The sequence below is a fragment of the Podarcis vaucheri genome (genome assembly GCF_965113315.1).
Source record: "Podarcis vaucheri genome assembly, chromosome: 3".
In the NCBI taxonomy this organism is placed as follows: domain Eukaryota; kingdom Metazoa; phylum Chordata; class Lepidosauria; order Squamata; family Lacertidae; genus Podarcis; species Podarcis vaucheri.
Window position 1 is genome coordinate 38,426,448 of NC_138761.1, and position 72,089 is coordinate 38,498,536.

The 72,089-nt window shown below is 42.9% G+C and overlaps 1 protein-coding gene across 2 annotated transcripts; it reads left to right on the plus strand.

The window, feature by feature from the left end:
- Positions 1–12,780: 12,780 nt before the first annotated feature.
- KCNK5 (potassium two pore domain channel subfamily K member 5) lies at positions 12,781–56,453 on the plus strand. 2 transcript variants are annotated; one of them, XM_082216737.1, is made up of 6 exons: positions 12,781–13,100; positions 13,411–13,658; positions 45,629–45,740; positions 47,682–47,848; positions 49,278–49,446; positions 50,987–56,453. In XM_082216737.1, exons 2-6 carry the CDS (start codon positions 13,473–13,475, stop codon positions 51,802–51,804), a joined length of 1,452 nt encoding a protein of 483 aa, XP_082072863.1. In that variant the 5' UTR covers positions 12,781–13,100; positions 13,411–13,472; the 3' UTR covers positions 51,805–56,453. The 2 variants fall into 2 exon arrangements, with proteins under 2 accessions (XP_082072863.1, XP_082072862.1); XM_082216736.1 differs by lacking the exon at positions 12,781–13,100 and having other exon boundaries at positions 13,304–13,658.
- Positions 56,454–72,089: the final 15,636 nt, after the last annotated feature.

A 72,089-nucleotide genomic window follows, 5' to 3' on the forward strand; every position in this document is an offset into this window, starting at 1 on the left:
GGAGGACTGGAAAAAATTTAAGGATTATTTACAAAAACATTATAAGCTATATGAATGTTAAGAATTTGCATGATTTGGAAAATCTAGCTCCAGCAATAAGATTTGAGATATTGGAAACTAAGATATATCTATGAGAGGACTAAAGTTTAAAATAACATTGTATTTATTCCAGGGCAAAAGCAAATTGTTAATAAGTATTTTGAACTTAAAAGATAACCATTTGAAAATACCAATAACACATGAAACAAGGAATTAATTTGCTGATATTTTTATTGTAAAGAAAGCAGGGTGAGGGAGACGTGGGGAAGTCCGGTTGGTTATAAAAAAGTGTATTGGAAAGATGGATTTCTTTATTCTTTTTTTCTTCTTTTCTCTTTTTCTGTTATTCTGTTATTTCGTTCTATATCTGACTTTATATCTGTATCTGGAAAAAAAGTAATAAAAATATTTATTAAAAAAAAACAAAGCCAAAGGAAAGTCTGCCTAAACACCATTTCATTGAGCAACACACTCCCCTTTACACAAGTGATTTATGACAGTAGCTAGATAAAACACAGCTAGATGTGTGCTCACAAGCCAAAGATGAATAAGCAACAGAGCACATAGCTTCTAAATAATCATTACTGGAAATGGTGGTGAGTTTATTCCTGAAGGACTAGCTCCTTCAATACAAACTATCCTTGTTCATTTTTTTCATTTGGACCATTTTTCCCTTTTGAACTTCAATTTTTTTTAAAAAATGGTACTGCTGGCATGATCCTTCTTAAATTTGGCTGCAACCAAGTTGTTGACAGCCCTGAGGCACCACTAGTTGAAGTGAAATAAAATACAGGCGGGCCATTCACCCAAAGAACTTGATTTAAATTTGTCTTCTGCCATGAACACTTACTGGAAATCCTGGGCCAATTTTCTTGCCATCAGCATCAGTGGCCTTTGTCAGACTGAATGGGCTCCAAAGTATTTCAAACTCCAAAACACCCATTTAAATTTACACCATGATTAGTCAAGTCTCAAGCCATTGCTTCTGCTGCACACAATCCTATGCTTGATCTAGAACCATTTTTTCTGACATCTATTTGTTAATTGTGCTTGATCTAGGAAACATCTGTACAGCAAATATGTCTTAGACACACACCTCAGCTGAAAGTCATTTCCTTTCTGGACTTGAAAGCCTGAAACTGATGACCTATGCAAATAGTAAGAATGATTGATAATTGTGGAATTGCTCACAACCATATTATCTGTTTCTACCTCATTGTATTTTTAAAAAATTAGGTTTACTTTTAACTATGATTTAAGTGAACCCGACTTTTTCATTAACTCAACTAACAGGAAAAACTGTGGGGCCCATGTGACAGGTGTTGGGAGTGAACAATAAAGGCACTGTTTAAACAGAGCGGGTGAGAAAAAGTCAGGGAGTGGAAAAGGAGGATTAAAAAAAGAGAGAGAAAAGAAGGAAACATTTATGAGGTAAAGCGAGGCATTTTAAAATCAGAAGACAGAAACAGAGGTGCCATTTATGGAAAAGCGCTTAAAGAAAAGCACAGCTCTAAGAGCACCCATGGCTAAGACAAATTCTTCCTTATAGCATAAACTGTAGCAGCTAGGGGAAATATGCCTTGTAATTCACTCTGCCTAAGACGAGATGAGTGAAGTGAAATTTCCAAACTAAAAGGGTTTGTTGACAAGAGCTAGAGTAATTTCATGATTATGTCAACAATCACATTTTCTTTGGAAATTTCACGTCAGGAACCAGAGTCAGGAGTAGGTCAGCAATAAAAACATGCCATTAGTGAAGTTAACTCTTTATTCAAAGAAACCAAAACAGTGCAGGCCTAGTGATCACAGCTACTCTTCCCAGTAGGTTTTGCCCCATGAGGCAGTTGCAAGGACTGAAGGCAGTTGCCACTCTATAAGGCTCCTCCCCCAGTTCCTTCCCCAGTAGTCCAAGGCTCTGTCACCTTGTATCTCATTGCTCTACCCTCTTCATATCTCTGTGTGTTCTGGGAGACCAGCATGGAGGGGAGCTGGTAACAGCAGGAGGGGGAGACTCCCTAGATTCTTCAGCAGCCTGCCTCATCTCTGCCTCTTGGGCCCTCTCTTGGGCTCTTCCTGCTCACTAAACCCTGTTGCCTCTTCAGCTGCCAACACTTCCTCCTCCCAGTCTGCTTCCTCTTCTTCCTCTGACTACGCATCATTGTCCTGCCACCAATCCCCTGGCTCTGACCCTTCTTCCCCGGGGGGTTCCCTTGGGGGTTCCCCAGCTGGTGCTTCCTACCCATCCAGCCACTTCATTCCGTCTTGTCTTCTGTAAAACCAATTACAAGGCATATTTTTAAAAACTAACAATATTTTTTTGCCCACTAAAATTATAGTTGTTGTTTTTCAAGAGCTGCTGCTATCCTGGGTTATAAGCTTAATAAAAACCCCTAAAATTCAAAGGTTGTGCTATGGCGAGTAATGTTTTAGCACAGAAAAAAGGGTCTTCATGTTTTGTAGCGCAGATTTTGTTCAAATGCCAACAGTCTCGGTTAATGCCCATCTTCAGGAAGAGCACACCTATAACAGTTTATTTCTTCCATCCTCGAAACTTCCGGATGGAACAACCAACTCTAATTGGGGCTGAGTCATAAAGGTCATGGGAAAGCCAATGTCAAGTGTTAAGGATATGGACGTTTTATGCAATCCACAACCCAGCTATTTCAGAATACTCACAACGAAGTAAGTGGGCGCACCCTAATACCTTTTCCTCAGTGCGTAATGAAAGTTTTATATCTTGTGATGAAATGCGTTAATAATTGTGAAATACTGGAAGTTCAAATACGCTAGGATAATCTACACAAAATTAAGCTCCAAGCTCCACAAAAATACAAGAAACGTTGTGGTATCTCTGTTCAATATTCTGTCAGTTTAGTTGGGCTCACATCAACATTTACAATCACACGGGTGGACATATTTAGACAATGTAGCCATTAAGGCAAAGTCACAAGTCTTTGAAACCCATTCTCTAAGTTGGTGGGTTTTAATCATACTATTTAGGAGCTATTAAGATTTTAACTGCAGTTAAAAATTCTACCACAAATCATAATGCTCCTGACACAAAAAGTTTTTCCAATACCCTAGCAATTGATTAAATGAAAAGTATATAGCCAATCACTGCACTAATCACAAAACAGCTTCCTTCCAATATATCTTACCTTATCATAATTCCACCAAGGATAAATAAAATTAACTGTAGTTTTGGATCATATCCACCACTTATTATTATTTTTTATTTATAGAATTTTTTCTGTGCCACTATATCATAAAATATCAGGGTAGTGTACACTGCTAAAACATCATTTTTAAAAATTAATTTAAAAAATAAATATAATTTCAAAATATTGATTTTTAATTGATTTTTAATCTCAATTAACAAAACATACCGACAAAGGGAAAACAGAGGTTAACAGTTGTTCAAGAAGGAAAGAAATATATCAGCTGGTGGTTTTGGTCCAATAAAGGCATTCCAATAAAGGCAATCAAAAATATTTGCTTTGTTAGGACAACATTCTTACTGACATTCTTTTCTTTCTTTTTTTTTACTAGGCAATTGTCCACTACATTGGTTGCTGCATGCAAGTGAAGAGGAATTCTGATCATCAAAATGTACATCACATGTTTTATTTTGCTACATCTTGGTGGCAGGAGGAGATATAGGATAGTTGTCTATGGCAGAATGTGTTTGTTTCCAGGAATGTCTCCAGCTCCACCCCTCCACCAATTCAAGTTCTTCTTTTCACTTGACTCAAGTCTTTCTTCTTCCCCTTCCCTGCTTATGCCTGGAACACTTTCCTAACACCCCTATGTGAAGCTGCTTCTCGCTTACCTTAGGTGCATACCCTGGGAGTCATTTTAGACTCGCAGCTGTCCATGGAGGCGCAGGTCAATTCTGTTTACCAGCTCCATCTGGTACTCAGGCTGAGAACCTATCTGCCTGCGGACTGCCTCGCCAGAGTGGTGCATGCTCTGGTTATCTCCCGCTTGGACTACTGCAATGCTCTCTTTGTGGGGCTACCTTTGAAGGTGTCCCAGAAACTACAACTAATCCAGAATGTGGCAGCTAGACTGGTGACTGGGGGCAGCTGCCGAGACCACATAACACCGGTCTTGAAAGACCTACATTGGCTCCCAGTACATTTCTGAGCACAATTCAAAGTGTTGGTGCTGACCTTTAAAGCCCTAAACAGCTTCGGTCCAGTATACCCAAAGGAGCATCTCTACCCCCATCGTTCTACCCAGACACTGAGGTCCAGCTCCAAGGGCCTTCTGGTGGTTCCCTCACTGCAAGAAGCCAAGTTACAGGGAACCAGGCAGAGGGCCTTCCTGGTAGTGACTCCTGCCCTGTGGAACACCCTCCCAGCAGATGTCAAAGAGAACAACAACTACTGGACTTTTAGAAGACATCTGAAGGCAGCCCTGTTTAGAGAAGCTTTTAAAGTTTGATGCAGTACTGTATTTTAATATTTTGTTGGAAGCCCAGCCAGATGGGCGGGGTATAAATAAATTATTATTATTATTATTATTATTATTATTATTATTATTATTAATATTATTATATTTTAAATCCTTCTGCAGAGCATTTTCCAAGTCTTCAGCACAATTTTCATTGTGATGCCCTACTGAATCTAAGCTTAAGTGTGAATAAGTGATCTGAATACATGTTGTTTTCCTGTTTACCTTTGCCACCTTCTTGCTCACCTGTGTACCAGAAACTCCTTGGGGAAAGGACCTGCCTTTTTGTCTGTTACTCCATAAACTGGCACATTGGTTGCACTAAAATAAACAAGCAAACTTCTCATCCAGATAAGGATCTGTGCAGGAAAGCATATTCCAGGCATGTTAGGTCCCTCTTGCTGCTATAGTGAGTGAACAATCTCACTTACATCCACTTCATTCCTGACTGGCTAACCGCTAATGTAAGCCTAACACTCTAGCTAGAATTGTTTTTCAGTAGTTGTTGAATTACTTTACGGTTATCTGTACTGATTTCATCAGTCAATTTATTTCCTGGTGATATCATTTTGCAAGATCCTTCTGCGCTGTCTGCTTTGTACTTTAGTTCTTATGTAAACTGTGGATAAAGGCTGGTTTCTAAATGTGTCACAGAAAACCACCGACAAGAGTTTCTCACTTGCACACTATTAAGTACGCACAATGTTCTACATGCAATGCCAGTATTTATGCAGCAGTCCCTTACAATGAATGCAGACAAACATACAGACAAAAGAATAGTTCAAAGAAAATGAAAACATTTTCCCATGCTACTTGTCAGTTTCTGACTGAGGCTTCTATCCCATGCACATGGGAGTAAGTCCCATTAGAAAAAGAAGAAGAAAACTGTTTTATACCAAGTCAGATCATTAGTCCATCCAGATCAGTATTTTCTACAGCAGTAGTCCCAGTTCCATTGGGTCCATGCAGCCATGAAACTCTTCACTGTTGCCCACAAGCAGGGGAAAGAAAGTTATGAATCAAAATGTGCAGATACCCTTCTAAGCAATGCCTATGAAATGAGTCATTCTGGATGGTCATGCCTGTCAGTGCTTTTCCAGTTAGTGAAGCTGGGGTCCTAAAGAGTTTTTCCCCTCCTCTTTAGTGCACTTGCCCTGCTTCTGTCTTATATTCTAGTAGTCCATGGAATCTTTGTAATTCCATCTTCCCCCCTAGCAACCAGAATGCATCCTTCCTGTGGTGATTTTGTCTGGGATCAGGTACTGTGCTCCAAAGAAGTTGTTTTCAGCAAATACTACATCACAATAAAGTGTGGTGGGTGTTAAACTATCACCTCCTCAAATGACAAATGCAAAAAGTAAAAACTTTGCAACACAGCTTAGCCACATGCTATAAATGTGTATTTCAGAAGTAATTATGTGTTTAATGGGGCATACTCCCAGGTAAATTGGTATAGGATGGGAGCCTAGGTCTTGCTTTAGGGATGGCAATGGGGAAGTATTGTTCTTGTAACTTTAACTGCTGTATCTCCACAATGAGGACCAGCAGGACATAGCTGACTTCCAAAGGCAAACATGAAGCTGTCTGTATCCTTAAATGTGTGAGACCTCACATATTGGGATGAGAATGCTAATCTTTTACTTTCCACCCAGGGTGTACCTAGTAAAACATTTACAAAGTAAGTGTGGGGAAATCATTGACAGGACTGAGCCCATGCCTGGGGGGGGGGACTACCCACCAAACCTCAACTGTAGTCATTGAGGTTAAAGAGATGCATTTCATAATACATCGGATGAAGTGGTCTCTAGTCCATGGAAGCTTTTGGCATAATAAAACTGGTTAGCCGTTAAAAGTGCCACAAGACTCAGTTAGTTTTGCTGCTGCAAACTAATATGATCACCCTCTGAAAAACGGAGGTAGAAAAAGCAAGCATGTTTTGTTCTTTGAGAAAATATGCTTACCTCCAAATGTTAAGTGAGAAAATATTACTCTAGATATGCTTGTTATTTTTATTATGACCTGTGGGAGGGGGACAAAAATAATTAGTGTGAGAGATTTTAAACCAAGAAACAAAACTGTGTTGGTCTATAGATACTGTGATTTGAAGGCTCATTTTCTACTCATTATCTCTTAACACATTCAGGTTACCATCCAGACATGCTAAATATATACTTACATGCTGTTCTAATTTGTGTTTATGCAGAAGTGCTGAATTTGGAACAAGACCATCTGGGTTCAAATCTGTGCCATCTATGAAGCTCACTGGGTAGCCTTGGAAAATATGCCATCACAGAGTCCTGAGGCTAAAACGAGCCAACCTCAAAGCTACCCCAAAGGGTACAAATAACTAAATTTATGGGACTTGCTAACAGGTTAAGTGTGAATAGGATTGTAGCCTTCTGTTGCTACAGCACTGACTCAACTGCCAAAGCACACTTGGGCTGCCAATCTTTCTAGGGACACTTGGGAAGTGTTGTAAATAAAAATATGCCCTTTTCCCTTATGGGGTATCCAAGAGCCCATATAGAGCCCATATAGAGTCTCCCTCCCTATTGGTAGGAGAAAATAACAGATGCCAACCAGAGAATATTGAGAAGCAAAGCAGATAGTAAGCTTGATCTTTATTGATCTGTTGCAACAGGGTACCCCCTCACACGCAGGAGAGGAGGAGCACCCCCCAAAATGTTGTGCAAGGGCTTATAAAGACTTTTGAAATTCCCATTCTCTAGATCAAGACCACCCCCAGAAACATTATGCATACATCACAGAAATTTAAATGTTGTTTTTCTCTTGTCCTTGTTTATCTCCTGTCTGGCAAGTTACTTGATTGGATTGCCTGGGGAGCCCGGCCATTCTTTTGTAGTGGTAAAATATTTATTTCCTGGGCCAGGTCACAGGCTCACACCTTATTCAAACAGACATATCCTTGAGACAGGATTTGTGAGGAAAGAGACAATGGGGAGGCTTTTCCAGTTTAACCTTGCAGAGAAAGGATTTGGTCAGTTTAGGAATCAAAATGGTTCCAGGGTCTTCCTGTGTTGATCTATGTATGTGCAGTTATGAACATTACCATATATCTAAGACCATAAAATTCCTATCACAGAAGCTGTGTATGGACACGAGAGTTTTCTGCCACAACTGTACTGACACCCAGTCTAGGGGGGTGGCACTGACTGACAGCTTCCCCCTCCTTCATCCCAGTGTTGAAATTTTAGAAGTCACCAAGAAGGAGGTTGGGGACAAAACTGGGGACCAATTGTTTCTGCCTGTCATTGGCTCTAGCTCAACCTCCTGCTGGCACCCCTGCCTTCTATTGTGGTGTAGTGGTTAAGAGCAGTAGACTCGTAATCTGGGGGACCGGGTTTGCATCTCCGCTCCTCCACATGCAGCTGCTGGGTGACCTTGGGCCAGTCACACTTCTCTGAAGTCTCTCAGCCCCACTCACCTCACAGAGTGCTTGTTGTGGGGGAGGAAGGGAAAAGGAGAATGTTAACCGCTTTGAGACTCCTTCGGGTAGTGATAAAGCGAGAGCTTGCAGGGCAGCAGCTGAAGAAGGAGCAGAAAGGGTTTTCTTGTGTGTGTGTTTCTTTGTGGCTGATTAGCTGCTCTCCCTGTGCAAAGGTCAGAGGGGGCAGGGTTTCTGTTGAGGCAGGTGATTAGCTGTGGGAGGAGCTTATCAGAGCTTTCAGGGCAGCGGCGCGCGCAGTTTGATCCATCTTTAAGATTTAGGGGAGCTAGTCTCAAACGTTTGTTGGGGGAGACCTAGGTTTTTTTGGGGGGGTATTTGTTCTGTCTTCACGCTTTTTATGATGGAGGACCGCTGTGGCCACCCCCAACGACACATTCTCAAGATGGAGGGTGAGGGAACAGCTGCAGTCGCCTGCGGTTCCTGCGCAATGTTTGCCATCTTGCCAAAGGTTGCAGGCAGCTTTACCTGCAGCAATTGCATGTTGATTGCCCTCTTAGAAGACAAAGTCCAGCAACTGGAAGAACGTGCAGCTATGCTCCAAAGAATTAGAGAGCTGGTAGTGGTTAAGAGCGGTAGTCACGTAATCTGGGAAACCGGGTTCGTGTCTCCGCTCCTCCACATGCAGCTGCTGGGTGACCTTGGGCCAGTCACACTTCTGTGAAGTCTCTCAGCCCCACTCACCTCACAGAGTGTTTGTTGTGGGGGAGGAAGGGAAAGGAGAATGTTAGCCGCTTTGAGACTCCTGAAGGGGAGTGAAAGGCGAGATATCAAATCCAAACTCTTCTTCTTCTTCTTCTTCTTCTTGGAAGCAACAGAGCACACCGTCTCTACCAAGGAGGAGACAGGGGACTCCCCCGAGAAGGAGGCTAGTTCACCAACACAGGAGCCAGATATATGGAGAAACGTGACTCAAAGAAGTAGGAGGCCCAGGGTTCACTCTGATTGTTTAGAAATACACAATCGCTTTGAAGTCCTCTCCCCTAGCATGGAAGAAGAACAGACTCCATTTGAGGATCTCTCCCTCATTACAGTCGATCAGGTATATGAAGACGAGCAGCAAAGTCAGTCCTCAGAGAATGTGCAGGCGACCTTGGAACAGACAGCTCACGGAAGAACCCCGACCAAACCTAAGAGGAGGCGGGTAGTCGTGATAGGGGATTCCCTACTGAGGGGAACAGAAGCAGTGATCTGTGGGCCTGACAAGATGTCTCGGGAGGTGTGCTGTCTCCCCGGGGCTAAGATCCAAGATGTAACTGAACAACTGCAAGGAATTATAAAACCCACTGACAAATACCCCTTCCTCTTGGTTCATGTGGGTACCAATGACACTGCAAGCAATAGCCTCCAGAAGATCAAAAGGGACTACGAGGCTCTGGGCAGGAGATTGAAGCAATTAAATGCACAAATTGTCATCTCATCTGTCCTCCCAGTTGAACGACGTGGCCCAGGGAGAGAGGGAAAAATAGTGGAAGTGAACAGCTGGCTTCGCAAATGGTGTAAACAGGAACGGTTTGGATTCTTAGATCACGGACTGCAGTTTCTTGAAGATGGACTTCTGGCAAGCGATGGGCTGCACCTCACAACAGTTGGGAGGAATGTTTTTGCCAAAAATCTCAGAAACCTTATCAGGAGGGGTTAAACTGACTAATATGGGGGAGGAAAACAGTGCTCCTGAAGGTAGGAGTCTATCAATTGTTGAAGATGATCATCCAAATGTCATAGACCAAATGGAGCAAACAGCACGCAGACCTAGTGTGGGAGGAAAAAATCCTTAAATAAGAGACACGGGGGAATGATTAATGGACTTCAATGTCTGTACACTAATGCGCAAAGCATGGGAAATAAACAAGATGAGCTTGAGCTCTTGGTACAGCAAACTAAATATGACATAATAGGCATCACTGAAACCTGGTGGGATAAGTCCCACAATTGGAATGTAATAATGGAGGGATACAATCTATTTCAGAGAAACAGACCAGACAAGAAAGGAGGAAGAGTGGTGTTATATGTCAGGGATGTGTATACCTGTGAAGAGATCCAAGATTTAGAACCTCAAAGCCAAAGTGAGAGCATTTGGGTCAAAATTAAGGGAGAGAAGAATAACAATGAACTCATTGTGGGAGTTTACTATAGCTCCCCAAGCCAAACAGAGGATATAGATGATGCCTTCCTGGAACAGATGGCCAAGCATGCAAAAGGAAGGGAGATAGTAGTAATGGGGGACTTCAGTTACCCGGATATTTGTTGGATGTCAAACTCAGCCAAGAGCATAAGGTCAAACAGATTCCTCACTGGCTTTGCAGACAACTTCATTGTCCAGAAAGTGGGAGAAGCAACAAGAGGAACAGCCATTTTAGATCTGGTCCTAACCAATGTTGATGACCTGGTTAGTGGGGTAGAAGTGGAAGGATCATTAGACGCAAGTGGTCATGCTCTTCTGAAGTTTACTATACAGCGGAAAGGAGCAGCCAAGCATACTAGGACTCAATTTCTTGGCTTTAAGAAAGCCGACTTCATAAAACTTAGGGAAGTGCTGGGTGAGATCCCATGGACAGTAATACTAAAAGGAAAGGGAGTTCATGATGCCTGGGAGTTTGTTAAGAGGGAGATACTAAAAGCACAACTTCAGGCAATACCAATGAGACAGAAACATGGAAGGTGCCTAAAGAAGCCAGGGTGGCTATCTAAAGAACTTTTAACTGAGTTAAGATTAAAAAAGGATGTGTACAAAAAATGGAAAAGGGGGAAAACCACCAAAGAGGAATTCAAACATCTTTATCAACATTTTTATCAACGACTTGGATGATGGACTCAAGGGCATCCTGATCAAATTTGCAGATGACACCAAACTGGGAGGGGTGGCTAACACCCCAGAGGACAGGATCACACTTCAAAACGACCTTGACAGATTAGAGAACTGGGCCAAAACAAACAAGATGAATTTTAACAGGGAGAAATGTAAAGTATTGCACTTGGGCAAAAAAAATGAGAGGCACAAATACAAGATGGGTGACACCTGGCTTGAGAGCAGTACATGTGAAAAGGATCTAGGAGTCTTGGTTGACCACAAACTTGACATGAGCCAACAGTGTGACGCGGCAGCCAAAAAAGCCAATGCAATTCTGGGCTGCATCAATAGGAGTATAGCATCTAGATCAAGGGAAGTAATAGTGCCACTGTATTCTGCTCTGGTCAGACCACACCTGGAGTACTGTGTCCAGTTCTGGGCACCACAATTCAAGAAGGACACTGACAAACTGGAACGTGTCCAGAGGAGGGCAACCAAAATGGTCAAAGGCCTGGGATCGATGCCTTATGAGGAACGGCTAAGGGAGCTGGGCATGTTTAGCCTGGAGAAGAGGAGGTTAAGGGGTGATATGATAGCCATGTTCAAATATATAAAAGGATGTCACATAGAGGAGGGAGAAAGGTTGTTTTCTGCTGCTCCGGAGAAGCGGACACGGAGCAATGGATCCAAACTACAAGAAAGAAGATTCCACCTAAACATTAGGAAGAACTTCCTGACAGTAAGAGCTGTTCAACAGTGGAATTTGCTGCCAAGGAGTGTGGTGGAGTCTCCTACTTTGGAGGTCTTTAAGCAGAGACTTGACAACCATATGTCAGGAGTGCTCTGATGGTGTTTCCTGCTTGGCAGGGGGTTGGACTCGATGGCCCTTGTGGTCTCTTCCAACTCTATGATTCTATGATTCTATGATATCAAATCCCAAACTCTTCTCTTCTCACCAGTCATGAGTGTAGCCAAGGGAGGGGACGGGGGGGCAGCTGCCCCCCTAAAACGGGTAAATCAATAAAAATACTTAACTAACTGAGGTTCTGCTCCCCCCCTAACATGATGCCTTAACATAAATCCTGACTACACCCATGGCACCAGTCTCAATGAGCACCAGCCACCATTGAATTTGTAAGAGATGCTGTGGAAGCAGAATTTTTGGGTATCAGTTGCACTGATGCAACATGCCTGTCACCCACCCCCTAGAGACAAAGGGTGAGCAAGCAGCCATAGGTGATTGAACTCTCTCTTTGGGAAGCTGAACCAGGGCAAAGTCAACCCACTCATCCTTAGAGGAAGGCAGCCGCAACCACCACTATTATTTGGAAGCCACAATGGTGCAGTGGTTAGCAATGGACTCTGATCTGGGCGGCCGGCATTAGCTTACTGGGTGACCTTAACCGGCCATGGCCTCCCAGCCTCACCTACCTCAACAGGGCTGTGGTGAGGATAAAAGTGAGGAGGGGAGAACCATGTACACTGCCCTGCGCTCCTTGAGCGGAAAAGGGTAAAGAAAGGGAGGGAGATAGCCCTCTGTCATTTGGTGGTGGGGCAAGGACTGGGGGTGCCGCATGGAGGCCCCCACCAAAACGCACTGCTGCCAAGGGAACCAGGCCTGCCCACTACCTTTTGTGTTTTGACCTTGTATTTTTATGCCCTGAGATCTGTGGATAAAGGATGTTATACAATTTCATTTCATTTTATTTTATTCATCATCATCATCATTCCTTTTCCAGCACTGCGTAAAGCATACAGATGAGCTTCAGCTCCAGAGTGATCATTTTATCTGAGATAACGAACGTGGCTACTCTTTTGAACTTTTAAATCCCCCCCCCTTTTTTTTTTTACCAGTGCTGAACCTTCCTTCAGCCCTCGGAGGGCGGGAATATGAGAGTGAAAGACAGACAGGCAGACAGGCAGACAGACACACTTGACGTAGGCTCCCACCCAGGTCAACGTAAGAGCAAGCAAGCACCTCGCTTAACTGCCGAGGAGCGCAGCTCACCCCGCCCAGGCGGTGGCAGCAGCTAGCTCTGACCATTCCACGAGCTGGCACCACGCAGGGCGGGCGCTCCGCTCCTAAATAGCTTTTCTCAGGGCGGGCCGGGGCCACTCTGTGCTGAGAGAGCGGGCTGGGAGAAGCTGAGAAAGAGACGGCTGTTGCCGCACGCGGCGTGGCGACCACGGCGCCCTCTCTCCGCTGCTGCCACCGCCACTGCCACGGAACGCGCCGGGACACGGAGTCCGCGCGCCACATGGGACAAAGGCGGGCTGAATGAGGCTTCCCCGCTGCCTCCGTCTCTGAGGCGGGAGAACGGAGCCGCCGCCGCCGCCACCGGCCAACCGGTAACGGCTCCGCATGCGCCGCTGGTTGAGAGGAGTGGGGGAGCAGAAGGGCACCAAATTCAAACAGCGAAAGAGACGCAGGCAGAGAAAGGAGGACCGTCGGAAGAACGGGTGGTTCGGTGGGGGGAAGCGAGGAGGAGGAGGAGACGGTGGGAGGAGAGCAGAATGAAGTGAGAGGCAAATAAAAAGAGGGGCTTCGGGGAGGAGGAAGGGGTGGGGAGCAGAGGCAGGCTAAGGCAAGGCAGCGCGTGAGAGTCCCTCGCATTCTCTCCAGAGGGAGCTCAGGTCTGCTCTCCGCTTCCCTCGCCAGGCACATCCCCGCGGCCGCCTCTCCTTTTCGCTGTCGCTGAGCGTCCCCCACTGGGCGCCGCCATGGTCGACAGGGGTCCCCTGCTCACGTCGGCGATCATCTTCTACCTGTCCATCGGAGCCGCGATTTTCGAAGTCTTGGAGCAGCCTTACTGGAAGCAAGCGACGCAGAGCTACAAGGACAAGAAAACCCAACTCCTCAAGGATTTCCCGTGCCTGGGCCAGGAAGGGCTGGACAAGATCCTGCAGGTGAGTTTGGGAGCGGGGGAAAAAGCTGCTCTTCCGAAAGAAATCCGATGGAGAAGTCGCTGGGCTGGGCTGGAGTGTGGCGGCTTGTCCACCTTCTGTGAACCGACGGTCACGTTGGAGGCTTCCAAAGCGGAGGACTTCAAAGAGTACTGTATTATAAGCCTAAGCAAATGGCACCTGAGGACATGAGCGCACACCTCCCGCACACGAAATAAAAAGGGGAAATACCACCCATCCCTACAGAGTTCCCCCCCCCACTTACACGGGGGACATCATTATGTTCCTCCTGGGGGAAGGAGCCAACTCTTTGAATGAAAGCATGGGTTATTGTTTAGCTCTGTCGGTGCGTTTCAAACCCTGCACCTCCTCCCTCCCTAAATTGCACAAACCTAACAATGCATGAACCAAATTCAAAGTACAGTAGATGAACACCAGGAGCGATCCGAGGTTGGGAGTATGTGTTTGCAGAACAAATCGTTCTTTGAAGGGGGGGGACACACACACATTAAATGTGGCATTCAACGCGAAGCTCACTTGTAACAGCAGTCTTTATTTCATTCTCCCCACCCTTTCGGAGCCCTCTCACTGTACCCTCTCGACATACAAAGGCGTTTATCTGTTAAGCAGCGTTTAAGAGCTGGACTTTCCCCAGAGTGCTCAGACTCAATTGGTTTGTCACACTCTTTCCCCTCTGTAAACTCCTCCTCAGTCATACGTTGCCGGTGCCTGTTATTGTGACTTTTCTAAGGGGCAGGCCCAGCACAGTTTTGTACTGTTTTATGTCAGCAGCAGGTGCTTAGTTTCTGGTTTCCTCTTTTTCAAATGTTGTGCAGATGTTATCAGTACAACTTTTAAGCCTGTGAGCAGGTGAAAAGCGTGGAAGTGATTATAAAAAGAAAGCGAGTGCAAACAGGGAGAGGGGAAAAAACTTTGTGATGTGTCCTTGAAACAATGTGCAGTTTTAAGATTTCTTTCAATATTTGAATGGCAAGGCTTGTATAGTAATAAGCAAAACACCTGTTTCATGCTTTGCATCTGGATAACTGAGCTGTGTGCGGGTGCATGGATGTTTTCCTCTTGAAAGTTCAAAGGTGAACGTCTGTTTAAATTAATTCACTGGGAAATATTCCTTCCTGCAACTTCTAGCTTCTCTAGAATGTTTTCTCATTATCAGCTCAGTATGGATACTCTGGTAGATCTGAATGTGAATAGAAAGATTCCAGTCCTCAAAGAGCTCAACTTGCAGGAGCCCCATTGATTGAGCCACATGAGATCCGGAAACAAAGGATGATGCTGAATAGTTCCTGCCCTTGATCCTTTTCTTTGTTTGCCTGTCTCTTCTTATATGCTTCATAAGCTCCATTATGTGGAAAGTTTGCCTGGCACTTTTGTTAAGCTCTGGCTTGCACAGAGTGCGAGGCCAGACAGTAAAATAAAGAACTGCAGAATGCTTGTTGCAGCTGCATAAAATATCATTTAGGTTGAATCCTCACTGAACTTCTAGTAGTATATAGCAGTGGACATGTTACTGATTCTGGAACAGAGTCTTGCAGCACCTTTGAAGCCTAGTCTTTATTGCAGCATAAGCTTTTGTAGACCAGCTTTTGTCTGTCCTATGCATGAAACATTGTCAGTTTTGCAAGCTCCTGTAACTGTAAACTCCTCAGGGCAGGGGCCTGACCCCTTTTGTACCCTGTAAAGTACCGTGTGCATTGATGATGTTATAATAACTAGCATGTATGTATGTTTTACATATACAGATATAGCTGGAAAATTATAAAAGAGGGAGGCCAAAATGTCATGAAATACAGGAAGGTACAGGCATTCTGTAGTGTGTGTGTGTTTTTAGAAAAGCTTGTTCTTCTGGAGTATTCATAGCACTTTCATCTGCTGCTGAAGTTGAAAAGGGCAACGGAAATGCTCAAGGGCCTGGAAACATTCGTCCTATGTAGAAAGGTTGCAACATCTGATGAAATGGTACAGAAGGGGGCACATGATAGAGGTATATAATGGTGTGAAGACAGAGAAGTATTTCTACCCTCTCTCCTAATACGAGAACCCAGGCTTATCTGATGATGCTGATTGATAGCAAATTCACCAGGGCTCTTCTTTATGTTCTTAGTGTTTGTGGGTGGAATTAAACGTGCACTATTACAAACGTTCCATCTGCACAAGCAGAAGGTTTGCCAGATGGAATGATTCCACCCCCCTGCACTGTTCTGGAGGTTCTTCTGACACAGACACCCCCAAGCCAATTGTGGGGAGGTGAAAAGCCTGTGTGCAGGGCTTCCACTGAAAGGGTCATTGGTATATATCTTATTCTTCCTGTGCTTCATCACTTCGAAGTTAATATAACTGTAGAGGGTTATGCAATAAGGGTCAATCAATTTATACAGCCCAGGCTGCATGGCTGGAGTATTCCATGGTCTGTCTATCTGTTTTCACTTGTTTTGGGGGATACATGGAATGGATCCAATTTTCCAATTTGAAAAAAGGAAGGATGGGCTTACAATTAATTTACTCATTGTTATCATATAGCATTGCTTTTATTGAAGTCAAAATGAAAATATTCTGACCACTGGATGCACTGGGATAACATTCCGTAATGTGAACTGGGGTAGTCATGGCTGATGGTTATCGCAGAAAACCCCTCTTTTAGTGTGAGGGTGAGCTAAGTAACCTTTTGGTTTAAATTCTTTTGTGCTGTCACTACTGATTTACAGGTTTCTGTAACTTTATATCTCTGTTAGTCCCTTGGTGACTGATGTGACTGTCATCTAAGGCAGTGGATCATAAACTTGGTGTTTGCTTGTTCTTTGTGGACTTGTATTTTTTTGCCCCACACCCACTACATGGGGGGATGATTGACAGACTTCACATTATAAAAACTCAACTACTGTGCAGCTCAGTGGAAGTTATTTGTGTGAACATGGAAGAATGATGCATGAAGCTGGTGGTTTCTTCAAAGTTTTCAGAGGAACTAGTTGCTTGGCTTTAGAGGAAAATCAATCAAATTTATTAAAACAAAAACCTGAAAGGTACCTCTTCAGCATGGGATGGAAATTCAAGAAAACCTGTTGGCATTTACCTCCCTTTTCATTGTTTCAGATTTCAGGTTTGGTTACACTGCTAGTCGTGTGCATTGCACAACATTACAAATGGGTTTTGTGTAGTTGCTAAATAATCTCTCAGTATTTTGCCTGAGGGGTCATTGTCACCAAATTTTATAACACTGTAAAGCTATGATCATTCGCCTTCCATGTATAAGATGTTGCACACAGAATATGCTTCTTGATCTTGCACAATCATTGCTACATGTGCCTATAAGCGAAAGTTTCGGAGGCTTCCTGTTCAAGGGGCTAGAACTTCCTCTTTCTTTTTCAAAGTTCTTCTTCAGCATAATTCAGAAATGCTGCTGGTACATCCATCTCCTTCCCCTTTTGCTCATGTTGTGCCCATGCTTGAATCCCTTCATTAATTTCCACTTGCCTTTGGTTTTCCCCAACTGTATTCTGTCCTGTATGTACTGCTATCTGTTTCTCTCCACTCCCTCTATTACAATGAAGTCTCATGTCAGGTTTCTATTTCTTGTATCCTGTTTTTAGTTAGGGCTATTCATGTTTTAATTTGAAATTGCGCAAAGTTACTAAATGTTCATAGGCTGCAATCTTACATGCATTTAGCTGGGAGTAAGCTGACATCTAAGTAAACATGAATAGGGTCTGGCTGTGTATGTGTGCTCTTCATTGCTGAGGATGCAACTCAGATAAAATACCCAGTTTAGGGGGATATTTGTCACTTCTCTTGTGACCTGACTCTGCCTCTTCTGCTGACATTGCAGCATCCATCATGCTGCTAAGTGCTACTCCATGGGCTAGGATGGAAGTAGTGAGAAGTGTGGATTACTGCTGACCCGTGAATGTGCAGCGCTGGCTCTATCATTGAGCACAGTGAAGCAGCCAACGCTGAGACTGGCAGCATGGAGTTGGAGGGCAGAGCCCTGCACACTAAGCTAGTCTGCTGCTCTCAGGTGTAACTCCATCACCAACATTGAAGCAAAATTCAAATGCCAGTCCAGCCAGCTTCTGTACATGGAATAGGGAGTGCCATCTTGTCCTTTGCCTTAGGCAGAAGCTTGAACCAGCTCTGGGATTATGATTTAGAACACACATAGGCCTAATTCAGTCTTAATGGTCTTCACTTATGAATAAACCACAGTGAACATTGCGCTTGCTTCCTCTTTTGCATCCATGAGGAGATCAGTTTTATACTAACCACAGTTCTCTGTTATGTCCTGACTAAAGTTTTACATTTGTTAGAACAAACCAGGATCAGCAATCATGATTTAATTCTGGCTTATTTTCACTAAACAAACAATCCACAGTTCCATGAATTCAGACATAATGAGGAACTCTGGTTTGTTAAAAAACTGCAAGCAAAAGTTTTTCTCCAACTCAGAGGCACACCAAGGAAAGGGAGAGGAGGGAGTAAAGGTGCAAACTGGATACACATTCACATAGTGGGAAACCATAGCTTCTATTACATCTGATATTTACTCCTGTATCAGGGACTGGCTGGATGCAGAGGATTGGTGGGAGGTTGCAAGAATGGGTGAAGCAAATCATGTATACGGTAGCGCACATAAATTCATTGCATTGCACTGAAGTAAGTGAACCTTCTGTTCCCATTGGGTTCACTGAGGGTTACTCTGAAGTAAGTGTGCTGAGAATTTTTTAAAGGTTCATATGTTGTACAGGGAAGGACAAGTCTATATTAACTGGTGATGTGTGAAGTGCTATTTCAAAGCTTAGCTACCCCCTTCCCTTAACTGCTTAGAGGTTTTATTACAATCAAGCAATATATGCTCAACACTAAATACATGCAGCCGAAATTTAACAAAATAATTTGTTACATTTCACATCAGTACTGCAATCACAAAATCTACCCCTTTGTATTTCATGTCCTTTTTCTTGCAACTCCCCTCGTTCCTATACTCTCACATCTTCCAACTGATTATAGTAGTTCATATGCCTGAGGAGGTAGACACAAAAACTTAGGCCATAATGGATCTGTTAATCCTGAAGATTTGAGAGAAGACCTGTGTATTTTGGCAATATACTCTGCAGCATTTGTAGATATTCCCTCTGAAACAGTTGAAAACTCTCAGCCTCTGATTCCTCATGTATTTACATGACTTTGACTTGTGAAACTGAAGTGAGAGGCTGCCATAAAAATTATGATTGTAAAAAATCATTATAAATGCAAAATGGCTTAATTGGGTGTGTTAAATCTTGATGGAGTTCATCAGCTTGGAACTCAGATACGGATCCTGCATTTAATTTTGTTTGCTTGCCATTTTTTTTACTTTGTTGTTCAAAGATGCATTGGAGAGGTCCCTGCTACCCTATTGTCCCTATTGTGTAAAATTGTTTAGCCAAGATTCATAGCATGTGTCCAATAGGAGTTATACTTCCAAACATCAAAAAATAAGTAGCCAGTAACTGTTTACACACTTTGGTGAGTGAACAGCTGAGACACTTGTGAATTTTTATTTCCTGGATAATTATTAAGAACTTGGGAAAGTGGAATTGGCTGAGAGCAGGTTTTCTTCCTTCCTGGCATAACTGCCAAACTAGTATTAATAACTAAATGGGACAAGACCCTATTTTCAAAAAAATGGAAGCAAAGTTCTTTCTTCCCTGGAGTAAAAACAGTTACAGGAAGTTGAGGGTGCCCCCCAATGCCTTCCTGTGTAGACGTTTGACATTGCTGGAAAATTTTGGGTTCCATATTTCCAGACACAGACCCTTGAAGTACAACTAAAGCACATCACCCTACTCATGTTATGAACAACCACTGAGTCACAGAAACATGAGTAGGTTGTTGCATCATTTTCTTGGTTCTGTGTCTTGCGCAAATTAGAAATTGTGCACCTCTTGTCTTCCTCTTTCTCCCCCCTCCCCTCCGCCTCTCTCTCTATAGCGTTTGTCACGTACCAATTTATTTTTCAACAAGAACTTGATTACATGTTATATTGCTATGTCAATTCATAGAATCATAGAAACATAGAGTTGGAAGAGACAACAAGGGCCATCGAGTCCAACCCCCTGCCAAGCAGGAAACACCATCAGAGCACTCCTGACATATGGTTGTCAAGCCTCTGCTTAAAGACCTCCAAAGAAGGAGACTCCACCACACTCCTTGGCAGCAAATTCCACTGTCGAACAGCTCTTACTGTCAGGAATTAAACAGATGTTAACATCTGCATTGTTGCTGATGGAGGAAGAAGAAGAGAGGAGTAGGCACACCACACTCCCAATAACAGTATTTAACCTGTGGCCTTCAAGATATTGTTAGACTACATCTCCTATCAGTCCTAGTTTGCATGGCCAATGGTCAAGAATGATGGAAGTTGTAATCCAACAACATTTGGAGGGCCAAAGTGCCCCAGCTCCTGGCATACTTGCTTTGAGGAAGGAATGTTTCCACCTTCATTTATAGCAAGAAGCTGTAGAATGGCTTTCTTTTCTCCACATCTCAATAAGCATTTACTGTATATTGTTGTTGAGCAAATGAGATTTTTTTCCTCAGCAAGTGAGCCATTGCAATTTGGAGTGCTGTCAAAATTATTATAATTATTAAAATGCATATACTGCCATTCATCCAAGGATCACAGGGCAGTTTGCAGTATTCTATGTAGCTCAGCAAATGCCATGAGCATCTTATTTCCTAAATGCATATGCCATTTAGGACCGGAACATCCAAGATCCTGCCTACAAGGAGGGGTGTAAGGGCTGAAGTAAATTAAGATGAATACAGAATTTGCTGTGAAACTAATTTGCTATTCCTTGGAGTGCGACTGCTTCCCCTATCATACATGGGAGCACAAGTCATCCAGCTTTTTTAAAAAAGAGTGGTGGTCAGCAAGATGACTCCTGGCATCTTTTGTGTTTATTGATTATATAATGAAAACTTGTCTTTGAATTAAGGGTTGCAGGACTATCTCCAAAAGGATGAAGTAGCAGCATGACTTCATTGTCTGGATAAGCTCTTATCTCAACCCCATGACTAGTATAAGGCCCCTTTCATGCATGATGTGTAGATATATTCAGTGGAAAGCCTACATATGTAGAGGTCTGTAGGACTAGCCATATTACATTTTACATTCCTACTATTTCGATACCCTCACTCCAACTTCTGTCTGACATACACTAAAGCAGATTGGCCAAGAGCTGAGCCAGTTATATTTCAGACAGTGAATTAAGGACAATGGCTATCATGACCTTTCAAGATACATACCATTGATTGTCCCAGTTGGATAAGGGGTGGGGGTGGGAAGAAGCAGCTGCAGGAAGCCTAGATAAACCTAAATGTGAACAACAAGTTTGTGGCTTCTTACAAAGAACAGGATGCTATCTTTGCCAGAGCGGTCTCTTACCCCACCCTTGATTTGCTTCTGGGTACTTTAAAAAAGACATAAGAAAGAAGAAGAAGAAGAAGAAGAAGATCTATATCCAAGTAAATGTGTAAGTATCTTGCACACTCTTGATGGAATTGAAGCAACATTAACTCCTCCTGAAACTTGGAAATAACTACTGAGATATCTTCAGCTCTACGACAATGCCCGAGAGAACCACTATTTCTGCCATTTGCACTATGCAATCCATTATTTACTTAATTCATTTACCTGAAATCTGCTTTAATCTGGTCCCAAGTTGTTCAGTAATAATGCCTTGGTATTAGTTAGGTATTAGTAACAACACACTGAAGATAGTCCAGCCAGAGCAGTTTCCTCAATGCAGATGTAATTATGTGCATATCCAAGTACTGCATTTAACAACTTCACTGCAGTATCCTGCAGCAGCAGGAGCTTCCAGACCAGTCTGAAGGGAAGCCCCCCAGAAAGCACATTACAGTTGTGCAGTTGTGAGGATACCAATGCATGGATCATGGTGGCCAAGCTAGCCCTGTTCAGGAAAGGACATACTTGGTGTACCAGCCTAAGTTGGTGGTAGGTGCTCCTTGCCAAAGAGGTTGCTTGGTCCTACAATGACAAAGATGGATTCAAGAGGACCTGAAAGTTATGTAGCCATTCTTTCAGAGGGAATGCAGCCTCATCCAGAACTAGCAAGCTCACAAACTCCTGGACTTAGCTATTTTGTCAAAACTTCCAGAGAGACTTTGACACATAGTTCCAATTTTACTTAATGCCCCCCCCCCCAAATGTATCAGTGGCAGACTTGGACTTGTAAATTTCAGTGGCATCCTGTGCAATGCCAAAATTTGGCGCGCGCACGCGCGCGCACACACACCACCTCTCAATATACGTTCTATAAGTCACTGTTGTGGCACCCTCTCAGCTCTGCCCCTGGTGTGGGCAAACTGGTTGTGCTGCCCTAAATCCACCTCTGAATATATGCAGCAGCGTTACATATTTTCTCCAATAGAGATGTACAGCTAAGGTCAATCATGTAATAGTAGTAGTAACATGAAATGTTTAGGGAGTAGCCAAGCTTCCATTTTACAGACATCTTAAGAATGCATATCCAGACCTCCTCCAGTATGGACAGCTGCTTGCTTGGACAGAAGTCCCAACAGCTGCTCTCCTTTTTCTGGCCCACACATCATTGAGTCGATCCAGTTTCAGGCTTTATGATGCAACAGCGCTTGCAGCTGCACTTGTTTCAAAAGAAGGGTGTTACATTTTCAGTGGTTCCTGAAAATACAAAATTGGCTAAAAGAAAGAAGTTTGAGACAGCCGTTTCCTGCACTGTTGAGGGTGGGGAGGGGTAATATTTATTTATTTTTGTACTAAGCAGATGTAAAAGCTACAGAAACTGAGGACAGGGAGAAAAGAGAGCAATTAGTAGAAATTTGTTGCTTCCAGCAAAAGGTGTTCTCCTGGTCATATTGTTCAAGGGCACGTTTGCCTTTCTTAGCTGCCTGCATCTAATACGGGTCTTAATAAGAGCAGGTCGTGTTAGTTCTTTGAATGGCTTATCAGCACGTGCAGCTAGGCCTGTCATATGAAGCCCAACCACAAAGCAGCAACAATTTGTGTGAAGTTCTGAGTGCAGAAGTACATCCTGCAGGCACAACCCGGTGCTAAAAGCAAGACTGTTCAATACTGCACTCCACCATGGGGTTAGTGGTATGCTACTAACTAGAGGATGCGATTGCATTAAGGTACAGTATCACGGTGCCACAGTCCTTGTGCATATGCAGGCTTTGTGTTTATATTAATGTAAAGAAATTGCAAAGCTTACTTGTCACTGTAAGCTTGGTTCTAATAGTACACTGAAACATTTCCTAGGGCTTTCTGTACAGTGGTACCTTGGTTCTCAGGCTTAATCCATTCCAGAAGTCCATTCCAAAACCAAAGCGTTCCAAAACCAATGCGCGCTTTCCCATAGAAAGTAATGTAAAACGGATTAATCTGTTCCAGACTTTTAAAAACAACCCCTAAAACAGCAATTTAACATGAATTTTACTATCCAACGAGACCACTGATCCATAAAATGAAAGCAATAATCAATGTACTGTACTATAAAATAAATAAGACAGTATGCTTTCATGAGCTTTTCGTGTGTATCTGAAGAAGTGTGCATTCACATGAAAGCTCATACGAATAACAAACTTAGTTGGTCTCTAAGGTGCTACTGGAAGGAATTTACATAACATGGCATTTGACTAGCCTGTTTGTGTCTTTGTAAGAACGATAACAGCATTTCAAAAAGTTTCTGTAGCAATCATATTGAGACTTGTAGCTGGTTACATGTTACCTTTTCTGAAGAACCACAGACGGAAACCCCCCTTTCCTTTTTCTTGCCTTCCGTGGGTTTTTTTTGTTACTAGAACCCATGACAGCACAGGAAGTAGGTTTATTTTACACAGAGCCAGACCTTAAATAGCATTCTTTGCAAACCCCTCCCCCCAAATATTGAAATTCAAATAAATTAGGAAAATGGCAGTTAGAACTCAAACTACATCCTTGAAATAGTATATCCTCTTTCCAGACAGAACAGAGTAAAACCTCCTAACTGACAAATAACAGATTTGTATTAGTTAAGTTCTAGCCCCACTTACCTGAGACTAAGGGCTCATCCTCACTTGCCTTTTGCCTCACTCTTTCCAAGCAGAAGTCCATACTTTAACACTCCAAGCATGCATTTATTTCTTTATTTAGCCCTGCACTTCCCTTGGGAAAACCACTCTGTACAGCTAAACCAGAGCAAATGTCAATTCTGGTTTTCTGCAGGTGGAGGTTTATAAGCCCTAAGCCTTATTGAATTCCACACGACTTCTATTTGAGTAGATATCATTAGCTTGCACTGTAAGAGTGACTGTCCTACTAATTATAATGAAACAAACTTGTTCGGTTTTCCCATAAGTTACACCTTGGTATCCAAATGCAGTTTAGACAAACCTTTGCACTTTTAATGCAAGTTATGTGTCAAAGCCTCAACATTAATCTGTATTTAAATTATATTAAATTAACATAATTCAGTTTAGGGCTATTAACCACATTAAACTGAGAGCAGCACTGTTAAATGTCCAAGCAGCTTTTTATTTCTTCTCATTCAGCTTCGTTTTATCTAAACTCCCAGGGGAATGAAGATGAGAACATATCATGCTTTAATTAGCTGAAGTTTCGCTCAATGAGAATACTATGCATTAGGTCTGATTTGGGCTATATGGAGCACACCAAAGCTTTAGGGAGCAATTCAGTGCCCTCCCATGTGCTACCACTAATCCTCTATTGCTGGCAGTCCTCCTGACCACATCAGAGTGGGGCCAGATAAGGCCCTGTCTTTTATGTGGACTCGGATAACCAAAGTTTGATAATAAAGGCTCTCTTTTGTGCCGTAGTTAAGCTTTTGAAAAATGTAAGTTCCTGAATATGGAACTTACATATGGAATATGCTGGCATTTTCAGGGTCTTGTGCCATTAAAGTGAAGGTATGCAAGGAGGCATCTCTCTCTACCTCCTTCAGCAGCCTTAAAACAGAACCTCACTTTTTCTACTTGGGTACACAGATCCACATATGAAATACACACATACGTGATCCAGCAAGTTTGAAGACCAGCTGTGCAGAATTGGGTGTGCTTCTTGCTACCACCCGCAACCGCAAAATCCTCTGGAGCAGTGTTGGGAAAGAACTGGGATGATGCTACTGAGTTTTATTGTTTGTTTATAAAGTTTATTGTTTGTTTATAAAGTTTAAGATCCCACTCTTGAGAACTGAAAAGCCTTGCAGTTAAGGATTAAAAATGAGGAACCAGTGGAAGCAGATAATAGGATGCAACCCAAAAAGAGACACAGACTAAAAATTATGTATAATTTGCATGTACATGTTCACATGTGAACTAAAACTGTATCACCCATGCAACGCAACTGTTACAACTCAAGATTCTTTGCACTGTAAGACAGTGTGCTTGTTGTGCAGAATCAAAAGCAGATTACAGTACATTGGGGTGGGGAAGAGTCCCCCCCCCATTATCCATGCTGTTTCTTAAACCATCTGTGTTGACTGAACATGTCTATTTAACTACAATTATTTAATGACTCCTCTAAAATAGTTACCTAAATTGCTGTTTCATGACACAGTAACCAGTTACTGGTTTGGCAATACTCACCCTTGGATAGTTTGTTTAGCTGCTGCTCCTTTTTTAATTATATGGGATGGATGTTCTCTTGGATTTCGTTTGGTTTACATGTAGGACAACTAGATGGAAACTCACTATGAAATGATGAACTTGCTGTTTCCAGCTGAAAATAAAGGTTTTGTAGATTCAGTGTATTGTACCTACAAGTGGAGTCAACAGCGGAGCATGTGAGTCAGATACCTCCTCTTTGAGTGGGAGTGTGTCTAGTTTCGGTGTGAGGTCTAGTTTAGTGGGTGGGCATCCTATGTTGTTTCATTTCATCTCCCACCAGCCTCAGCCAACATTGCCAATGATCAGGGATGATGGGAGTTGTTATCCAGCAACATCTAGAGGGTCACAGGCTAGCCAGCTTTGCTTTAGATACTTGTAGTCTAAACTGGGAAGTAAATACTGCTGGGGTCAATAAGGCTTGCCCAAGTAAGTGTGCACAGGATGGTAGCTTTAGGTAATTTTTTAGGAGGAACAACGATCGAAATTGCGGTCCATTGTTGTTGTTCTTAAGAATTCAATAAGATTCCAGAGCTTTCAGGAACAGAAACCTCCTGCAGCAGCCTGTGTGTGGGTTTGTTTGGCACATCAGGTTAACTAACTTTGAAATATGTTAGCTTGCATGAGTTTTGACTGTGTGCCTTTTTATTTATATTTACATTTTATAGTAGTATACCTTGCCTTTCAACCAATAGGCCCTTGTTTAGAGTATTTTCTCATTTCTGTTAAATACTTACACCGCTCGAATTTTATTTGTTGATAAAATGCTAAGAGTGTGGCAATTTCAGGCCGGGGGGGGGGGGGCTTAGCTCTATAAAGTGAGCCATCTTGCTAACTGTTTTAAAGCCAAATCATTTTGAATTCTTCAGTTTGAGTCATCACAGTGTTTTGAATTTCGTATAGTAGAAAAGGGCTGACACAAGGGAAAATATTCTTCTTTTAAAATAACACCCCACAAAAGGGAAGGTTGTCTTGTCACAACAGTGGTTCTGATTTACGAGGATATTTTTCCATTTTCTCTAAAATATTGAATCTTTGTTATCCATGCCAAGGGGAACACTGAAGCAATGAAAGTGTGTTCTTGTGTCTTGGGAGGAGTCCTGTCCTCAGGCAGACATGCTGTGTTTGGTCAATTACTCTTCTGTAATTTTCCATGCACCGCCTATAAACATCATAGAATTCTGCAAAACTTCATTTGCCATCTATCTTGAAAAACCAAGCTATCATTTTTCAGAAGAACAAATATCTATCTGCTGGATGATTGAGCTAGTAGATGTTTGCAAAGCTCTGCAGGGAAAACAAGATGCACCATTCTTTTGTATCTCACTTTGATTTAAGATCACACTATTTCGACAGAAGTTATCAATACTGGTGTCCATTTTTTTTTTTGTTATACTTCTATGGTTTTTAAGGCTGTGAATTCTCTTTTAGGCAACTGAATTCCAAGCTTCTTGTCTTGAAGCAGTGTCTATGTTTTTCTTGTGTTTTAGCTTTTTGGGATTAACTATAAATAAAATTTTGTATCTAGGAGCACAGGCATCATTTGTACTTCTCATCCTCACACACAGGCCACATATATCACACTAAGTCAAACTATGGTTTTATTAACTCAGAATTTGTGAAACAAGCCACGCTTAAGCCACAAACCATCCAAACAAACAAACAAACAAACAGTCCTAGGTCTGTTTTGGTTTTGATTGACTTGTTTCCTCCCCCCCACTTTCCTCTCCTTGCTCTCCTGAAAGCCATTGAGGTACCCTGCTCCTGCTCACTGGATCACAGTACCCCTTCCCATTAGCCAGCTGCTAGAGAGGAGGTGTGGAAATTTTCTCTTGAGTGCTTCATTTGCTCTTGTCAACAGCTAATTCCCCACCTTCCCATATCAAGGAAATACCTGGAGTTCTTAGCAGTACAGTTTCTTAACCCTTTTACTTGCTCCACTTTGCTGCTGCGATGTTTATTGGCTTTATTTCCCCAGCTGCACTTTATAGAAAATTTAGGGAGAGTTAAAAACCACAAAGCACATCCTTGCTTAATGCACACACTGGCATCCTAGTTCACCTAGGTCAGTTCAGGGAGTGAAAGTGTGACATGATTATTGTGTCTGCTGCTACCTGTGTGAATTGTTTTGGAAACCTTGAACAGCAGGTATCTGGCACATAAACATGACTTGAAACCCTTCTCTACAGGTTAAAGAGGCATTTAATAAAGCTGCATTTAGTTGCAATCTTTCAACAGTGCAATCTTTCAACAGTGCAAACATGGACTAAGAAAATAATTCAAAAAGGTCCCTTTTAAGTTTTCCTCTGCTATGCATGTTGCAGCTGTGAAACAAAAGCCACATTGGTAGGGAAACTGATATTGTTACCAGACAGAGTTGGCAGTGACAATGGCTTAGCACTGAGAGCAATTTTGCTTTACAGCTGCTCTTGTGTAGTGTCTCTGCTTGGTGAGCAATTTCGATTGTAAAATCACACTTAAAGCATAGCTAAGGAAGTCCCCTTGTTTGCACATAATGTTAAATCATAGTTAAGTTCAGTAAGCCAACAAATATCCATGGCTTATCTCCACTAATGAACCATAGTTAATAAGCTATAGTTAAGGCACTGGGCTTGGTTTGCACATAATTCTAAACCATGGTCCATGCAAATCAGGTCACATGAATTAGGGTTTTAAGTTGTACTCTGACAAATATGACACTGGGATAGCCACATTTTAATGGTAGTTCATTTAAATATTTTCATTTTGTGCAGATTTTATAATATGCTCTAACACTTTAAATAGAATTCTGTACTGAAGAAATCTGCCCACACCAAATTGTTCGGCTTTCTGACAGCAGGCTTTTTCTAAGCTGCTGCTTGTTTGTCTTTTACCACTGTTGACACTGATTTCTGTTTTCTGTTCTGAAGTACTCTCCAGACTTCATGACAGGGAGATAATTCTTGGCTGTTTTAAATGGGGGGAAATCATCCAAATTTGGAAGGCCATTCCCCACCCCCACTCCAGTTGCCTCAGAAGTAAAACATGTCCATTGTGTAGTTATGTTAACTTGCAGAATTAGTATCTGTTAAGAGGACTGGTAATCAGTCATAGCTCTTCTAGTCAAGGATGCCTGTAACTTATTAACTAGAAATGGCTTCTGCAGTTGGGGGAAAAGAAATAGAAAGTAAGTTCAGTGTTAAACCAACATGTAAGGATGGAATAATTGTGCTTTCATCCTAGCTTCTGCTTATTTGCTCTGACATCATGCAAGTAGGTCAAACGTTCAAGGATGACAGTGATTTGCTCTGGGTGTGATCCAGCAGTCTGTGATGCCTGGTAACCTTTTGTTGGCAGTATGGTATTCATTTGCACTGTAAGCTGCAGGACAATGGACAAACAGAGGACCCAATTTATAGTTGCCAATTTACATGCCATGAGTTAAGTTTTCTTTTATCTTTTTTGTTAATGCATGTGAGGACAGCATGTGTAACATTTCCCTATTGCAATGTCTTCATGAACATAGGTTCATATAGTAATGAGTTTGTGGATGCCAGAACCTCCCCTAAATTCCTGGGTCTAGTGGTTCTTGGTGTTTAATCAGTGCTTAGAGTGTTAATATGGGTTGCCAGGTGTTGAATTTAGCAGTGTCAAAATACAGGTCAAACCAGTTCTTCTGTGCTCAGGAAATCACCTGGGAGAAGAGCCATAATGGAGAACAAAAGAAAGGTAATGGGCAACCAAACAAAGCAGATACGCGATGGGTGTGAGCCCCCACTTCCACTGAGAGATAGTTAGCAGGAAAAAAGAGTTGTATTTGGATTGCAGTTGGTTGGGATATGGGCGAGAGAGAGAGAAATGTCAGGCTGTTAAATGCAGCAAGCTGAGCAGAGGGTCAGAGAGACATCATTTCTTTCTGGATTCAAGGCTGCAGCAATGGGAAAAACAGGACCCTCTTGGAGTGTAACGCTTTCAACCCTTCCATCATCATAGGCTCAGGTTGTATATGTGTGTGATTATCATAAAGACACCACGGTCTCTGCTGTGCCTCCGTTCCAAAGGAAACAAGAACCCTGGGTAAGCAACTGGACCCCTGGAATCTCACACCACTCAGAGACTGGAATGGTGTGCAACAACATGTTGTCAGATACTGCTGGCTTGCCACCACAATGCAATCTTTTTATGTTTTCTGGTAGTATTTTATCAGTAACCTATGAAGAAACAGATTAGGGAACTATAATGCCCCAACGAGGAATCAAAAAGAAGTATTTAATATATAGTAAATGTATGTAAAGATATCCTTTGCTTCTAAAGCTGCCTGTAACATTGGCACTGAAGCAACGTGGTTTTAGCTTGTTTTAAACAGCTATTTATGTTGAGTGCCAACATTAATTGCTCTGATTCTGCCCCCAGTGCAAAGTTCAGACTTGTTCAAAGGAAAACCAATTGCTGCAGATCCTTTAAGATCCAGGTATCCTTTAAGCTTAATTGTTACCATCTTCACTTTACATGCATATTCTAAAACCTGGTTTATTTGTTTGTTTATTAGATTTTTTTACCCACTCCTTCACCATGGTATACAATAATAGAAACAATTACAATTCTAAAACACATAAAACCATTCCAAGTGGAACAGAAACATTTGCCTTGTTCATTTTAGTTTAGTTATCTCAGGTCATGCTTTATTCCTTTCCCTGGAGCCTGAGTGATTCCAGCATTCAGTGCAATGGAAACTGCTCTGGTTTTGTGGGCTTCTGGTGAGTCTCACTGAGGTAGTGGTGGGAGATGATACATATGTTTTGGTTTTTACATTTTTTATTTTTATTGCACTGAAGTTGTTGCTCACCCTTTGATGAATAAGTAGTGCTTGTAATAGAGCTGTTGTTAGGACATACAGTGGTACCTCAGGTTAAGAACTTAATTCGTTCCGGAGATCCGTTCTTAACCTGAAACTGTTCTTAACCTGAAGCACCACTTTAGCTAATGGGGCCTCCTGCTGCTGCCACGCTGCCGGAGCACAATTTCTGTTCTCATCCTGAAGCAAAGTTCTTAACCTGAGGTACTATTTCCGGGTTAGAGGAGTCTGTAACCTGAAGTGTATGTAACCTGAAGCATATGTAACCCAAGGTACCACTGTATAGATACAGAGATATAGATAGACAGATATAATCAGAAAGGCTGGTGATGAAGCAGAGTATAGCTACATGACTGCCCTCCCTCTCCCATTTCCTTTTATAAAAATAGAGAATTCCTAAATCTTTGGCAAATCAGCTCGTAGATGATAAAACAACAAAATCTTGGACGACATCTCCTCCCTCCCTCTCCCGCAGCAATCAGAAGTAAAACTATGCCCAGTGTGTGTAGTTCTGTTACATAAGAAATAAACAAGAAACCAGGCAGCATTTACTTGCATGCTTTAGATTTCAGACTTTGCCACAAGCTCTGGGCGCTTTGTTAGGTAAGAAACAGAGGTTTGTTCAGATGCAAGTCTAGGCTGCTGGCACAGTAAATAACAGACGAACAGCAATAAATGAGACATCGTGCCTTGAAGCCCCAAAATATGTGAACACTCAGTAGTACTGTTATATAAATGCTACAAAAATGATCTGAAAGAAGCAAAGCTGTTCTCTCAAAGTATGATTTGGTTTCTTGGTGCTTTTTGCATTCCCAGAAGAACCAGACCGCCCCAAGTTGAATCAAGGATGTTGGACTACATACACTCTGATCTAGCAGGAGTTGTTACATATATTTGTGTTGCTGAGCTGCAGATTTTATTATCCACTTGCTCATTAATTAATCAGTTGATAGGTTTAACAGGTAGCCCAAATCTAGCTATATTTATTCCAATGTAGGCCCTACGGATTCCAACCAAATGTGTTCGCAAATAAGCATCGTTAGGATTGCAACCTTAAATTTTGTGTTGAATGTTTTAACTTCACTTTTCTCTACAGTGATGTTACTCACTTTGGTTCTTAAAAAAAAAACCTGTGCAGCACATAGGCCAGCTGATAAGAGGGGGAGCATAGCCAAAATTTTAATTTGATTATAGCCTGACTCACCAGGTAATCCACTTTATGCGGTGCATAAAGTTCTCCAGCTGCACCTGCACAGCTGAGAAAAGTTCACGTTTCAGTGGAGAAATTGCAACAGCACTTTGAACTTTGATTCCATTCCTTTGAAAGATAACTGCAAGTCAAAACAACTGCTGAAATGATTAAACGGTATCTGCTAGCAACAATCAGTTCTTCACAATAGGCAATAACAGATGAAAACCTGAATAAGGCCTTAGCAAATTTAAACAGCTATCAAAGAGTGCAAATAGTATTCACGTCTGTACTTTGAACACTCCCCACTTTTCTCCCCCCTTGCTTCACTCTTGCTTGGGTGGAGCAGCAAAACTGGCAGCATTTCTTATATATCTCATAGATAGCTTAGTCTTCCAGAAACTGCAATAGTGTATAGGGTGGGAGTCAACATGCACCTCCTAATGCAGGTCCACTTCATGCGATGGACCTGTTTTTTCATGCATTTCAGAAACTAGATGTCAGGTAGTGGTGCCACTTGCAGCAGTAAAATCTGAATCCATTCCTCTGAAGGGAGGTGAACAATTTTCACAGCTATGTTTCAGTGTTTGCAATGAATACCTAGGTGCTAGAGAGGGCCACATACAGTGTAAGGAATACATAGTGTTTTCAGGTGAAATTTGACTGTCCATCAGTGGTTGCTAGCCATGATGACCAAGTCACAGCTGGGGAGGGTCCTGCTTGCATAGGCATCTGGTTGGTCATTGTGAGAACAGAATGGGGGACTAGATGGGCCTTTGACCTGATCCAACAGGGGCCTTCTTACCTTATGTTTGTATCCTCCATTTCTAAGGGTCATGCTGTACGTAACTACTGTTTGGAAGTCAGCATTTTATGACTATAGATATGATCTGCCAGGACAATATGTGAACTTTCCCTAGTTTCCTGCTCTATTTACCTGGCTCCCATTATGCCTTTGGGCTAATTCACAGTAAAGTTTCCCTATAAGAAATAAGCCAAAGCTCTTTTAAATTGTCTTCAGATGGAGTTAGCTAAATTTATGCTCAATTAATTTTATACTGCATCGCTCTGCCAATGAAGCAGAAGAGGGAGTGGGGTTCCAATCTCAAGAGTCTCATGCTCTTCCTATGAATCTTCTGAAAGGAAGTAAGTTATACACTATCTTCCTAATATATCAGCTAGGCTGGGCAAATGATTAAATTAGAAATAACATTTTGCTCCTTACATGTTTCTCATGAGTAAAGAGACCCACGTATTCAGATGTTTATGCCCCTGTCATTTTAGCAACATTACTAGTAAAGTGTATGATAATGCTTTGCGGGGAGATGGGTGATAAGATTGGATGTTGACAGAGTTATAAGTTGGTGATCCAGTTAGATTTCCAAATGAAAGTAACTAGTCTTCATACCATATAAGACTTCCCATTGTTCTCATTTCAAGAGATGATGCCAGACGACTGATTTATAGGGTGTGAGGGGTTCAGTTTAGCTACAGTGGTAAATGTGAAGTAGACTTCCACACCTAACGCATATGTTTCTCTGCCAAGAAGAGGGTAGAAACTTTGCAGGGGACCATGACATGGGCCATGATGAAGAGGTCATCAAGATTTGGGGGAAATTGAGTTTAGCAAACAGCCACTTGTGGCTGAAACAGATAGACAGGAAATGCTTCTCAAAACATTGCATCTTTGCTGCCTGAGGCAAAATGGGAAAGTAGCTGTAGCCTAACTTACCGGGGATCACATGGTGGTGGGTTCCAGCAAGATCTCTTGAGATTTCCTGAAAACCCTCACAAGTTCTCACCAGAAGCCACTTCTCCTCACTTCTCCAGCAGTGACGCCCCTTGGATTCTGCCTCCTAAGCCAGCTGCCTCAGTCCACCTCATGGGTGGGCCAGCCCTGGGATCTGTAGCCCAGCTTCATCTGGGTGGACCACAAGTTCCCCACCCCTACTAATGAGCCTGTTAAAATAATTCCTGCTGATATGGGAATTGGCATGTGCAGCTACTTATCATCTCAGAGTATCCCTGGCTTTTGCATATGTATATATATATGATTAATGACCCACTCTTCCTTCAATGCAAGTGCACATGAATGTTGATGCTGACTCATATCCTGGACTCTTTCACCCCTAAGCCCTTCAAATTTTGCTTTTCTATTAAGGTCAGTTAAATGAAAGTGTAAAATTCCCCACAGGTTGCAAACCTCTAGGGTGTTGCCTGCCAGCTTGAGACAATGCAATTCACCTGTTTGTTTTTCTCTCTCCCCCGAAGGTCACTGAGCATTCCCAGAAAAGTCAAGTATCAAATGGAATCTCAAATTATGTTACTAGGTGGGAAGTAAGAGGGAAGCAGAGAGTGATTTAACAGCCATCCTAAGTCAATTTCCTAGAGTCCCTGAGAGACTGCTGTGTCAAGTGCCTGAGGCTGCTTATAAGAGTTGCTTGTTTGGCTGTTTGCTCCTGACCCTGGTCATGTGCCAGTAGGTTTCAAGCAGCTGGGGAGGCAGAGGCCAAGTGAACATTCATAACATTACCATTTATGTCTGAGATGGGAAATTGGGATGGGCAGTAACCAAAGGCCTGAGTGCTCATGATTTGGATACACTCTGAGGAAGTCCTAATTCCTAGGAATGTATTTGTTACGCACACATTTGCACATACGCATCTGGCCTCCTATTCAATGCTTGGAAAGGAGTGACACCTTAAGTGACGGTTAAGAGAAGTGGTGCAGCTTATCTTCCAAGTTGCATGTGATCTGGACTTTTGCCCCTTTTTTGCAGCCCCTTTTCGCCCCGCACCAAAGTTCTTTACTTCAGTCTCTTTCCACCCTTTATCATCAAAATGCTGTGTTTATAAAATATCTGGTTACAAACTTATCTGGGGAAAACAGAAAGAAGAGGAGAATCCCCTTTCTTGTGTGTGAAGAAGTTTCTGTCTCCAGACTGCTGGTTTGTGTTGCTGTTTTTATGTAGACCCATGTGATTATGTTTTATTCAACCTCTGGGTCTCCTTTCTTGTTTGTTGCCTTGATCTCTCCTCCTTCTCTCCAAAGGGCTAGTGATGAAGTCAAAGGCAGGATTGCAGGGAGAGCAGCTGGGGGGCTTATTGTCTCCTACTATTTTGCTCTGTTGCTGCTGGCTTCTGTTAAAATAAAAAACCGCTGAAAGAGGAACAGTGATATGAAGTTTCATCTGATTATAAATTCAAACCCCATGCTCCTGGGCTGTTTTGTTGTGATTGGCTAAATTGTTGGTATCTTGTGTGTTCCTGTGATTAGATAACAGATCCACAGACATTCCACTATCTTGAAAGAAATTACATAAGGGGCTTAGAAGCAGGCATTAAATGCAGATTCTCGTTTCTAAAATTTGAGTGTTTCATCAAATAAGGAAAATAATAGCACAATTGGGTCACATAGGACAAATACATATAACATAGATAACGACATATAAAAAGATACATATAAAAAAGCAAACATTAAAAACAAGTGACATTTTACTAAAAATTACTGGTGTTATTTTCTTTTTTATTAACAACTATACTTACTGAAATCACATGCAAAAATTGCATTCCTGGGTGGGCTTGCTGAAACATATTTTTTTTTAGCAGATGCCAAAAAATGCAGTAAAAGTTCCTGCCTAATATTAATGGGCAGGGAGTTCCAAGTGTTGGGTGCTTCCATATGAAAAGATAGATTTCTTGCAACTGCAGAACAAACCTTTTGTGGCACTAGAGAGGCAATGTGTTCCTGGTTAGTTAGCATTGACCACAGGACCAGAAATCATTGCCATTTCTCTAACTCAGCTACTTTTGGCATCATCACACTGACTGCCTGGTCCCTAATTGGCTAGGGCCACTGAAGTGGATATCAGAGCAAAGAAATGGTACTGAATTATTTGCAGTCCAGGAGGAAAAATAGCTGTGAACAATGCTAGGGAACCTCCACCCATAAAAATAAGCAGGTTTGGGGTAATATTTTGAACCCCTCAAAGGCTCATTTGCCCTGAAAATATTTCTAGGCTAACATTTCAACACATCCCTATCTGAAAACTGTATAGCCTTTATATTGCAAGGTGTTCAGTCTAGCTCTTTACTAGATCTTAATTTTGTCACTGCCTGTGTTGCTATTCCTGCTTGTGTTGACTTGTAAACAGCCTTGTGCCAAGGTGTATAAGCATCATCTGATGAAACCTATTGCAGCAAAACAAGTTTTATATGGCCATAATCTTCTGCTTTATCTGAACAGATAAGAATTGTGACTGCGCTAGCATACCTTCCGATAATATTGTGCAGTTGTAAAAAAACACCAAGCTGTTTTATAAGGCTTTAGCTGGACTCAGGAGCTGCCATTTTGTCAGGGAATCAGGTGATTCCTTCGCTGTGTCAAAATTTTTCAGGCGTGCTTCTAGCCTTTATGATTGAAGAGAAGCTGAGGAATCTGGAAGCATTTCTTTGAAGCCTCAGGAGCAGCTGAAAAACTGGGCAGTGCTTCTAATATGCATATGTTGGTGCTTCAGCTCTGCCTTTCTCCAACCCCTTTAGGCTCTTTATTCTGAAACTTTTAAAGCAACCTTTCACAGGCAAATTTAAGAAAATCTGAAACACGGCGCTTGCTAGTTAAATTGTTTGAATGACCCAAATATTATTTACTTCAGTGTGTTGTGGAATGTCTTCAGCTCAGAGTTGTTACTTTCTTTTTATACCATGCAACAATATTCACTTCTTTCCGGCCTCGTGATTCTTTTATTTTTAATCTCAGTTGTGTCTGCTTCAAGGTTGTACATGTATCCTAAGGCATTGTAAGCAACAATTAACATAGCTGAGGTGAGATTATAATTTTGGAAGAGATCCCTGTTGTTTCTGTGCTCTTAGAACTATAATTTATTTGTTTAAAACTTAACCCCTGTTTCCTTAAAGGCTTAGGGTGGATAACAGCAATTTTAAAGTTTGAGGAACTCGAATTGCAGGAGCCATGTGACTAAGCTTTGTGGGTAGGTTACCATGTGCCTTTAAACGTGAGTTGTGTGTATGGCTTCTAGCTATATGCTGGCAAGCATAGCAGTTTTGCTTCATGTTCCTCTAGTCTAGTACCTAATTACTTAAAGGCTGGAGCAGATGGGGCTCATCATCTATGAGAAGGAAAACTCTGGTTCCTAAACCTCTGTTGCCTTGAGAGATATTGTCAGGGAACTGACATCAGAGGAAAGGGAGGTGGTAGGGCTCCCAAAGACTGGGAGAGAGTCAGCAGCTAAAGCAGGGACAAGGAGGGGGAGCGAGGGGTCTCTGGAGGAGGATCTCAGTAATGCTGAGAGAGACGCAGCAGCCCAGGCAGGAAACAGCAGGGGAGAGAAAGGGGTGAGAGACACTTCCAGCGAAAATAGCGGGGAGGTGTCAGAAGCAACTGCAGGGAGACCCATGCTTCGCCGGAAGCTGCCACGTCGTGAGTCCAGGAGACGCGTTTCCGTTAAGGAACTTCTTTGCTGGAAGCGCTTCCGCAGGCAGCCACTGTCAGACTCTACTAGTGACTAGAGCAGACATGTCTGAGGAGCTCTGTCACACACAGAGGTTTGTGGGGCCGCACAAACTCTGAAGGGGCACAATTTTAAGCACAAGCAGCTAATCATCCCCTGACAGCAGTCTGACAGTCTCTGTACGCTGCCTGTGCAGGAGAAAGCATCATGAGCAACCCAGCCGGAACCGGAGAGGCAGGGGTTGGAGCTGGTCCAAGCTTGGAAGAAAGGTATCAAGCTCTGGAGGTCCAACTTGCGCTGCAGACGGCGAGGCTCGAGGAGAGAAGGGCTCAGGATGCTGACAAAAAGGGGAGAACCACTCAGTTCCCCAGAAAGGTACCAGGATTGGTGCAGAAGTTTGGGGGGGACCCCAAGGATTACCATGCCTTTAGGACTGAGATGCAATATGCCCTGAATGTGCAGTTTGATGAGTTCCCTGATGAGGAATCGCGAGTTGCTTTCGTAATTGGGCATCTTGAGAAGGGGGCGCGGGACTGGGTTCGACCCCTGATGGCAACGCACAACGATATCCTAAAGGACACTATGAAATTCTTTCGTGCAATGGATATCATGTTTTCCAGCGATATTGAGGAAGGGGTGGTGCGCAGACAGCTAATGGCTTGCAAGCAGGGAAGCAGATCTGTCCGTGAGTACTGGACTGAATTTACCATGCTGATTCACAGATTGGGGTGGGATTTATCGGCAGCACCCATTCAGATGCTATTTGAAGAAGGTCTTTCTTCAGCTGTGAAAGACGAGCTGGCCAGGAGCCCCAGGGCGGTGTCTATGGATCAGCTGACCAAATCTGCGCTGACCATTGGAGCGCGCCAGGAGGCAAGAGCCTTGGAGAGGCGGGAAGGGAGAGGGGAACGTTGGAAGGAGTTACGCATTCCAGACATTCCTGAGCCAGCTTTCCCGCCGGCAGAGCCGATGGAAATCGGAACAGCCCGCGCGCGCGCAGTTTCAAAGCCCAGTGAGGGGGCGAAGAAGGAGGGAAAGGGAGCCCGGAAATGCTATCTCTGCCAACAGCCAGGCCACTTTGCCAGAGTCTGCCCCCAGAGGAAGGAATGGCAAGGGATGGTGGGAGCAGTTGAGGGGGAAGAGCAGGGAGAAACGGAGCAGGTAAAAGCCAACGCCTGGTTGCCAACGTCAGGGCACTGCAGCCAGGCCAAAGAGCAGTGAAAGTGCCCGTGCCAGAAGCTCCTCGACCTGCTCTAATGATTGAAGTGTCGCTAGAGCTGCAAAATGGACACCCCCTAAAAATAAAGGCGCTGTTGGACTCAGGCAGCTCCTGCAATTTTATGAGCAAGGAGTTTGCTGCTGAACATCAGATACAGACTATCCCTTTAAGCAACCCCCTGCAGGTGACCACGATCGATGGCAGGGAACTGTTGGGAGGAGGAGTTAGCTTGCAGACCGTCCCAATGATAATGAGGGTGGCAAGGCACACAGAACTGATAGCGTTTAATGTGGCCACCTTGGGAGGCGCTCCCATTATTTTGGGAATGAGCTGGCTAGCCTTACATGATCCGCTGGTGGGCTGGCATCAAAGAGTGGTTTCCTTCGGTTCAGCACATTGCTTAGAACACTGCAGGGGGGAAAAGGGGTCAGCAGGGGCCCAAGCCACCCTAGCAGGGACTGAAGTAATGGAGAAGGGGAAGGTGCCACCACAGTATGCTGATCTCAGCGACGTGTTCAGCGAGAAGGAAGCTGACCAACTACCCCCGCATAGGCCCTTTGATTGCCAGATCAATTTACTCCCTGGAGCACAGCTTCCTGTAGGCAAGTTGTATGCCATGTCAGACAGGGAAATGCAGGAGTTGCGAGCGTTCATTGACAAGAACCTGAAGAGAGGCTTCATCAGAGAGTCCAAGGCAGCGGGGGGTAGCCCAGTGTTTTTTGTGGATAAAAAAAACACGGACAAGCCGAGGCTGGTATGTGACTTTCGGCGCCTAAATGCAGTGACAGAGCCGGCGGCTTTTCCTATGCCCAGGATTGATGATATTTTGACCAGGGTGCGAAAAGGAAAGATTTTTACAAAGCTGGACCTAAGGGGGGGCGTACAACCTGATACGTATAAGGAAAGGGGATGAATGGAAGACCACCATGTTCACCCCTTTGGGGGCATTTGAATACCTCGTTATGCCTTTTGGATTACAAACAGGCTCCGCGTGTTTTCAAGCCTTCATGAACCACGTACTGGGGCCTTTGCTCTACAAGAATTGCGTGGCCTTCTTAGATGACGTGTTGGTGTATTCGGAGAATGAGGAGCAACATGTGAGAGACGTCAGAGAAGTGTTGAGCAGGCTGCAAGCCAACAGACTGTGGGTGAAACTGGAGAAGTGTCAGTTTCATACCAAGGAGGTGGAATTCCTGGGGTACCGCTTGTCAGACAAGGGGTTGGCCATGGACCCCGGCAAGGTTCAAGCGGTGCTGGAATGGAAAACACCCAAGACCAAGAAGGATGTGCAGAGGTTCCTAGGGTTTGGAAACTTTTATCGTAAGTTCATCCGAAACTTCGCCCACCTGACGGCGCCCATCACGGACTGTCTCAGCAGTAAAAAGAAGTTTGTTTGGACGGGGGAGGCAGAGCGAGCGTTTGAGGAACTGAAAAGGGCCTTCGCCTCTGATGAACAACTTCTACATGTGGATTTACAAAAAAAGCTGAGGGTCGAAACAGACGCTTCTGACAGAGCCATAGGGGCGGTGCTTCTTCTGCAGCCGGGGAAGGAGGGGTCAGAGTGGCGACCGTGTGCCTTCTTTTCGCGAAAGCTGAACAAATCTGAGAGGAACTACACGGTGTACGACCGGGAACTTCTTGCGATTCATGAGGCCTTCCGGAGATGGAGGCACCTGCTAATTGGTGCACAACAGAAGGTGCAAGTGTGCACGGACCATAAGAATCTAGAGTATTGGAGAACTGCGCGAGTGCTCAACCAACGGCAGTTGAGATGGGCCCAGGAGTTCTCCAAATTTAACTTTGAGATTTGTTACGTACCAGGCCCGGAGAACGTTAGGGCGGACGCTCTCTCACGCAAACCTGAATATTTGGAGGGAGAGGGTGCACCCGAAGAGACCCATGTCATTCCCGAGGACCGCTGGGTGTGTGGGGCGGCATTGGTGGGGCAAAGGGAACTGGTAGAGGGAACGGTGCAGGATGAATACGCCCAGGACAAACTCAGGGGTCTCAGGAGGGAGGGAGACAAACCCGGGGGTTTTGAGGAGAGAGATGGGGCGTTGTACTACAAGGGAGCGTTATACATACCTGAAGGGGAATTGAGGGAAAAGGTACTCAAGCAACTGCACGATAGCCCCACAGCAGGGCATTTTGGGCAACACAAAACCATGTGGCTGGTTACCAGGGAATTCTGGTGGCCCAAGGTCAGGGAAGATGTGCGGGAATATGTGAGAGGGTGTGACCGATGCCAACGAGCCAAGGGGGAGAGGCGGGCACCGGCAGGTTTATTAGAACCACTACCCACGCCGGAAAGGCCATGGGAGGCAGTGGCAATAGATTTCATGACTGATCTGCCCAGGTCCAAGGGGAAAACAGCCATCATGGTTGTGGTAGACCTGTTAACCAAGATGGCCCACTTTATAGCCTGCTCACATGCGGTCACAGCGGAAGAAACCGCTAAATTGTTTGTGGAAAATGTGTTTAGGCTGCATGGCGCCCCCTTGAGGGTGGTTTCTGACCGAGGGAAACAATTTACTTCCAGGTTCTGGAGGAAGCTCATGAGCTTATTGCATGTAGAGGTGAATTTCTCTACTGCCCGTCATCCAGAAACCAACGGGCAGGCGGAAAGAGCTAATGGTGTCCTCCAGCAATATTTGAGGTGTTATGTGAATGACAGAGAGAATGATTGGGTGGAGAAGCTGGCGTTGGCAGAATTTGCCTACAACAATGCAGAGAACGTGTCCACGGGGATGAGCCCTTTTTTGGCTAATCACGGGTGTCATCCCCGAGCCTTCCCAGGGGGGGAAGGGGAGAACTGGAGCGTTCCAGCCGCAGAACAGTTCGTTGAAGAAATGGAAGCGATCCATCGCCAGCTCCAACTTAATTTAAACAGGGCGAAGGAGGAATATAAGAGGCAGGCAGACAAAACCAGAAGGGAAGGGGAAAGCATTAGGGTGGGGGACCAGGTGTGGCTGTCCACCCAAGGGTTACCATTTAAAGGAGGTTGTAAGAAGTTAAGACCCAAAAGACTGGGCCCATTTGAAGTCACGCAACAGGTCAACCCAGTGGCTTTCAGACTCCGGTTACCGAACCACATGAAGTTGCACCCAGTGTTCCACAGGTCGTTGCTGTCACCGTATATAGGGGACAGAGAGGGGAGGGTCAATAGGGGACCAGCTATGGAGGAAAAAGAACACAGCTACCATGTAGCGGAGTTTCTCGATTCCAGGTGGAAGGGAGAGCAAGTAGAGTATTTGGTAATGTGGGAAGGGGAGCCGGAGTCGGAAAACACCTGGGTCAGGGCAGAGGATGTAGATGACGAGGTTTTGATTGAAACTTTTCATCAGAGATTCCCTCGTAAACCCCAGCCAGTGGCGAGGTTCCGGAGGGAATACTTCGCCACCACCGACGAAGAAGAAGAGTTGGAGGGGTTCTCTGATTCCGAGGTGGAGGAGGATTCAGCGAGTCGGAACGAAGACCGATGGAGGGAAATGTTCGAGACGTCTGAAGATGAAGAGGATTCTTTTCGGGGTTTCAGCTCCTCACCGCCCAGAGGAGAGAGTAGGGGCGGGGGAGAAGGGGGCCCTGGAGGGGAGGTGGATGTCAGGGAACTGACATCAGAGGAAAGGGAGGTGGTAGGGCTCCCAAAGACTGGGAGAGAGTCAGCAGCTAAAGCAGGGACAAGGAGGGGGAGCGAGGGGTCTCTGGAGGAGGATCTCAGTAATGCTGAGAGAGACGCAGCAGCCCAGGCAGGAAACAGCAGGGGAGAGAAAGGGGTGAGAGACACTTCCAGCGAAAATAGCGGGGAGGTGTCAGAAGCAACTGCAGGGAGACCCATGCTTCGCCGGAAGCTGCCACGTCGTGAGTCCAGGAGACGCGTTTCCGTTAAGGAACTTCTTTGCTGGAAGCGCTTCCGCAGGCAGCCACTGTCAGACTCTACTAGTGACTAGAGCAGACATGTCTGAGGAGCTCTGTCACACACAGAGGTTTGTGGGGCCGCACAAACTCTGAAGGGGCACAATTTTAAGCACAAGCAGCTAATCATCCCCTGACAGATATCTTTGGGAGAAGAAAATGCTAAGGAGCCTACACCAATCCAGAATGGAGTCCCTAAGACAGCTGGATGGCACCTTGTACACCAGCAACTCCTGCAGCCAAGCTGATACCAAACATATTGCTCGCAGGGGGTTCGTGTCAGTGCTGCTAACACAGTGGTTTGTCTTCTTCCCTGGAGGCACACTCTTGAGATCAATGAATGGCAACCACCACTACTACAACAATAGGAGTTGGCACAAAATATGGCCCATGTACTGAATTATGCTGAAGAGAATCGGAAGAAATTATGAAATAAAAGCAGGTTTACAATTATTTAGGAAAAATCCTACACACATGCATGTATGCAATGTATGCAAAAAACCAACCTTAACAGAAACAAGACTTGCAAGTTTCCAATTTAAATAAAAATTGAATGCCTTTAGGATAAAACTCTAGATACCCTGATAATAACTAAGCCCTCTCAAAAAGACAAACAAACAGGACAATGCCTGCTCAGTGTCATGCCACTTCAGTTCCAGAAGTGTCCTGAATTTTTATGGCTCGATTGTGTATTTTGAAATGAACTCCATATTGCTTCAGTTCCATGTTGAGATTTATTATAGCCAAAAGACATGAGGAAAGGAATTAAAGTGGTGTCAAGCAAGGCCATAGCTCATCCTAGGCAAAAGCATGCCAATGGGGACAAGAGGGAGGTGCAGCTTTGGCAGAAGAACAGCTGTGAGCGCGAACTTGTGAAATGTTGACACAGCAATGAGAAGAGTTGGCCCTGTAGCTTCTCAGGATATGAACTGCATTGATATGCTCTTCCTCTCCATCTGCTGATTATGCCTCCCGCCTCTTTACCCTGAAACACAAGCACTTGAAGATTGTGTCTGCTATTTCATATATGAGGAATAGGAGAAAGCCAATTTGGAAGAAGTTGTATTAACCATCACCTGTTAATGCTGTCATAAATCTAATTAATTTTGAGGGGAGGAGGAGGTGCCTCAGTTTAACAGCAACATATCCAAAATTCTGTGAGCCCAGTAGTTTTGGTTGGCCTGTTGTAAGATTGAAACTTCACAGTTTAGTCATCTGTATGTGAGAGGAAGAAGAAACTATTATGCATGTGTTGCTTCACTGACTCTTTGAATTGCAGACAAGGGTATAGATTGAAATGCATAATTGAACAGAGATTGTGGTTAATGAAGTTATCTGCATAAGACTTAGCATATTGGGCTGTTTCAGACATTGCCATAAACCATTGTTTTACATGACAGAATTGAGCCACATTGACCGTTATGCTTGTCCCCTCCCCTCTCTCCCTCTGGCACAGTCATATGAATATTTCACTTCTGTTTTTTATTATGATTATTAAGCACAGCTGCTTGTTTTGACCAGCCCAACAAACCATGCTTAATCTTAACTGGTTTTCTGTGCAACAAGCCAAATTTAAGCCATGGTTAAGAAGCTGCCTTGTATTTTTTTAAACAAACCATAGTTAAGGTTAGCCACAATTTAGGGTTTGGATGTTACATTAAACTGAGGTCAATCAAAAAATGGAAGTGAAAGCTTCCAATCTCCCCTTTGCAACCCTGTCAGAGGAGAGGAGTAGTGGATGAGACCACAGTTTATTATGTAACAATAAATCATGGTTTATCATGACATCCAGGATGGCCCAACCAGCATAAGGTACAGTGGCATTCAGATTCTTTGATTTTACTGTGGGAGTCTGAGGTCATGAAATATCACTTGGCCTTAAGAGAGGAGTGACGGGGAGAGATAATGGAATTGCTACACCTCTTCCTAAAAGGGCTCTGGGCAGTTCAATCAGTCCACTCAGTTGTGTGGAGCCCATGCTGTGCAGCAGTGCTGCATGTTTTTCTGATAACTTAAATCATACCCATGCAAACCAATTTTGTTCTGGCATTTTAGAGACCACATAGTGAAAATTGCCAAAGTCATGCCACAAATGGCTTGCCTCATTAGACCATGCTCCCTGTGGTTGCGTTCCACTAGTTTTCTGAGTGTGGCCTTAACTGATTGTGGAAATAGCCTCTTAGCTGGGTCAGCAGTTTCGTCCTGATCTTAACTTTGTTTATATCTTCTTTTTCTTCGTCTTCTTGTGTTATAAATACAACGTATGTGCTCATTTTGCTATTGGGTCCTTACCTGCTGGGCAAAAGCCTACTTACAGTTGTCAGGTATATGCATGACATGGGGCAGGTTTTGACATAATTTCATGCATGTGAAGTTCAGTATATTCTCCATTTCTGAAGGCTACCATTGTTTCTGAGGTATACACTAAATACATGCACTCAGTTTTGCTCTTTTTATCAGTAGGTTGACAGTGATTTCTCTGGAATTCAGCAAAAGCAAGGGTGTTTCTTCACTAATGGGGAAGTGTGAGAGTCCTAGTGATGTCAGAGACAGTTTGTACTGTGAGACACTAGGTGTTATGTGAATATGCAGATGCTGAGGTTGGCCATACAATCCCCACCTTAATATTACCGTAAATCATCCCATTAAAGCCCCAGGCTCCTGACATCTTTCTCCCTCATCCCTGAAAGGAAAATCTGAAGGGATTGCAAAATTCCTCTTCAATTCCCTTAAGTAGTTTTGGTTTTAAAGTTTTGCTTTAAGAAAAACAAAATTATTGGTTCGTTGGCTCCAATCAATGCATATCTCTTGCTGGGATCAATATATGCAATCTACAATGGACCAATAAAAAAGGTTGGAAGTGCAGTGTGTCCCAAAGTAATGCCTACAGAAAGTCGAGGTCACCCTTGTTAAAAACTGCTGTACTTGGAGAAATGTTTAAAACACTGAAATGCTTAAGTCGCAGGAATGGGCTCGCTTGCCACAAAATGCCCAAAATAAATATTTAGTGTTCAAATTGGGACAGCAAGTCTTAAAGTTTCTTTGCACTCAGTTCCCTTTCTCAGTTAGCCCTGATAGCATGAAATTCATTTAGGAAATGAGGCAAAGAAAAATAAACTGAAAAGCCTGGTTTCGTGGAGGCTTGCCTGAGCACAGCAAGCGTACAAGCTCTCCACTGTGCTTGTACTGTTTTCATTTGAACAGCTTTGCCAAAAGACTCCATTCACCATGCTTACGCTCTGGCCTTGATAAGACCCAAAACAACATTGCGTGTTCTTTAAAGCAACACCAAGAAGTCATTCTCAAATTCAGTTTATCGCTTACTGCATTTGAAAACTGGACTATAGACTATCCCAAGTGTTTTTATGAATTCAGAATCTAATGCAAAAGATAGCTCTACAGCTTTGAATAGTTACTCTTTTAATTCCAATTACTTCCAAAATCCACAGCTATTAAATACTATAGGGTTTTGAAAAATATTATAAGCTGGGAGGTACTAGATTTTCTTGCCAATCTTAAAATTATCACTGATAAATTGATAAAATTGAACATGTGTGAATGGGGTAAAATATATTTCGAAGACTGCATTTTATTTTCGTAATGGAAAAAATATTTTTGTAATGGAAGAATGACTTGTCTTGTTTAACTCTCTGGGTGCATTTTGAGTGACTGCTGTCATTTTTTTCTATAGGTGGTATCAGAAGCTGCTGGACAAGGGGTTTCTATCGATGCCAATGACACCTTCAACTACTGGAACTGGCCTAATGCTGTCATCTTTGCTGCTACTGTGATTACAACCATTGGTGAGTATTTGGCTTGCTCTTGCTTTCTGAATATTCTCCTTCTTAAACCTCTGGTGAGCAAAGAATGCATAAGTCCCCCATGACATTATTGCGAAGAAGATGGTAAAATGTGGGTTGAGTGAGGTAACTGTTAGGTGGATTTGTAGCTGGTTGACTGACCAAACCCATAGAGTTCTCACTAATGGTTCCACATCATCCTGGAAAAAATAGACAATTTGGGTGACTGAAGGTTCTGTTCTGACCCCATTGGTGTTCAATATCTTTATAAATCACTTGGATGAAGGAATTGAAGGGATGGTCATCATATTTGCAGATGACAGCAAACTGGGAGGGGTAACCAATGGTGCAGAAGACAGAATAGGCATTCAAGAGGACCTTAACCAATTGGAGAACTGGACCTGAACTAACAAAATGAATTTCAGTAGGAACAAATGTCAGGTTTTTCCCTTAGGGGAATAACCAGCTGCACAAATATAAGATGGGGAACACGTGGATTGCCAGCAGTACATGTGAAAAGGAACAAGGGGTCTTAGTAGATCACAAGCTTAACATGAGCCAACAGTGTGATGCAGCAGCAAAAAGAAGAAGCTATTGCTATTCTAGGCTGCATCAGTGGAAGCCACAATCACAGTCATAGTCCTGCTCTATTTTGCCATGGTTAGATCACACCTAGAGTATTGTGTCGAGTTCTGGGTACCACAATTTTGAGTCACAAAAGTGATTCAAAGCGACTAAAATGAGTTGCCACAATCAAACCAATAAAAAGCTTTATTTATTATTTGTGCCTCATTCCCAAGCTAGAGAGAGAATGAAAGAAAACAGTGTTAAAGGGTTTATTTACGCTGCTTTTTGTTTTGCAAAATTTTTCATGTTGTTAAAAAAAATCTTGCAAGATGTAGGAAAACATCAGAGCCACAGTCTGTTTGTTTGTCTTGAGAAAGAACATGCTTAGTGTTAGAAAACATACTGACCAGAGTAGGTGGGCAAGGGGAGGTAGAAACCTTACTGCATAACCAAATAAAGCACTATGTTCGACTTGTTACCATTATTTAAAATAATTTGAAACTTGACATTCTTTCTTCCTCCCCCTGCCCAGAAAAACTTTGTATAAACAGTTCAAGAAAGCAAAAACTGGTTTAAACTTGAATATTCTTATTGACTTACAACAAGGGCTCTGCTCTCCCTAGGTCCTTGTTTGGCATATTTTCAGCCATGAGGACTGAAAGCATAAGAGAGTTGTTTTTGTCTCTCTCTCTCTTTCAGTGGCACATGGCTGAGCAGTTATATGCCATATAGTATTTAATAAAGTTTGGTTTCAGTTTTCGTGGCGTATGTAACCTGTCTGAATCCTGAAACAGAATATCTTCTGATCCCATCTTCATAACAATGTAGAACAGCACAGAACAGAGGTGGTTGCACAGAGCAACAGCTAAGTGAGGTGGTTCCTCCACCAGCATTGCAGATGAATCATGAGATGACAGCCTGGCAAATACAATGTCTTGTTCAGTATTCAGCTGCATGGTTACTGGCTGGCTTCTGAAATTTCACTGTCTATCCACTCATTTTCAAATGTCTTTATTAAGGGCTGAAAACTTTACTTGTTTTAAACCGGAAAGCAAAGAATCTTAGGACTCAGAATTCTGAGGCCAGCCTCTGCGGATGCAATGTGTAATCACAGAATCTGTAGCCCAGTTCATATCCTATTACTGTTTGCAGTGAGTGCCCATGTGTGTCTGATATGTATATGCAGGCTATGATAATACTGACTCGTGACTTACTAAATGATCATATGTTACACAGTAGAGGCAAGTAAAAATCTTGCAGAACATCAGACCCAAAACTGTCATGTGTGAGCAAGCTCAAAAACTTTCACAGAGAAGAAATTATTGTTTGGTGCTCGAAAATGGCATAGGTGACTTTTAATACAATGTTCTTTTTCAGGATATGGAAATGTTGCTCCGAAGACTGCAGCTGGACGACTTTTCTGTATATTTTATGGACTCTTTGGTGTTCCTCTCTGCTTAACATGGATCAGTGCTTTGGGGAAGTTTTTTGGAGGACGTGCCAAGAGGCTGGGCCAGTTCCTGACAAAGAGAGGAGTAAGCCTGGTACGAAATGAATTTCTGATTATCTTACTGCTGGCACAGGATGCATGGAACTCTGAAGACCTTTAAAATCAATCTATGAGACAGATGATGCAGAAAACATTTCCTTTATTTTGAAGTAACTCAGATGCAATTGATCACCTTTCTTTACTGATAACAATATTGATGCATGCCAGAACTGATTGCAGTATAAATTAGTACTGGACAGAATTAAAACCAAGGCAGCTAAGCAGCTTGAAATTTTAGTACAAATTCCTATGCATGAGCTACACAAAAAATTAAAAGGCTATGTATAGGAAAATTACCCATAATTCACATATCAGCATATCAGAAACAATTTTAGATGTTTGGGGATGTGAATTTCCCACCTTGGTAGCTATTCCCAGCCTTCCATTCTGCCCCAACTTCCCTTCTTTCCTCTGTCTCCTACTTTCTTGGTCCATCCTATAGTCCTAAGACTGTCCATACATTGCAGCTAGAATACATTGCTCAGATATGCAGCTAGAATATATTGCCCAGATTTTTCACGTAAATTCTAAATAAGGGCCAATAAGAAAGAGTGCAGAGCCAGAACTGTCACTGGCTTCCTGCTGTTGCTTAGCAAAGAATCCGAAGGGGTGGCATATGCTTCAGAATGTAAAAGGTTGGAACCCTGTCCAGATCTGTTAAAATAATATTTCCTCGCCCTTTGTACCATCATCATGTCTCACAGTATTTCTTTACTCTTCTGTTTCCCTCTAAATTCCCTGTTTTGAAGGGCTCGGGCTTATCTTAGTTGAAGAAATACATTATGCTCTTGTAGGATTGAGCAATCCCATCTTTCTGCTAGATGGGGTTTCTTTTGGTTTGTTTGTTTCCCTCTTTCTTGGGTGCTGGGTGAATCTTCATTGGCTAGAAAGAACTTGCTAATGGTTTAAACTTCATCACATTGCGTCATATAGTTTTATTACAACACAGGTTTTGCACCGTGTATTTGCCATGTCTTTTTTTTGCTCTGCTGAGGTATTTATGTAAAAGAACCTCCATTTCAAAAAATGTACAAGTTAGAAACTTGAGAGAGAATGGTAGTTACTAAGAGGTTTCTCTGATTTAACTGTTAAACTGTGGAGCAGGTTCCACACAAAGGAAAAATGCTATGGAAAAAATCCATGGTGTGATGGTTTTATGCCAAGATGCTTCTTGCTTTACCAGCAAGAAAACAGAAGAAGAAGAAGAAGAAGAAAACATATCTGGAAATAACCAAAAATTCAAATGAACCTGCATTTTACTCATTTACTTCCTATATTTACTTCCTTTAGTTTGGCTGCAGTTACTACATTCTTGGCACAGGATAGACGGTTGTTGTGGTTTTGTTTCATTAATGCAAAATGCACAATAAGAGAACAAAATATTTATCTTTATCTCCCCCCCCCCTTTTTTCCATTTATTGCAGAGAAAAGCACAAATTACGTGCACTGCTATTTTCATCCTTTGGGGAGTCCTGATCCACCTGGTTCTTCCTCCCTTTGTCTTTATGGTGACTGAAGGCTGGGATTATATTGAAGGTCTCTACTTCTCATTCATCACTATTACCACCATAGGATTTGGAGACTACGTTGCTGGTCAGTAACAATTCATGACACCCTGGCAGCTAATTAACATTAATACTTTGCACGTTTGCAGCACTTCTTAACACAACCGCCAACCGCAAAGTCAATGTGCCGAGTTGCAAGAGTGATTTCCTATATAAGTGACCACTTTTTATTGGCATTGGCATTGCCAGTTCTGCAAAGAAGAAAAATCACGTGGGCTGTCATGTGGGTGGTTCTTGGTTCATGCACAACTGACATAAACAATCAGATTACATGTAAGCATTGGAAGGGCAAATTATTAAGCTGAGAACAGCGGTTGCAGTCTTTCTTTCTTTTTATCCCACAAGCAAGCGTATCTCATTGTGTGGTGACACATTGAGGGCCACCTTTGTCATGAATGCGGGATCTTTTCCCCCTTGAGGCACTGGCAGCTCTTACATTACTGGGATCCCACCCCATTTAAAGAAGTATGGGCTCAGCCACGTGTTTGGCATTATGTTACTGTGTGAGGCTCAGTATTACTTGAAGCATTGCTGCTGTGTATGGTTATGGTGCCATATTTGGTTCTGTTGCAATGTTTGCTTTAATGGATTGCGCTTGTATTTTATTGGTTGCGTTTTGGGATTTGACTGACATTTTGCAAACCACCTGCTTTGTGAACTGAACAAATAAAATAAATAATACTGGTGTGAGGAAGAATTTCACCCTGATTGGGGAGAGTAAAACACTAACCACAGCACTCACTCTTTAGTAATGCTACCACCCCCCTTCCACTAAGCTAGTGAGATGCAGGGACTCGCCATTTCCTTCAGTTGTTTAATTTGAAAAATAAGGAAACAGCCAGCAGACCCACTTCAGTCACGCTGGGCGTAAAGTCCACCCATCCCCTCTTTCTTCCCAATGTACCCACTCAGTAGCTTGAGGGCAAGTATTTAGACATAAGGGGCAGGTAGGAAAGAGCGGTCACAAATGCATGCCAAATCCCAAAAGCCATTTTATAGATACTTTTATTAAGAATAATAATTTAGAGACTCTGCCAAGAAGGTTTCTGAATGACAGGCTGCTCCAGATAGCCAACCAGTAGGTCTTAAAGAAAGTCACCATTAACGCCTATTAGGGCTAGAAACTGGGCAGCCAATGTGTTATGTGATGAGGAGATTGCCTAGGTACTCATTGACAGACAAGATCTTGTACAAAGAAGGCTCCAGCTATGGAAACATCTGTCAGCATAAATGTGCAGTTATTGGAATTTAAATATGTGACAAGACTTTTTAATCTTCCACACTTGATGTTTGCAGAACAGACTGTTGAGGTTTGGTACTTGATCTCAGGCCCAAAGGCTGACCCTGATCCCAAAGTACCATATGACTATTTTAAGTTATGAGAGGTACTACAAATTAGACCCTACAATTAGTTGTTCACATTTTTAAAAAATCTCCTTTTTAGTGGGTTGCAAGCACAACTTGCCTGTGTTTCTTGTGAAACATGAAAATGTCAATGTCAATCTAATGTTAAGGCATGTATGTATGTATGGTCCTATAATTTTGTTTTCTGTTTTTTTCCCTTTCAGGTGTGAATCCAAATATGACCTACCATTCACTCTATAGATACTTTGTGGAGCTATGGATCTACCTAGGCTTAGCATGGCTTTCTCTCTTTGTTAACTGGAAGGTCAGCATGTTTGTTGAGGTCCACAAAGCAATCAAGAAACGAAGGAAAAAAAGGAAGGAGTCCTTTGAGACCCACCCTCCTACAAAAAAAGCTCTTCAGATGTCTAACCCAAAAGATGTGAACATTTTCAGCTTCCTTTCCAAGAAGCAAGAGACTTACAATGATCTCATCAAGCAGATTGGAAAGAAGGGTCTGAAAACAAGCAATGACAAAATCCTAAATGGAGAGCCAGTGAAGCCAGCCTTGCAACATTCTAGCCAAGATGTCAAAGTGATGTACACAAGGAGCAAGTTATTTGACTATGATGAGGTTTCTCTGGGACTACAAAACTTTCATGTTATGAGGCATCTAACTGATAGGCGTATTGGGGATAGCCCAATTGAGGGCAGTGGGTTTGTAAATCAACTGGATCGGATCAGTGAGGAAGAAGGAGAAGCATGGGACTCCAGGGACTATCGACCCCTGATCTTTGAAAATGCCAATATAACTTTTGTAAATGAAGATGAGGATGAAGAGGATATTTCAGATGATGAAGAAACTTCAAAGTCGTCTATGGATGACAATCTTGCAGAGGAACCAGAGTCTCCAAAAAAACTGGTGACATTTTCATCCTCTAATGAATCTACGTTTACCAATAACGATTTAGAGATATCTGTGCCTTATGAGCAGCTAATGAATGAATACAACATAGTGAATACTGCAAAAGCTGCAACGTGAACAACAGCTTTTTCTTTTTTGTTACTGGCTTCCTGAAGATCATTTAACACAGATTTGAACAGATGAACATGCATGAGGAGGAAAAAGAGGAAGGTGTACCATGTTTGGCATTTTCTACTGCCACCACCTCCTTGCATTAGCATACTGAAAGCGTTCAACAGCTGGATGTTATCTCTAGTTGTTTGTTACTCAGTTTGATTACTCACTGTGAAGTGACAATTCTAAAAACTTGAGGGTTCCTTTTCCCTTTGGGGAGTTGGTCGTGCTTGAAGTTAGGAAGAAAAGCCTAGAGTTATTGGGCCTATTCAGTATTTGATGAAGAATGACGTTCTGATTTTGAAATCAGACTGGTTTGGATTGATTGTATGTATGACATGGCTGGTTACTGCACTAACTCTTGATTTTTGAAAAACTGAATTCAGATCACATCTAGGCTCAGAGTGGAAAATGTTGATTGTTTCATGCAAGCTCAAAATCGCACAATGAAGCTCTCTTTCCATTCTCCTTCAAAGGGATGCTTTGAACCAGAAGGGCTGAGTATCTAAAGGTCAGAGTTGAGATACATTGGCAGTCCTGACTAGGGAACTTGAACAATAACTGTTCAAGTTATGCCAGTTCTGCTGAGTCGTGAGCTGAAGGTCCATGAACAAAAGCACTAACTTAGACACAGAACCAATTTTATGGAGACATTATATCTTCTATTGTACAAGAAACTATCTGCAGTTAAAACTGGTTATAATGAAAAGTACATATGACTAATATTTAAAATTTAGTAACAGATTGGTGCGAGGAGATTGCAGATGGCAGATTTAAAATGAAGAAAAGCACAGCGGCAAACAGTTTTGCATCAGAAGTGCCCTTCCATTGTCCATAGTCTACAGAAAATACTTGAATTTCATGTGCTCGTGTCTCCTAAGTGAAGTTTGGTGACACTGCCCTTTTGAATGACTGGCTTTTAGATATATAAAAAATGCAAAACACAGCCTGAATACCTTGATGTTTGTCTGAACAGCCAAAGAGCTGCTTTGTTATATTGATTGTCTCTCTGAATCTAAAACATTCCATTTTTCTCCACTCCATTTGATACTTTAGAGTTGATGCATATTTGTTATGGGCACACAATGTTGTTGGTTTTTCATATATTTCTGCTGTATTTCAACTGCTTTCTAAGTAAAATGAAAATGTTAACTAGCATTTGGGGAGAGTATGAGAAGACTTATAAAAGCAGCCGAAGCTGGATATCATGGCAAAGGGCTTTATCTGATAATTGGCTTTTTCATTGCGGAGAAATAACTAACTCAGTGGTTGGTATTCCTTTTTAAATTACATTATAAATCTTCGGAGCAGAGTTACAATGGTGAACAATCTAAGCAAGTGTTCTAGCCTAAGTGTTCTAGATCACAGTCCTAGAGATGTTTGAGGATCAGGTTGTGAGTCACTCCAGTGTAGATTTTAATTGTACTTCCTCCTGTTTTGATCTGAAATGGAAGAATTAGTGGATGATGAAAATCTTGGAGGGAGGATTTTTGAATCTGACAGGGTAAGAAGGGGCAAGTGGAATTTTTGCAGTGCTGATCTTGAATGATTAGATATACTCAAACTTCTCTTTTTGACTATTGTTTGGCTTCTGAAGAGTGGGGAAGAGGTGTGTCGTATTCCCTTTTTAGAAAATGTCTGCAGAAGGACAGCTCAAAGGCGTTAGCTGCAAAAGATGGTCTGTTCATTTCTGTTTGGAAATGTGTACTGTATATACAAGGAAGGTTGCAAGAGGAGAAAAGAAATAAGAAGGAACCCAAAACTTCTATTTTCTCACACTTTTCTAGACAGGAAATTGTTCAATTGGATTTGCCAGTGTTATCTTATGCATTATGTAATGTATAGCTGAAATAAGGCCAGGAGGCTAGTGATGTTTCTCTTAGAGGCTTTGTGGCTACTTTTTAATAGTTAGACTGACCCTTTGCAGGCATGACTTATTTTTCCTCTGTAAAACAACATTTGGCATCAAACAGTTTCACAACTCAAAAAATGTCGTCCTGCTGTTTTTATCAGTGACAGTGTTCCTCATATTAATAGCAGTTAATACACTAAGTACTGAACTGTGTCCTATTTTTGTTACAGAACTGCAAATCATTTTTATGAAAATAACTTCATAATGTTGACATTGCAATCTGTTGTGTCTTCCATGAATGAATGACTTAAAGGTTTCTCTCTGTACTAAAAGAGGTACACACTTCTTTTAGTGTCAAGATCAGTATAGGAACAGCCAAGAAACAATGTATAATTCCCTTGAAACATTATGTCTTCTTGGTGTGACTGTTGTGTTGTTTAGTGCATAGGCAGGCAGAAACAAAATGATAGGAACTTGAAGCTGAGGTCTCCATCTTAAGGCTCACCTGTACATCTACAGGTGAGCTTGTGTGTCCTGATGAAAACATAGGTTAGGTACTGCTCTTTAGATGTGATTAACACCTTTCTAGGAAATATTCTGCATTTTAGGAACTTTACCCACTTCCAAGGAAACCTTATCCTTGTTTTAAGTGAAGACATATTTGAGAGATACAAAGACTTCAGTGTTCTGCCTAGTGCCTGGTTAAAATCAAAGTGGACATGTGAGAAACAGCTGGATCATCTGGTAGAATCTTACCTCTCAACAGATCCACCATGTGCCTTGCAGTGGGGGTTTTTTGGTCATAAAGTGGCCAGCCCAAAAGGCTATATGCATAACTTACTGGATCATGGTTTTTAGCTGCTGAAAGCTATTCATTTACCCTTCACTGTTCTATGATCCTACCGGTTAGTTGTTGGTTTCTTTCTTTACCTAGCATTCATTAAACAATGGAGTCACCTTAGACCTACCAGAGGACTGGTTTGCCTTAGCACTCTCCTGGTCTGAAGTACTGTCTTCCATGTTTAGTGGAGCTTCAGTCTTTTCAGTCTAAGTCCCTTTGAAGTGCCTTTGACTAGCTTGAATTCTCAGCCAAGTATTGAGAAGGATTTCCATAATGTGAAAATAAGCAAAAGTGTTAGGTTTGGAAACTTCTTCTCCTCCTCCGGCCTGAGAGCAGGGAATCTCCACTTTATGTTCATGTTATAGGTGTTTGTGGAAGGGATTTTTTTTTAAAAAAAGATAGCTGCTAACCTTCAAAAGCACCAGGGCATCAATCTTATGCATATGTTTCAGTAGGGAAAGGGAGGAGTCTCCTTTCCACCTATCTCTACTAAGCTGTGGATCATGAAACCTTGGTACTGCTGCTTTACCTTTCACCCCACCGCTACTGTTGTCACTGGGCTCAGAACAACCCAGAATGCTGGCAATAGCTGCTAAGCTTCATAGTGTTATTGAAAGGAAATACAGTTCCATAAATTGGACCAAACAACCCACCAACTCTCCTTCTTTTTCCTTAACAGTGTGTAGCAGTGGTTTTCAACCAGTGTGCCTTGAATGGTGGTCAGGGGTGCCGTGGGCAACACTAGCCTCTGCCCCTCTTTCTTTCCCTCCCTTCCTCTGATGCCCTTTCACATCTCTGCATCCCAAAGACTTACACAGCTGTTTATTGCAGCAGCTCTGGCTATAAGATCTGTGAGCGAATGGTGCCTTTGGGAAGCACCTCTCTTTGGGGCGGGCAGCTCATACACCAGGAACGGCAGCAGTAGCTGCCCGGATGACTCCCAAGGAGAGAGGGAAAGAGAGGAAGCTGAGGGAACACCCCACAAGGGAGGGTGTTAAAAAAAGGGGGAGAGGCTGCCAGCTCTACACACAAGGGGTGACACTACTGGACTCCTGAGTCCCACAGGGGTGCCGCAGAAAGAATGTAGTTGGTCAAGGGAGCCGTGGACAACAAAAGGTTGAAAACCTCTGGTGTAGATGATATTCTCATGACCAGAATTAGCCAAACATTGGGGTCATTCCTGGGACTGAGATTGGGTATTCAACTATCTTATAGTAGGGAGGCAACTGGGTGAAAATTTGCTCTGAAAAATACAGGAGAAGCTTTACAACCCACCCACCAGATTGATGTTTGATTGATATGCATATCCACTGCAAAACTGACCCATAGATAGTGTAAATGAGTATATCGCTCTAGCTTTTCTTTTAAAGGGGGCCACTAAATGAAGCTCTGAAACACTTGCCTACACAACTGTTATGAATTTAATACAGTGGTATGAAACTTTTAAGCAACATTTTTTATTGGTTCTTCTTAATTTGAATACATCGTTGACTCCATTGCTGGCAATGGGTGTTTCAAAACATATAAACTAAAGTTTTCTGCCCTGAGCATGATCTGATTCTCCCCTTATTTTATTGATACGGTACAAGTGAAAATGTACTAGTATCTTCTCTGGAAAAAGGATTATGTATCCCTGCTGATTTTAAAAGTTGCCTAGAGCCTTTAGTTTTCATGCTTTCTATGCTGCACTGAATTTTAAAATGAGGGTCTCCATTTTCATATGCTTCTGGAAGTGTGCACAGACCTAATGATCTCATCTCTCACTCCATCACATGAATAGACACAATTCCTGTTTCAGTCTGTACTTTTGTTTGCTGATTTGTGTTACTGGAATCACTGTATGTACATATTAGACTTTGTAAAATGTAATTTATTTTAACTCTTTTTCAATAAAAAGTGATTATTATTTTTAAAAAAGAAGTTTTTCTTTCTCACACTTAATGGAAATTGGCAAAAGGAAATGACATACTAGACTGAATTCAAGAAAGTTGTAGTGGGAAAACATACTGTGTGGTACTCAACTGAGTTTTACTCAAGGGAGTAGGCCTGCTGAAATTAACATGATTAATACAGTGGATCTGCTTAGAGTAGATATTAGTTAACACCACTCAATAAAATAGATGGATTTTATTGAAGATATTGAAGAACTCCTATAGTGGGGTTGAAATGGGTATTCAAGGTCTAGGTACATTATCTTTATTTTAAAGTCATTCCTAAGACACTACTTTTTCCTAAGACATCAGGAGATACACTTTCAACTTAACTTTAAAAGGAGCCACTTTAAGCTTCAGAAACCAGGTGTGATACATTCAAGAAGCCTTGAGAGTAAGCTCGGATCCATGTTGTTCCTAAAAATAGGACAATTGTGGTTTTTGTTGGGCATAAACATAGTTGAAGCATTTAAAAAAAAATAGGTGAAGTGTGTTCCTTTAAAACTCATTCACCATCACTTGAGATGATAAAGTCATTGGAGACCTGTAGTGTTAGCAGCTAACAGTTGCATTAGCTGCTTGGTTTTATTATAGAGAGATGGGATACCACCTTTTAATGGCTTTTTTCCCAGGTAGAAAGAAAGCTTTGCTTTACACCTCTCTCCAGTGGAGGTAAAGGTAAAGACAAATGATCAGAGAGTTGCATTAAAGGAAACCACATGTTTTTATGTCATGTCACTAACCCATTCTGATCTTGACTAACCAACTAGCTTGCGAGGTTGGTGCAACCTTAATCAAGGAAATGCTGCAGGTTTTTTTACCTCTTTGTGATTATATACTGGGATGACTGCTCTGAACAAGCAAAAGCAACCTACACTGGGATCAGAAGAGGCTGCATGCCTTGCTCCTGATAGCCGGTTTATGGCCTCATGCCCCACTGATTACATCTCTTTGTACTGCTCAGTCAGTTTCTGGGTGTGTAAGGAAACACTGCTTTCTAGTGATAATTAAAAGGAAGCCATTACCCTTGTATCGGCTGAGTATTGTTTTGTGTTGATTGTGGCAAGGATGCACTGCTGAGCCTGATGATAGACAAGGCTTCTGAAGAGACAGTGCAGTGTAGTCTTCAAAGAGTAAGGCGAGGACTAAAGGCAGCTGGGTTCAAATGCCCACTTAGCCACAGGATGACCTTAGATTAGTAACAGGGGTCAGCAAACTTTTTCAGCAGGGGGCCAGTCCACTGTCCCTCAGACCTTGTGGGGGGGGCAGACTATATGTTTTTTTGGGGGAAATGAATGAATTATTATGCCCCACAAATAACCCAGAGATGCATTTTAAATAAAAGCACACATTCTACTCCTGTAAAAACACCAGGCAGGCCCCACAATTAACCCAGAGATGCATTTTAAATAAAAGGACACATTCTACTAATGTAAAAACACGCTGATTCCCAGACCGTCCGCAGGCTGGATTTAGAAGGTGATTGAGCCGGATCCGGCCCCTGGCCTTAGTTTGCCTACCCATGGATTAGTTACTATGTACCCAATGCCTAAGGAACATGAAAGCTAAACAGGTAATTGCCACTCAGAAATCAAGTGGCTATTTAAATTGATGGGTAAAGCTGAGACAGCAGGGCCCATGGTTGGGGATGGTGGGGACTACAGTCAAATATCTGTAGGACCATAGCTTTTCCATCCTGGTATATACAAGCCAAGGGAGCGGGTGGCTCTGTGGCCTAAACCACTGAGCCTCTTGGGCTTGCTGATTGAAAGGTCAGCGGTTCGAATCCCCATGACAGGGTGAGCTCCCATTGCTCTGACCCAGCTTCTGCCAACCTAGCAGTTCAAAAGCACACCAGTGCAAGTAGATAAATAGGTATCACTGTGACGGGAAGATAAATGGCGTTTCCATGCACAGAAGTGGTTTAGTCATGCTGACCACATGATCTGGAAAGCTGTCTGTGAAAAAATGCCAGCTCCTTCCTGCTCCTGCTCCTAAAAAGCGAGATGGGTACCGCACCCCATAGTCGCCTTTGACTGGATTTAACCATACAGGGATCTTTTTACCTTTATATACAAGCCATATTGACCAGTGTTTCTCACAGGAAGCTGACATATTATTATCTGAGAGGGGGCGGGAATTGGCATCCTAAAGTATGTGGAAAATGGCACACCCACTGCTGATCTTCATTAAGCATGTTCAACATAACAAGGTGATAAAAGATGGCATTTATTTTCCCATTCTAGCAACTTGCTGCTATAGTGAGGATGTTGCATGAATCATGAGGAGCTATGAGAAGGCAAAGACAGATGATGGTACACAGTCATGTTCCCAAGAGTCTCCTACATAGGTGACCATACAACACTGCTCCTCAATTGCTGTCTGCATGTTTTGCTTCCTATAATTACACTGTCATAGGGCCCACAATGAGATATTACATCACAGAATAAAGAGAACTTCATTTCTTGGAACAAGAGAACACACGGATGTCATGGGAATGCTGCCCAAAATAAGTAGCCCTGTGGTTTTACACCAGACTTTACCAGCAAAATGTAGAGCGACTTGCTGGTTGGATTGCCACCATTATGTGGAGAATCTCCAGGTCAATGTAACAGCCAACCAACAGCAAAACTAACAGCCAACAAGAAAGTCCAGTTGCGGTGCAAAAGATGCACCACACATACGCTGAAGTAAATGTTGCACCTGCAAGAAATATGCCATCCCCATGGAGGGTTCATTATTCCTATTGTGCTTCACTGGTGGGGAATAGTGAGCCCTCCGTGGGTATGGCATATTTCTTGCAGGTGTAACATTTACTTCAAATATTCCACCAAGAGATGGGGAACCTGCAGCTCTCTAGATGTTGTTGGACTCCCAGCTCCCACCGGCATCAGCCAGAATGGCCAATGTTCAGGGATCTTGGTAATCATAATCCAACAACATCTAGAGGGTAGTAATAAAATTTAATTGGACAGAACTTCTAGAGGGCCATGGGCTCCCCATCCCTGTGTTACAGAATAGCTTTGAGATTCTTGGCTCTTGCAATCCAAGCAGGTTTGTCTCAACTGGTAGATCTATAAACGACTACAGGGCCTGGCCTTGTACCAGTGTGAGGAAACCAATGTCACAATCACAGTGATAAGGAGAGTTCTCTTGAGAAGCCTACAGCTACCCAAACCAATCTTTTGTTGGCAAGATACTTGCCTGGAACTGATGTATTAGGAAACCATGGTCTCACTTATTGGTTACAATCACCATTGTTGAAGTCCTATAGCATGCTAATTTGAATTGCGAAGGGATGTGATGGCTAAACCTGACATAGCCTTATTGCTTGAGCAGATTCTAACATTCCCTGCTCTGTTTTAAAGTCTAATTAAATAATAAGTTAGCAACTATAAACATATCAGGGTTAAACTTGTATCTGTAGCTGTTTTTTGCTGTTTCACATTAACTCATGATGTGCACCCTACACATAGTTTATCCTTAGGCCTCTTCACCAAAACATTTCTGGCCATGGGCTTCAGTATAAAGGCAAAGGTATATGGACCCCAGACCATTAGGTCCAGTCACGAACAACTCTGGGGTTGCGGTGCTCATCTTGCTTTACAGGCCGAGGTAGTCTGTGTTTGTCCGCAGACAGCTTCCAGGTCATGTGGCCAGCATGACTAATTCTCTTCTGGTAAACCAGAGCAGCGCACGGAAATGCTGTTTACCTTCCTGCCAGAGAGGTACCTATTTATCTACTTGCACTTTGACGTGCTTTCGAACTGCTAGGTTATGAGGAGCAGGGACCGAGCAATGGGAGCTCACCCTCTCGCGGGGATTCGAACCGCCGACCTTCTGATCGGCAAGCCCTAGGCTCTGTGGTTTAGACCACAGCATAGTATAGTGTAGTGCTAAATCTACAGACCCGCCATAGTTCTAAGAGTCCATTAGTTAGAGCTCAGCAGCTCATAGGCCTGCAAGATATGCTATCTTAGCCAGAAAAAACCCCCAAACACCTTTCCATAGTCTTGATAAAATTGATGCATTCACAATGTGCAATGGTGCTCACAACTATGCTGCATAAATGAAAGAATTCTGATTGGCTGGTTGGGAGATGTGACTATTAAGTCCTACCTCCTGAAATGTGTTTTCCAAATGAAGGAAGTGATAGGCTCCAAAAGCGCTAACATCTTTCAGATAAATGAGTAAACAAAAATCAGGCAGTAGTTGCACTAGCACATATGTGCCCTGATTAAAATTATATATAAATTAGCTGATAAGCACAATGGATATTATCTTGTAACCTGAGGGGTGTGTGGAGAACCATGTTTCACAAATAGTTGCACATAAATAAATAAATCCTATATTCTGGTTGAAAATACATTAGCCAAAATCCAGCACAGTTAAGTGTGCATAAGACACTAAAAGTGTTATTTCAGTCCATATTTATTTCAGAAATAAATAAGTCTGAAGCAGCAAGCAGAGATTTTAAAAGGGTCGCCTCAAATCTGCAAGAGCACCAGCTGCATAGACAAAGAGGTATCTTTTGATTCCCAGCATTTTTCAACAAAAAAACTCACTTGTAAAGGAAGGCAGTTGGAGCTACTCGCCCATTCAAGAGTAATCCATCTGCCTTATATTTCCAGACTGCAATCAACTCAAGGCAATGCAACTGCTCAGACCACAGAACCATTTGCTATCTTAAGAGAGACAGTGGCTTAAGACTGGCTTGTGTTTGTGTCTGAAACATGTTGAGAATTAAAAGATGTGTGGGTGGGTGATTTGTTTAGACAGCTGACACTCTTGCAGTTTGAGGCAAGACATGCTTTGTTCTTGTTGTTGTTTAGTCATTTAGTCGTGTCCGACTCTTCGTGACCCCATGGACCAGAGCACACCAGGCACTCCTGTCTTCCACTGCCTCCCGCAGTTTGGTCAAACCCATGTTAGTAGCTTCGAGAACACTGTCCAACCATCTCGTCCTCTGTTGTCCCCTTCTCCTTGTGCTCCCAATCTTCCCCAACATCAGGGTCTTTTCCAGGGAGCCTTCTCTTCTCATGAGATGGCCAAAGTATTGGAGCCTCAGCTTCAGGATCTGTCCTTCCAATGATCACTCATTGCTGATTTCCTTAAGAATGGATAGGTTTGATCCTCTTGCAGTCCATGGGACTCTCAAGAGTCTCCTCCAGCACCATAATTCAAAAGTTTAAGTCCATTTATTTCAGTGAGTTGAACTATGTCTAAGTCTGTACTGGATTATGGCCACATGTGTATTTCCACAGGACTGTAGTTCAGTGGTGGAAAACATGATATGAGAGAGAGAGGGAGAGATATGATTTAGTAACCTATAATTATATATTAATAACTGGTGTGTGTGTTCTCCAAATCGTTCATAAACCTGAACATCTCTGCATTAAAACGTGAGAACCCCAATCCCTTCACAAGATGGTCCTTATTAAAACAGGTAAATTTGGTTCTTATTACAATGGGATGGAACAGTGGAAGGGATAAATTGCTCAACACAAGGGCTCCCACACACATGGCGAAGTATGGTAAAGGCAATAGTACATGCAGTTGTGTATATGCTCCCAGAAGAGTACAACAAAGGAGTTTCACCTCCTCTTGCGACACAATACAAGGATTACCATTGGCAGTACGCCATGAATCATCATGAGAAGCAGACATTTTGGAATTTACATACAATGTCTGTAGAATTCAGTTATCATTGTATCCCATTAAATCAGATGGTGTACAAATATTCATTCATCTCAGTTCTGTTAACTATGACTGCTAACTGCCCCCAAAAGGAGTTGGCCTCAGCGATATATCACTAACAATCAGTGCTATTTTCCTAGAAAAAGAGGTGCCGGAACTCAGCATGAATACCTCCCTCGTTCTCTTAGAAAGGCAATGTTGCCCACTTGAAAGGTGCTGGAACTGAGTTCTGGCTGGAAAAAAATGCCCTGCTAACAATGTTACTACTATCAGGCTGCTTATACACCATACATTTAAAGCACAATGGATGCACATGACTTCCCCAAAAGGATCCTGAGAACTGCCGTTTACTTCTCACAGGGTTACAATGCCCAGCACCCTTAATAAACTACAATTTCCAGGATTCTGGGATGCGGGGACTCATATGCTTTAAATGTATGATTCTTATGTATGGTGTGCATGCAGGCTCAGAAAAGGGCACTCGGTTTAAAATAGTAAGCAGTAATATGTACAAAAGCGCATTTCTCAATGTTTCCGGGAAACATTGAGCAATGTGTAGGTGTTGACAAAATCACCGTCTGAACAAAATGCCTGAAAAGAGACAAGGACTGATAAAATGGTGCTCAGAAGAAACGTGGTTGGTTTGGTTTAAGAGATTTCATCAGCTTGCAAGCTCAAAGTGAAATGAATGTGTAGTGGTAGCATGGAGTGGAGGAAGATTTTTTTTTTTTAAGGGCGTTTTTGCTGAAAACAAAAAAGCTACCTATTACCTCAGAGAAGTCAGTTGAAGTTCCCAGTGAAATCAGACAGCGCGAGAATTTTGGCATTCATGTTCTTACACCACCTTCCTCATTTCATGTTACATAAGGCCTCTCTGAGGCACTAGCATCTCAAAACTAGCAGCATGACATCACACCTCCTTTCCCCAGCATCCTTAACATGGAAGAAGGTTGCAAATGCCTTTCATTTTTACAAAATGATTTGAACCCGGGACTTCCTGCTGCTGCTGCTGAACTGTAGTCTAGCAGAAATACAAGTAGGCATTGCAGTTGGGTTAGTATGAAAGGGGATGCATCATTTTAAAATGTGTTCTACTTATGAAAAAATGATTGTATACTGCTGTTCATTTTAACAAAAATCAAACTGATTTAGAACAGCAATGAATATTCACAAACCATTTTTGACTTACCAAACATTTGGTCTTTTCCCTATATCTTGGAAAGGAACCTTTTAAGGGAACATTTTGGAACTCACTTGGAGGGACATATTTTAAAGCCTATATTTCCACACTTTGCTGCCTATTCTCTGATTTTAAATCTCTGCTGGGGTTCCCACACCAAAGAGTACTTCCTCCAAACTTGGATCTTGGCATCCAAGAATGTTCCTTTTATACCCCCCCCCCCTTGAACCAACAATCTGGGGCTGTCACATTTAGAGGGAAGACTTTTAATTAGCTATTTCAACCCTTTGGTTTTTAAAATAACAAACATTTAAAATAAACAATTCTCTGTCAGCCTCAGAGGCTTTTCCTCCTGTCTTTTGGCCAAAACAGAGGTTGAGCAGGAAGGCATAGATTTGCAAGTGAAGAGTGAGATGAAGATTTTAATCCATTTCCCCTGTCCTGTTCCAAAATTTTGAAAGAGCAAAAACGATCCCCTACATATTTTTAAAGAATTGTTATCTGTAACTAGGGCTGGCGGTGCTATATTGGGGAATAAATTCCACTCAACTCAGTAGGGCTATGGGATTGTTCTGTAAATTTCTTTTCTATTTAAAAACCTAAAGAGTATGTGTTATAATGAGTCAGGATCAGAGGAAATTATAGCTTTCTGAGAACTGGTTACATCCCTTTGCATGTGCACACTAATCTTACTTCATTGCCTATAGCTTCAGGTTGTGTGCGCACCATATATTTAAAGTACATTTCAAGCCCCCCGTCTCACGAATCCCTGAAAGTGAAGTTTGTTAAGGGTGCTGGGAAATGTAGCTCTGCGAGGGGTAAACTATAGTGCTCACGTTTCTTGTGGGGCATGTGCAGAGCAATTTTTCTAGAAAAACAGGTGCTGGAACTCCGTAATGAACACTTTCCCCTTTCGTGTTCGTTTTCTTTGTGCCAGGAAGTGGGTTTAAAAAAACCTGACGACGACAACCCTTTGCCACACTTCAGTCACAGCAGGAAGTGACAGTTTGGGGAAATGTCACACAGTTCTGGTACAGCGCCCTAGCAGCCCATAGAAGTACTGGACTTCTTTTTTCTTGTGTTCTGTTGAGCATTGTGTAGCTACTGTGTGGCCTGGAAACATCCTACATCACAACCAATGTATTGCCACATCTGCACCAGGCATTTAAAGCTTTCCTCAAAGGTTCCTGGGAACTAGAGCTCTGTGGTGGAACAGTTCCCAGAGTTTTTTATGCTTTTTTATGCTTTAAATGCATGGTGTGAATGTGACCAAAGTGTTACAGATTGGAGGCTGCCATTTTAGGTATATAGGAAGCAGCCTTATCCTGAGACAGACTCTGTCTGGGGTTCTAGGCAGGGGACATTCCCAGCCCAACTTTGAGATGCTGAGGATTGAACCTGGGACTTTATGCATGCTAAGCAGATGTTCTGCCACTGAGTTATAGCTCTTCCTAATTTCTCAATCAACATGTCAAAGGGGATGGGGATGATTTTGATTCAGCTACCTAATTCAGTTACCTACCTAACTCTTCTTCTTTGGCGATCACTAGTAGCCGAGTAAGATTGTCTTCCATAAACACGTTTTTAAATGAGTCCGTAAGTGACTGTGGAGGCCAATTCTGGACCCACACATGCTTCCACAGTGGGGACATTAGTTCCTGGGCGGGAGTTGATCATGGTTTGGATTTGCCAAGCTTGCCTTCCTCTTAGCACGTCCCTCCCTTGCATTCTGAGTTTGAGTGTCTTCAAAGTCCATGACACCTTTGGTAAAGGCTGTTCTCCAGCTGGAGCATTCGCAGGCCAGTGTTTCCCAGTTGTCGGTGTTTATACTACATTTTTAAAGATTTGCCTTGAGACAGTATTTAAACCTCTTTTGTTGACCACCAGCATTACGCTTTCCATTTTTAAGTTCGGAATAGAGTAGTTGCTTTGGAAGACAATCATCAGGCATCCGCACAACATGGAGTACTCCAGCCAAGCAATGTGAACAAAAATGCACAAACTGGGATAAAGCATTCATATATATATATATATATATATATATATATATATGCAGGTTTTGGTGTCTTCGGGTGTCTTCCCGTGTAAGAGTCGGGGTGTCTGTGCGACGTTTCGACGAGGTCTCACTCGTCATCTTCAGGCTGGTGCTTTCGGCTTCTTGTTACTGGAACTGGTAAACAAGAAGCCGAAAGCACCAGCCTGAAGATGACGAGTGAGACCTCGTCGAAACGTCGCACAGACACCCCGACTCTTACACGGGAAGACACCCGAAGACACCAAAACCTGCATTCCTGTACCCGTGAAAATCTACGAAAGCATATATATATATATATACACACACACACACACACACACATACACACACACACACACACACACACACACGGCTTAAAACAGCACATAAAAATGCATTATTTTAGGGGAGATTGCACTGCAAAAATATGCCTATTAGGAGAAATTTACACTGAAGTGCTGATGAATTTTCAAGTGGACTTTTAAAAGAATAAATAAATACATTGCAAGTGGCTGCATTTATGTGGATAACTGAATTGGAGATGAAAAAAATAGAAATTGAAAGAAACCAAAATGGACAGATTTGCCCATCCCCAACTGTGTGTGTCATGTGACCTAGTCAGCTTCTAAGTCTGAAACTGAAAGGGGCATCATCTAGTCCTTGGCTTGAACAGCAAAAGGTCTTGAGCCAGCTCTTGGTCAACAGCACAACTATTTACTGAACACACAATGTCACTGAGAAGGAAAACAAATGGAAAGGACAAGGGGGTCAGAAGACTGCTGGCTTGGTGACACAGCTTATGTAAGGTGTGTTTCCCATTGATGTGGAGAGCTATATAAAAAAAGCCTATTTAAGCTTTCTCCATGTATCATGTTTACTCGTACCAAGGTGACATGTGCTTTAAAAATCCCATCCGTGTGTGGAAGTATTTGAGGTCTGCACTCTTTGCAGGGAAAATAAGCCTAACAAGGCTTAACTAAATTAAAATATCTCTGAAGATACTGCCTCTGTATTTGCCACTTTGATGTCAGTAAGCGAAAATATACTATTTTGCAAGACAGGTGGTATGTCAGGGTTTCTCAATTTTTTTCTTGCAAAACACATCATTGAAATTATCTTATGCACACCCTCAAACCCTTTTTCGGAGATGAAAGAGACATGATGCAGAATAGCTGTGATTGGATGTCCTGATGAGGAACCTCCTCTCTCCATCATTTTAAAGTGACCAGTCACAGGGAGCTCTGATTTTGATAGGAGCATTACAGCTGGCGGAAAGTATTTACCCCACCATTACCAAGCTGCTGTTACCAGACCAGCAGCAGAGAAAAACACCAGAACAATGCAGATACACACACACACACACACACACACACACACACACACGGTCTTACAGGAGTTTCAGGAAGGCAGTTTAGAAAATGGCACAGAGGAGCCAATTAGATAGCTGCAATGTTTTTTAAGTGGGGCTGCCCTTGAAGGCTGTTTGGAAACTGCCATTAGTTCAGAAGACAACAATAAGATTGCAAACTGGAACTGGGTGTTACAATCCCATCACACCTATGTGTCATGAGTCCTGCAGCACTGTCATTATTGGTTTGGCAGGCTGTAATACAGGATGTAGAAGGAGGGGCAGCTGAATGGTGGGAACCTGAGTTGGAGGAGGAGAGTTTGGATTTGATAGCTCGCTTTATCACTTCCCTAAGGCAGGGGTCAGCAAACATTTTCAGGAGGGGGCCAGTCCACTGTCCCTCAGACCTTGTGGGGGGCCAGACCCACCGCCTCCCAAAAGCACCCCCCTCCTGAAAGGCCCCCCGCCTATGCCACTTATGCCGCAGTCGCCGACACTGCCTCATCCTCGGCAGCGGCAGCGTCTTCTGTCTCAGCAGGGCACAGAGCCCATGACGCTGCCGCTTCCTCCTGCTTGGCCACCCAGAGGCACCCGCAGCCTTTGATTGGCTGCAGGAGTTTCCTGCAGCCAATCAGAAGCCATGCCCCATCACAGAAGTCAGTCTACGCATAGCGAGGCCTCTGCACCGTGCCTGTTTAATGCATCGACTGACCGAGCGGGCGGCAGGGTCCGCAAGGTTTGCGGGCTGGATTAACGAGCCTGGTGGGCCATATCCAGCCCACGGGCCTTAGTTCGACAACCTCTGCCCTAAGGAGTCTCAAAGCAGCTAACAATCTCCTTTCCCTTCCTCCCCCACAACAAACACTCTGTGAGGTGAGTGAGGCTGAGAGACTTCAGAGAAGTGTGACTAGTTCACCCAGCAGCTGCATGTGGAGGAGCAGGGAAGTGAACCCGGTTCACCAGATTACGAGACTGCCGCTCCTAATCACTACACCACACTGGCTCCAGTGAGAAGAGTGGGTCACCCCTTTCCACCCTGACCTGAATCGCTTGGAAAGAGGGAGCAGAGATGCCAGCTCTCCTCCCTGACTTTCTTGTGCAGTGGACAACCTCTCTGGGGGCTTGGGACAGGGGCTTGGAGCAGCTGAGACGGGAGGTGGAGCCAAAGGCAGCAATGCCTAAACAGGAGACCAAACAGGTGCAGTCTTGCCACCTAGAACCAGGTGCTGTTTTCACAGGTGAGAGCAGACACACCCACCCCAAAGGAGTGTATGTTTGCAATCCCAACATTCCTGCAGAGCAAGCAGGTCTCACTAGTAAGTGCACCACACCTCGTCTTTCAAAGTTTGGCGGGCAGGGTGTAGAAACTGATTGGGACTTCTTTGTTGCATCTGTCCAGTTCTGAACTTCTGAACTTGTCCTGTTCGTGAACTCCTGAACCGCGACTCCTCAACCTTGTGTCTGCTGCTGAGCCTGTACCCTTATTTCCCAGAATAAAGTCTGAATTTGGAGAGAAATGGGAGGGCAGTGGACAATGCCTTGGTGATGCACCACTGGTGAGGCACTGGTGGTCCCTGCTGTGGTGCTGAGCTCTGGAAGCTGCCCAATGATAGCAGGCCTCAGATTATAAGAAGGCTTGTATTTCAAAGAGCAGTAATTAGGATTGTGCATTCTTTTCCATTCATTTTTTTAAAAACCCACATGCTGCATATCCAAAATTTGCTGTTATTTCACAGTTTTTCCTTCCACTTGTCTGTCCTCACAGTGAGGAGAATAGACTCTTCCACAGTATCTGACCTTCTCCGTGCTCTGTCTAGCAACCTCTCCTTCCTCCTGCCCCAGTGTGATGGATCACAATGTCATCATCATTTCTGAAGTCTGGGAATCCGGTCAGAAAGAAGATTTCTCACGAGAGAATTTATGCTTTTTAGAAAGGAAGCTTAGAAGCATTTTTATTGCTTTCAAAGCACCTGCGAGTGAGAACATCAGCTGCTATCTGGGGTTTACTTAGCTTTTAATACCACCCTTAAATACAATAACATTTTTTTTCCTGGCTGGGATCCTTGCGGTGATGGCTCCCTGTGTTTTTCCCAAGAATTTTCTTGACAGAAGTAGGGCTGCAAGTTTTATAGACCTATATATCGAGAGAGAGAGAGAGAGATGATGTGTCTTTCCTTTAATGAGCTTTAGGCAGCAAAACTATTTGCCACCTTCTCCCATTTATTCTCACAACATCCATGCCAGGAAGATTACATTCTGCTCTCCAAAACATACACTGGTGCCCCGCAAGACGAATGCCTCACAAGACCAAAAACCTGCTAGATGAAAGGGTTTTCCGTTTTTCGATGTGCTTCGCAAGACGAATTTCCCTATGGGCTTGCTTCGCAAGATGAAAACGACTTGCGAGTCTTGCGATTTTTTTCGCTTCCCCCCCTTTTTCTAAGCCGCTAAGCCGTTAATAGCCTTTTAGCCGCTAAGCCGCTAAGCCTTTAATAGCCGCTAAACCGCTAATAGCGCTAAGCCGCTAATAGGGTTGCTTCGCAAGACGAAAAAACCGCTAGACGAAGAGACTCGCGGAACGGATTATTTTCGTCTTGCGAGGCACCACTGTATTGGAGAATTGTATAACAGTACAGGTCAGTGTTGGTACCTTCATGGAATATTCTGTTTGATGAAGTTTGACCAACAGCAATGGAGAAATGACAGCAAGAGTTTCTGATCTTCCTCACACAACAATACCTTGCAAACTATGAAACAGAATCACAACAGCACATTCAGAGTATTTTAGACCTGATAATGGTGTAGGGATGGGCAGACAGGGAGAGAGAGGGTATGTGCAGATTTAATGCTACTAGCAATGGGGCCCACAGGGAAAGTTCTGACAATTGTCTCATTTGCCTCTGTTAATTCCATCAACGGTGGGCACTTCTAGGTTGTCACTGGTTTTAGGTGGGATTCAATCACATACAGGCAAATTCAGGTTGTGCAATTAAAGCTGGTCTGGCACTCTTGCACAACAAACCAGCTCCACCTGCCCCCAAACAGAACTTTTTTGCAATATACAAAGCGATGGGGAAATGTTTGCATAATTATTGCATTAATGCAAGATTGAATAACCTTTTCACAAACAAAACAGTACGAATGCTCAATGAATAGTCAATATTGTATCACCTAACCTCTCTGCAAAATTTGTGCAGACAGATTCAACTGAATGCTCAACAACAGGTTGTCTGGAAGAGACCAGTCTTTCCATTCCCTCCCTTGCTAAACAGTTCCAAGGGGAACCGTGCATAAGTTTTTCATTAACCTATTTCTCTTCTTTTCTTTTTGGCAAGGTGGGGGGGTTGGGATCTGGCTGAAATTTCATTTCATTATCATTTCCTGTCCTCATTAGGAAGTGATCAAGCTGCTGTCCTCATTTTAATCATTACAACATTCAACGTCTGGTCACCTGGGATTTGGGAGGAAAGAACATGAAAAAACTACAAAGAGAAATAATTTAAGCTTGGCAGTTCATTGACGGCCGATCTTAGAAAAGTAACAGAACTTGCAGACAATCAGCCTTCCACAAATGGCTGCACTGAGACAATGAAATACAAAATGTTTCTGAGCCCGTGCTTCGGCGACATGCACCTTTAGCCAGTACATTTCTCAATTTCATTAATGCAGACATTTTGCATAATAGACTAACAGAAAAGGCAGGGGAAATGTGCCAATAACTGGCACAATGTTTTTAATCATAGATTTGAAATGGGGGCGGGTGTGAGAACAGCTGATGCTGTTTCATGACTGAAGCCAAACAGAACTGGAGTGGATCAGCGGTCCGGATGGGAAACAAATAACTCAGTGTGAGATGGGGAATATTTTTGAGCTGGGGACTGATGCTGGGTCCATTTGCATACAGAATATATGCTCTGCCACTGAGATATGGCTGGCACCTCTCAATTGCTGGGCTAAATAACATCAATCACATTATCAAGGGCTTATTTACCTACACATCTTCTTATTATGTAACATCGCCATTTCATAGTAATACTCTGCAGATGTTTATAATGCATCAGCCAAAGATCATCACAGTCCCCACAAAAGAGAATGAATGGACCCAAATGGAATGCTATAAAACTGGAACACACAAAATCAGTCTGGGATCATTTCAGTCTTCTTGGACATTGTGTCTTTAACCTTAAGGTCAATACAAGGAACAGTTGCAGTGAAAAGCGACTGAACTAGAATCTAGTAAAAGGGCATGTTTTTCAGGGATTGAAAAGGCGTTATGAATGGCTCTCTCAGCTGTCTCCAATTTTGTGCTATAGGTCCTTTCCAGGCAACAGGAGAAATGTTAATTAATTAATTAATTAATTATTACATTTATACCCCACTTTCCCTCCAAGGAGCTCAAGGGGGGAAGCATGGTTCTCTGCCATCCCATTTCATCCTCATAGCAATCCTGTGAGGTAAGTTGGGCAGAGGAATGCTGACTGGCCCAGGGTCACCAGCAACAAACAGCCAACAGAGTGCACCCCCTTAAATAAGACAGGGACGGGCTGGGCACAGCCCCCAAACCCCTGCTTCTGATTGGCCTTGTGGGCACTGCCCACCCATATCTGAGAGGCTAGAGGCGGCTGGCTCCAGATAACCACCCCCTCCCCCAGCCACGCTGGAAGACGGAAGACTCCATGGACCCACCGCAGCCGCACCATGCAGCAAAAACTGCCCACCTAGAGCCCTAGGTGAGCAGTTATTGTCAGAAAAGCCCTTTGAAACTTCATGTTTTGTTGCTCCGTCAATGAAGTATTATATTCAATCATGTTTATCATGCCAGAATGTGTGTTCTTGGCATTTTTTCTATCTTCAGTCCTTATCTTACGAACCTCAGGCCATGTGTACATATAAATACTTCTGCTACTTTCTTTGTCCACACAGTCATAAAAACATAAGAAAAGCCTGGCTGGATCAGACAAAGTCAAAGTCTGATCGAGTCCAGCATTCTTGTCTCACAGTGGCCAATCAGGGCTCCTCCAGAGAACTTGTTTATTGCGCATTCATCCTGATTTCCTTGGAAAAGGCTGGTTTGAAGGTAATGCAATGCCCACTCTTTATTGAGCATTTGTTAGTGGGGAAGCAACAACCGTTGTTGCTAGTAGCCATTGATAACTTTATCCTTTATTAATTCATCTGTCCCCACCCCTCCCAGGGTTTAAAATATGTGTCTGCAGACGTATTTTAGACATATTTTAGATGGATCAGGGAAGAGAAATTTCAGGGTGACCAGTTGGAGAAAATAACAGTTGAGGAAAGTATTAAGTCCTCCTTGCTGCTGCTTCTCTTTCAATCACCTGCTCTCAAAGCAGTTTTTAAAACAAATTTAAAAAGGATATCCTGTAAT

What these genes read in the sequence shown, in the direction of transcription:
- KCNK5 (XM_082216737.1), top strand. Translation starts at nt 13,473, where the DNA reads ATGGTCGACAGGGGTCCCCTGCTCACGTCGGCGATCATCTTCTACCTG. An exon ending in TACTGTGATTACAACCATTG is followed by an intron (nt 45,741 to 47,681) that starts GTGAGTATTTGG and finishes GTTCTTTTTCAG; the next exon opens with GATATGGAAATGTTGCTCCG. An exon ending in CAAAGAGAGGAGTAAGCCTG is followed by an intron (nt 47,849 to 49,277) that starts GTACGAAATGAA and finishes CATTTATTGCAG; the next exon opens with AGAAAAGCACAAATTACGTG.